Raw genomic sequence first — 72089 nt, 5'->3', positions numbered from 1 at the left:
TCTGAGCAGATTTATCTGCAATAAGGGGATTGAATATTTTCCATTTAAATCAAAAATGTTAAGACTTCCACAGCAAGGAAAAAACACAGAATTCAAATTATTACCTTCAAAATGAAGGGGCAAGGAGAAAAAGTTCTTGAGTTGTTAACTGAAATGTAAAAGATACTGGAGGTATTTCTGTAACATGACCTCATGGAGGATAAGTCCCATGAGAATTTGCCATTTTGAATCTCCCAACCTTCAGTCTGTTTTTTAAGAAAAATTAAATTAGTATATGTGAATTCACTAATGTCACTATTCTTTTATAAAAATGTGTTCCAATAGTCAAAAGAGCTAAATCAATCTTACATCCATTTTAAGAAACATGTTTTACTACTCTATGTAGTTGTATACTGTTGTATTCATGCACCTTTTCCACCTATTTATATCTGTACTTGCAACATTAAACATTACGTTCTCTCAAGAGAGGAAAAGCACAGTTCACTTACTTGAGTCATTAATCCCAGGTTTTGACCAGTTACTCTCTTCAAAAAGACAGACTTTATATTAGTTTCAAGTAATTAATTATTGCAATACCTAATAGCAGGTTTCTCTTCTCAAACATAAATCCTGACTGTAGAAGGAATAATGACAATCACATGACAATCACAGAAGTCACTACTTGGAAGCAAGAAGCTTCCCTGAGTAAAATACTTTACCCCACATGAACTTAGAAATGAAGCATGGAAAAGTAATGTGATTATGATAAAACACTGACTCAATTGCTTCATAATCACTAAGACATTTCCCAGAGCACAGTTAAGAAAAACATTGTTAATAAACCCCCAAAAAACAACCAGAAATATTCATTACCCCATTAGAAAAAAATGTTTTCACTTTTGGAACTTCTTACTGCTCTTGTTAAACTTGGTAGAAGAGGACAGGAGAATGCTGTGTAACTTTCCCCTGTGAAAGCTTCAGAGGCTGCAATAGTGTTTGTGATTATGTGTTTTACTAGCATTAGAGCTACTGAGAGGAGGCATAGGGTAACTCATTAGTATGACCAAGGTGTTTTTATGCATGTGCCTCTACTGGCAAGCAAAAAATCTCTTCTGTTAATTTTCAAAGCACAATCAATGAGCCTGTCAATTCTAATGCAATCCATGAAGATATTTAAATTCAGAGCAGCTACTTACACACTCTTAGTGGCTCTGGAAGATAGCATGGTTATCCCACAGTTATTTAAACAACTTCTCACCTGTCACATTGCCAACAGTTCAACTGCCTGTGCATTTTGATTCTGTAATTCTATAAGGTTTCCTAGAAGCAGTCTGTGGCCAAATTTTCTAGCTTTGATACCATTAAAAGTGTTTCAACCACTGGTAGATACTGAAAGTACCTACATATGTGCAAAAGCTTAAGATTTGGCACTGGGATTTCCTAGGAAGGTACTCAGTATTTAAACCTGTTCTGTTCAGCTGAAGTCCAGCACGGTGTTGCACTTGCTTACATCAGCTGGGAATCTGACCAGCTTTAGTCAATACCTACACTTCTAGTTAGAATTGTTATGCCATAGTGATTGGGCCTTCATTAAAGGTCAAGATTTGGTGTTTGCTAGTCTTAAAAAGGAAAGGAATCTGAAGAGCCAGTGCTGGCTTTGCAATAAGAGTTCTCTAATCACTCTCTGCTGATGATTTCATCAAGAAAGCAAATGCCTCAGGAATAGTTTTCCCATTCTATCTACCATTTTGGTACATTGCTGAAAATATTTTCATCAGCATTCTCTGTGGAAGCCTCATTTCTATCTAAACTTGCTCATGACAAAACCAAGGTTTGCTTTCTGTTCTTTTGCAGTGGGAATTCAGTACAAATACATGGCACCAGGCAGCCAAAACCCAGCATTCAAAGAGCAGGATCAGACAGACCACTGACTCTAAGCGCCCACATAAACACAGTAAGAATACAGAGTGGTCAACAAATCAAAATAAAGCTAAAATAGCTTCACATACTTCCCTGTGTAAGCCCCTTAAACTGGTCTTGCTCTTAGACTATCTGAGAACAGGTACACTGTAGATTGCTGGAAAAGACATTCCTCACAGTCTTGTTCTGTTCACTCACATGTGGAAATCTCAGGCTAGGATGATTGCTTTGTTTCCTTACTTAGCACTTTGTCTTGGCCTTTATGGCTACTGTTTGTTTTTTTAATGCAAATTCACATAAAACAATTGTCTGTGTTCATAGATAAAAAATTAGTACACTTAACAAATATATACATTCAAAAGATTTAATTAGAAAAATCTGAGCAGCGATATGTCTCTTTCTATTCCTCCCATTGTGTTAAGGGAAAGAGCAATTTAAACATCTTGTGATATTGATATAGTTCAGATTAAGAGATAATATTCCTAATGTTCTACTGAACAAATTACTTTATTAACAGCCTTTAACACAATTATTGAGTGAATATATGCTACAGCACTTGAATGTATGACATTACATTACTGGTGCCACTCCCCACCCAACAGAAATCTTCCTACCATTTTGGGCTGCCTGAATCAAGCCTTCCTTGCACCCCTTAGAAATTTTTTTCAGTTCCCCCAAAATGACAGGTTTAATATTAGACACAGACAATGGTAACTGCAGAGAAAATGTTAGTTAGTAAGTCACCAAATCCCCAACCCTTTCTCTCCAAAACAGCAGATCTCTCTCTTTTGAAAAACTACTTTTTCAAAGAACCCGATTTTATTACTTAAAGAGTGAACTATTACTTCGCTGCTGTGTCATTGGACACAGGGTAGGATGCAGGAATGTGGCATCTCTGGATGAGAAGGTATTTAGAAACCTACAGAGATTTCTTCAGTTTTTCATAATGACCCAGTTTTTCTACAAAAGTGGAGCATACAGATTTAGTATTAGTGAGGACTGAGCAGCACAATCACCTTAAGCAAAGCGTTTGATCTTGATACAATACGCGCATATTTTGAAAGGAGAAGAAGTTTGCTTAAATATTCAAAGTGATTCATGTATAACTGTTGGAATTTAAGCTTTCAAGCAGGCATTGTCAGAAATAAGGTGTCACAAATATATCCCTTTTCAGCACTAACTCCCTTTCTGTACTTGGTTCTTAAAGTTTTTTACCTATATTTTGGTCCATTGTTTTCAATTTGCTTCAGGTTTCTTTCCATTTTCCTAGGGAACAAATTAGTGGAGCTAGCACACAACTTGTCCACATAATTAGATAACATTTCTACATATTTTACCATGGAAAAAGCCTCACAGAAATTGTAATGGCAGAAATGGACACCACAAAATTAGTTAACCTATCTTCTGGCTCAGAAGGAGAATTGTCATCCCTAAAATTAGTCATAGAATCATGGAATATTCCGAGCTGGAAGGGCCCCTTTAGCACTGTCAAAGCCCAAATCCTGGCCCTGCACAGGGGAGCCCCAAGAATCACACTATGTACCTATTCCTTGAGTCTGTTTTTAAACAAACCTCCTGGACTGAAGTGCCCTAATCTCACCATTGCCCATCCAATATCGTCAGTGTTTGAGTACTTTTCTTACTTTTTCTAATGACTTGCTTAAGTCTGCTTGCTATCATTCAAGTCCATTACTACTTGCCCTAACTGCAGCACGTGTCAGGGAATTTAATTCTGTTTATTCCACTGTTTGATGTAACTCAAGACTTTGATCACCTATGTCTTCATCATTAAATTTGACGTTACTGTTCCCTTACCACTCTGGATCCTGACATTTGATGTACATCCCTCCTGATCTGCGGAATTCTGTGCTAAAAAGGGGTGGATACTCCTATTTCAAGACTCTGTTTTTGATGATGCATCCACTCTGGTGTGTGTCACTCCAGCAGCATGACACATTGAGTCATATTTAGTTTGCAATCCTCTGTAATGCTTAAATCCTTTCCTGCAATTCTGCTGCCCAGGCAGTCTTGCCCCTCTAAAGTCGTCATTAATTTCAAATGAACTGTTAGATAATTCCTCAAGTCTGATAACCTGATCATGTTTTCTAATGTGCTTACAGCCTTTTGAATAAATACCTTCTGCATAGATAAAACATTATTCCTTCACTGAAATCACTGATGAAAGTAATGAATAGTTCTAGACTTGAGAAAGGTCTTTGAATCGTATTTGATGTACTTTTTTTGCCTTTTGATTTGATATTAAAGCACAAATTTTCTATTCTAGAGTAGAATTTTCTTACTAATTCTGCATTTCCCGATAGTCTCACCTATTATATATTTTCCTAGTTCTTAGATGGAGTGAAGGAGCATAAAAATCCATAAAATTAGTTTGACTTCTATTCCTTCTCCCTTATTCACTCTGTCAGAGAAGAAAATTAAATCAGTTTGACATGACTTGTTCCTTGTACATCCATGCTAGTTGTTACTCATCTCCTTATCATTTTTCAGGTGCCTACAAAATGCTTTTCTTGAATGTATCCTGGTATTTTTTTCAGGCTCTAAGTTGCAATGACATCTGTGTAATTCTCTGGCTGTTATTTTTTGCTGTCTTGGCACAAGCACCACCAGAGCAGTGCTGGCCACCACTGCAGTGAGCTCTGCCCTGAGTGACCCTGGGTCACCACAGACCCACGCTGGAAGCGATGAGGGTCACGGGGCAGGTTGGTGTGTGAGGGAAAGGTGCCTCCAAAATGGGGCTGAGGGGAGAGGCTCCCGGGAGAGGTGAGGGAAAGGAACCAGGGACTAGACATGATGAGGCACAGCCCAGCTTATGCAAAGCTCACCTACCCAACAGGTGAGACTGATGGATGTTGGTCCTGGCCTTGAGGGCAGAACTTTCTATTCCATCCCCCTTCGTGAGAGCCAGCAGAAAGATTCTCAGACTTATGGAATTCAGCATTGCAACAATTAAGGTGTGATTAAGAAGTAAATCTGGAGAAAATAATCAGTTCTCTATTTCAGCTTTCTCTGAGGCAGATAAACTTCTGTGGTAAGAAAGTATTAGTATTAGGTATGCAGGTGACCACAAGTATCCTCTTAGACAGATTTTACTATTGCCTTCCTAGAAACCACATTTATCAAATTCATATTTATTAATGCTGTCAACAACTGATTTACCTACATTTTGCTTGCAGAAGAAAAATGTAAGAATTTAGCTTGGAAAGATGCTGCAGCAGAAGGTTCTATCACAGATGCATATGCAAACTTTACAGATAACAAACATCATCTTTCACTGACTCTTCCAACTTTATTTCTTTAGCAAGTCTTTTGAAATTCCAAATCCAAATTACATAACACCCTGAAGTCTTTCCAAGTCTGCCAAGATGGAATCAACTTCACTTTATTCTTTACTACAAAAACCTTGTTGTTACCCTCTTGCTTGAAGCAACTGGTCTTAAAAACAACAAAACAGCTTCACGCAAAGTTCAATCTTACTTGCAGACTTATGCAGGGATCTTGTTATGCTATTTGCCTTTTCATTAGTTGTTTTCAGTGTTGTGTAATACAGGAATGAGGCAGAAATGTATATCTTCTCTGACTTACTTTCCTAACTGTGGCTGAGTGTCAAACAACAAATCTGGACTGTTCCAAACATCTGACAGTTACACTGAATCTCCATTCGATGGAGCAACAGTCACTGTATGTCTCTAGCAATGAATGCAAAACTGGAATTTTAAATGTTATTCCAGACATCAAAAGACAACATTATGTCATCAGCTCCATCAAAGCTTTAAAAGCTCTGCTGGAGAAATTAAGGAATATATCCTATTTAATTTAATACCTCCTATGATCACACAGCTGTGTGAGATGATACCACCAAAATAACTTCTCAAGCAATGAAAACACTCTACCATGTTAGAACTCAGCAGTAATAAATGTTAATGATTCAACTTGCTACATGTTGATATTACAGCAACACAGTGCAGCTCCACAGTGTCAGAAAGAGAGGACACGTGACGAAAATGCAATTTGTGGTTTTCTAAATGGTTCTGATTAACTTTTTTTTAAAAGGTGAAAAAGCTAAATCTGACAGTAGGCTTGTGTTCTATTTAATCCTAAAATTTGTCTCTAATAAGATCCCTCTAGATCTTTTTTCAGATCATGCTTCAGGCTTCAATAAACCTGATTGCTATTACAAACCAAGCAAATAATTTAGAGCGTACACCTCATTTAGCTGCCATAATCTGTCCCCTTTCATCTTTCTCTGTCACATCAGGTACTAGCCACTAGTGCAAGTGGAATACAGGTCCTTAGACTCAATGTACCATGGAAGATTCTTTGTTTAGGATTATCCCTCAAAACAGATCTGAGCAACTCCATTCTTGTTACAGAACATATGCTTACCAACAGCTAGTGATGCCTCCCCTGCATCATCCTTCTGCATTTAGAAAGTGTGGTGCTAGATTTGTATTTAAATGAAACAAAGGTGTCAGGCAAATATAAAGCATTAGTGTAAACAAAAAATGGATTGACGGCTGAGTGCCAACTGAACCATCTGAAGGAGAATATTTTCCTTACATTAAGGTGTTTATAAGCTATTAGGTAACAAGGCATAAGAAAGCCCTGTTTCCATCTTGAAAGAACGTGGTTATGTCTACTTATGTCAAAAAGCACAATATTTCCCAAAGCCTTTTTAATCACTGTTTCTGGAGTTAAGAGTTTAAATCACAAGTGGCTAAATTATGAAAATTCAGGCCAAGTGGTGAGCAAAAAGAAGGCAAATAAAAAGAAGAGTTTATAAGGTCAGATATCTAACTTAGTGTTTTTAAAATATACTAATGGCAAAGGGCAGACCATAAAAAATATTGGCCTTTCACTTGGTGAGGATGGTCATCTCAGGAAGAGGGACACAGAGCAGAGATGTTAAATTCTTTCTCTGCCTCAGTCATCAACACTGATGACAGGCTCAGGGGGTCCTCAAGCAGCAGGACCATGACTGCGAGAATGATAAATGCCCAGTCAACCCTGAACTTGCGGGATTTGGTGCTCCAGCTGGATCTCTGTGAGTTTATGAGGCCTGATTGAATTCATCCCAGGGTACTCAAAGATCTGCCTGAGTTATTGCAAGACCTCTCTCGATAATTTTTGAGCAGTTTTGGGAATCTGGAAAGATCCCTGTTGACTGGAAGCTGGTAAACATTGTCACAGTTTTCAAGAAGAGCAAGAAAACTGAGCCTGGTAACTGCAGGCCTGTCAATCTCACTTCAGTGTCTTGAAAAATCATGGAGAAGATTATTCTGGGAGGTACAGAAAAACACCTGAAAGACAACAATCATTGATCAAAGTCAGCACACAGTGTGTGATTATTGAGGCTTTTCTGTGCAAGGCCAAAAGGTGGACCTGATGATTCTTGTGGGTCTCTTCTGACTCAGGATATTCCATAATTCTATGATTCGTTAGATAAAGCTCGAACCAGAATGGGACTGTTGCCTAAGTACCTAATGTTCTGAAGATCTCTGTATATATATCTGGATAAATGAGGATAGACATTTCCTGGGAACTGATATGAAATATACACAGATTTACATATGCTGATATTTTTATATCTTCCTGTAAACCAAGGGAATGTGTTGCTCTGCTGCTGAAATAAGAAGATTTGGTTAAGTATATAAAACTGTTTTCTATTGAATGAAAGAAGATATATCTATAATCTGGATATGCAGTTATAATGGATTGTCTTAATATAGATGATACATGTTATACATAATGGATTATGCAGAATACAGAGCACACATAACTATTTATTGCATATTATACATAATATAGATTATGCATGTTCTGCTTTGTTACTGAAGGCTGAATGTAGAACACTCAGTGAATGTTTTACAGCCAATTAAGCCAGAAATCACCTGACAGTAGCTTTAAATGGTGCATATATTTTCAACACTAATTTCTTGAGAGTGTTATCTTTCCAGATTTCTATTTAAAAACTTCAAAGAATTTGATTTTTTTATTAATGGGTAGTTCAATCTTTTTACATTTGTGACTGTGAATTATGCCAAACATGGCATATGACAAACTAATTGTTCACACTGCTACAGAAAACACACAGGATTATATATTTAAAGCCACTTCTCCTGCTCACTCCAGTCTAGATCCCAGAAGCATTAAGTTTTATGTGAACACAGAATTTTAGTAACTCCCATCCAACCATGGTAGTACAGAAGAGAATTTGTCTGGATGAGAAAAGTTCAGTCCCAGTGCATAGTCAGGGTTTCGGCCCTTTACCAAAAACACAGTAAAACCACCCAGCTATCACAATAAACACCCCAATAAGCATCTGGAAACCTCTCTGCAAGATCCAAGACTGAGGAAAAACAAACCTGACAGTGCATATACCACTGAATGTTACCAATATGCAGAAATACAGCCAGAAAGAATATGGGTACCTAGGAGTTAGTCACTCTAACATCTAATGTTCAGGCTCACAATTAATACAGTGGGGTTTGCAAGCTGTATTAGAAACCTAGGTCAACACATGATAACCAATGGCAAGCTGGCATCTCACAGAGGGATTTTATACAGATTTCTTGCTGAGCCAGTTGTCGTCTGGATACAAGGAAATCTACAGGTGATAGGAAATACAGATTTTTTGCAACCACTCTAGCATATCCTAATGTTCAACAACAGTGCTGGAAGGTTGTGTCTGCTTGTTTAACAGTAAGTAAACACAGCTGAAGTATGGGATGCTGATAGTGAAAACCTGGCCAGTATTCAGCCAACTCTCACCATACTCCCACCACCCAGCGCTCCGAGGGCACGTCACTGCCTATGGTTCCACAGAACCAGCAGCTTCAGCATCACCTCCTGCAGTTGCAACTGCCAGTTTTGAGCTCAGCATCCCACAGGCACAGATTATTTTTTCTCTAGAGGCACTTCACTGGAACAGAGTAATCTATATTGATGACTGTGTGCCTTTTTTTTTATTCTCTCACTTAGACCTGTGAGGTCCTTCTGGAGATTCCTGCCTTTAGTACAGAATTTACCCAAAGGAGCCAAAAGACTCATTAACCAAAAAGAAAGTTTTAGGCAGCATAACAGAAAAATGTTGATGCTTAGTAGTTAGGACACGTAGGATAAGACCTGGTTTCTGCCTGGAATTTGTTTAAAGTCCTTTGGTATCTGGCTGAATGCAGCCTGTTTCAATTTCAACAGAATCTGTAATAAAAATGTAGTCCCATTATCAGCGCACCGAGCCATTTACTTACTCCCACACATAAGTCAGATGCATGGCAAATCACTTTACAGAGATTGTTTAATCACTCATGAGTGCACCTTGGGCAATATATCCTAATTCTCATAAATTATCTACAGTTTCTAATGTTTATTCAGAAGAGAAACATTTCAGAAGGTCAGAAAGGATCATTCGTCAGAGGTTTAGAAATTGGTTCTCTGTTAGTTTTACATACAGTAAAGGAATACATAGTAATTTTCAGACTTGCATCAGGTTGTATTATTTTTCTGATAATGGGCTTTTTTTTTTCCCCCACAAAAAGAATAAATTCTCATTTAAAGAATTTGTGATCTAGTATTTTCTTTCATATTTAATCTAGTACTGAACATCATTTTATGCAATCATCCTAGGACTGTGAATAAGAATATTTTTTACCTATCCTGACACTCAGAATTTGATTGCTTTTGGATGGCATCATTTTATTGCAATGTACATAATGTGCCTGCCCCTAGACATGAGAAAGAAAAATAAGCCACATTACGTTTTTGAACACTCATGAAGTATCACGTGATTACCCAGAATATAAAGAGAACCTAATTTTCAGCATTTTACTAAAGAAAATTTAGAATGGTTCTATTTGCAAGGGTAGAGGTGCTTCTGTATGGATGAGGAAAGGGAGGTAGAGCCCTTTGCCTTGCCTCTCCACCCAGGTGTGCCACGCAGGAAGGAAAGGTGTGTTCTCTCACGGTGTGTTGGGGAGCAGCCCCACGACCTGGGTTCCATTGACACAGGGCAGCCAGTCACTCCAGTAAAAGCAGATGAGGAGCAGCACCACAGCCAAAGGGAAACCCTTGAGATCCTGCCCCTCTACAACCTCCTCCCTCTCCTCTCACTCCCCTGGCCCAGGGAACACATGAAGCTCCCTGCCAGACAGAGAAGGAAGAGGGGGAGAGGTAGGAGCTGTGGCTGCCCCAGCAAGGTCTGCAGGAGAAAATTAGACTCTGCTGCAGCTTCCACCTTACAGAGGACAAGGTCTGCCCAAAGGCTTCCTTCGTATAACTGGTAGGCATCGATTTTAATGTCACAACTCACTTATTCTGTCTCTCAATAACTAAAAGATGAAATAATAATGATTGCAGTCCATTCAGCAGCCAAATTCAGAGCTGTGGTGTTCTAAAAGGCTGTCACAAAGAGGCTTTGGCTTGGAACGTGTTTTAAATCTTCCCATCTCCCAGGAAACATTTATGACCTGCTTAACACATGATAGTGCAAATTCAAGTCTTTCTAAAGCCAGAATTATAGATACAGATAGGCTATAACTTACAATATCTCTACTTTCCTACAAATAGATTGAAAAATGGCTGTGGTTAAAATCTCCCTTGCTTAGTTAAAAAAAAAAAATATTCTGAAGGCTAAGGTAAACATGAATGTGAGCATTAACTATTCAGATTCTGGGAATTTCAGTGGCTGATAACTCAGAAAAAAAAAAAAAAAGTGAAATATGAGCTAAAAATAAAAAGTGTTTGGAAAAGAAACAGTGAAGATGAATAAAAATTGAAACAGGAGCACCAAAACCAGGACAGGAGCCATTGTTGCTCTTCCCAACCACAGCACTAGCACCAGTGAGGGCAGCCTGGATATCTGCATAGCTCCATAACTCTGTGAAAGGCCTGTGAAGGCTCTGAGAAGCTGCCTGCTCTATGGATTGCTTATCAGCGCTGATCAGCACTGCTGAGTGCACACCTGCATGTGCCAGGGATATCAAATGACCTGAACCTAAGGACAATGGGCTCTAATCTGCAGATAAATTTAAAGACCCCAATTCCCTACTGACTTCAAAGGAGATTCAAGAATCTCTACTGCTTCAGACATTCACTAGTAAGAAATATCAAGGCAGAGGAATTAGGGAATATTCCTTGCAATAAGCACAGGCTCACTGTAACCTATCAGTCAAAAGATCCTGGGTAGCCTTAAACACCCTGCAGAATTAGACAGCTTTGTGGTACAATTGCATTTGCATTTGAACAAAACATACTTAAGCAGCTAAACCTCCGCATCTCAGTTTCTGATTTATTCTTCTCTTCAAATCACCCTAATAATATAGATACTATTTTCTAGGGTAAAAAATTTTAAAGTTGCCTTGTAGAAAGATCTTCCCCATCTTTTCATATTCTTACTCCTTTCTCTACACTCACATTCTTTATGACTTCTACTACTGCAGTTTCAACAGCTTTCCATGAAATTAATGACTGTACTCAAGACTTTAATCTTGTCTTTTTTTGACTGATTAGAAACAAATAGAGCATGAGCTACGAAGGAAGTACTTTTCTTCTTCAGCTGACAGACGGCAAGTTACTCTCAAACTCCCAAATACGAACCTGCTGGTTTATAAATAACTTCCAGACAGTCAGTCAGTTACATCTAAGCCTCCCTAAAAGAGAACTGAGGGGAAGAGACATGTTTGGACAAAATTCCTGTTCTGGAGCATTTAATCATTAAATTGAGCCAAGAATACAATTATTTGGCTACACTGTATATATATATTTGGGCAATATATTTTCTATCAGAAGACTGGACACAAGTCCAGTCCTTTTTGCATTTTTTTAATCGCAGAACCACAGAATTGCTTGCATTAGAAGGGACCTTAAAGAAAGAGGAACATCTAGTTCCACCCCCCCCCCCACACCCTTGCCAGTGAAGCCAACCACTAGATCAGGTTGCTCAGGGCCCCATCCAACCTGACCTTGAACATTTCCAGGAATGGGACATCCCTTGGCATTGCCTCCAGTTCACCTGGATGGAAAATACTTTTAGTATTTTACTTGTAGGCTCCTGGTGCCTTTAATATCAAACAAGCAGTGTAACAGGTAGGAAGGTGTGAGGAACATACCTTGGTGCCCTTGGAGGGTGACATCACATACCTGTGCTGCACTGAGAATTGAGACTTGCATTGATTTAGCTCCCTGCTGCTTTAACACAGAGAATGCGAGCACCAAGAAGTTGTTGTGCAGTGATATTCAAAGAGGTACATGTTATTTCATGCTAAGCATCAGGACCAGTGACCTTGCCAGCCTGTAACTGTGCTCAGCAGGAGGGTGATGGGCAGGGAAGATGATAACAAAGTCAAGAACAACACGAATATAGCTGACTGAAGATGCTGGCAGAGACTGGCAGAAGAATTATTTGAACTGCTCTAAATGAAAAGCGTGACTTAAATCAACACCTTTAACATCAGAAAGGAATGTGCTAAGATGCACTAAGCCTTAGTGATTTCCACCTGAAAACCAGCCTACTCAGTTTTTTGCCACTGAATAACTCCAATAATATATAGGGCAAGATGAGAGGGGCACCACGAAAAGTGCAGATTCTCAGTTTGGATCCCCAGGCCTACACAGCATCATTTCTAATCTTGCTCCCATACCACAGTGTGGTATGTTCCCTGCAGGAGCCACACACTGGAAGATGCCCATACAATTATGACTGACATGACTGCACATTTAAATTCAGTGTGCAGCTTCCAAGTTGATTTGAAGAGCTGAACGAAAAAGGAGAGCTGAGATACTTGTTTCCACAGGGCTCTGCTCAGGCCTCTTCACTGATGCAGCCAGAACTTACCCCTCAGTATGAAGGTCCATTTTAGAGCTGAGGTCAAGAGCACATCTCCAGTGAAGATCTTGAGACTTCCCATTTCCTGTTATAAAACAAGATACCCCTGTTTTGTAAGGTACCCACTGGAGTAAAAAAAATCACTTCAAAAGAGGACACTGTCTCTTGGGCCATGTTTTACAAAATACTTTACACAGATGAACATAACTTCCCCTGACTGCAAACATTTTTTAACCTTCCTGATATTAAAGATTTCTACTAAACAACACTTCTATGAGTGAGAATCTATTTTCAAGTGGCAGTGCCAGTTTCTAGGGTGCCATGTTGTAATTTAACAGTACATCATGCAAGTACTAGCTTGAATTTTAAAGCATGCTTTTAGCAGTTTGAACTGCATTTTCTACAAGACTATTTCACCACAGATGTTCTGAGTTTGCTGTTCCACAGTTGAAGAGCCATTCTTTTGAGAACATTTAAACATCACAATCAAATCATGACTGCCTGATATCATCACAGTTGCTGTACCATGTCTAGCAAAAACAGATCTTGGAATGTCATACTATTAGCAAAATATCTTACAATAATACAGTTTCTGGACAGCAGACATAAACATTCAGAGCCACTATCCTCCAGCTCCTCCAGCAAGCATAGGCAAGCCAAATTTTCCCCAAGACTTTTTGTTCTTGAGTCGATTAACTCCAACCAACCTTTTCTCAGCTGTGTTTAGTCCCTTTTCTTTCACCTTTTAATACAGTAATGGTTTTATCTTAAATTTGTTTTCATGCTTTTGTTTAGGTGCCAGAATTCAACTTTTCTCTTACCTGCTCTGTATTTTCATTTAATTAAATTTTACTTTGTTGCTACATATTTGTTTTTAACTTTTGTGTTTTCATGGCATACAGTCCCTCTGGCAAGGCTTACTGCAAGAGTTACTGCACCATATCCCTTTCCTAGCATTTGCCAGGTATTTACCATGGATTGTCTGTCCTTTTCCCATCTGTGTGCATCCTTTTTTGAAATATAGGAATTACATTGAAAGTGCACTGAATAGATAACAAATAATAGCAACAGTAATAATAATGATTAGGTTTATTCAGAGGGAATCCGAGTCTCATTGCCTTTCTGCAATAATATATAAACAATCACTTCCCATCAGGGAAACCTATGTAGAAATACAAGGCTGATGCTAATTACAATGGCCAAATACACAGCCCTAATGCTGGCAAAAGTCTCCAAAGGAAAAGAATACAGATGGTAGTGGATAGGAAGGACTTGTGACTGCCTTGTGACTCCACTCTTTTCACTGGTGCTGCCTATCCCCCTCCTTAGCAGCCTCTCCTGTTAGACTCCACTCCTCGTTCCCTGTGTGCAGCGCCAGCATCACCCACGCTTCCCTGGGTGCTGTCCATTCAGATTTCCTCCTCTCCCAGTGCCTCCCACACCAGGAAAACATCCCAGAGGCAAGTCCAGGAGTGATCAGGATCTGCACCACAAAACTCCAAGCATGAGGAGTGGAACTCAGGGTTAGAGTGCACCTGCAAATACAGTTGAAAAGCTCCCATTATTCCTCAGTTCCCACAGCTGGGATACTGGTCAGGAAGCTGCCACAGGTTCCCCATCTTTCAAATTTTCTTCCTAGCAACGCCCTCCTTCCCAAGTTCCTGCTCCTCCTTTACGCATGTGAATCCTCCAGCTACAGCTGAGTGCACAGGACCCCACAAAGCACACTGGGGGATCTCCCCTATCTGTGCTGTTTCCAGGCTCTGAGGCTCCCATGGGAGAGGCAGAGCACGTGTGGGCTTGGCCAGAGGGATTCTCCGGGGTGATGCTGAGCATCAGTGCGCCAGCTGCTTCACCAGACCTTCTCAGCAGCACACTGAAGGCAGCTCCAGACCTCTCCCAAGTGCTGCTCTGTAAGTCACCACACATGGGCCAGGCTGACCCTCCCTCCCACTTTGAGAAGTGTTTTCAACCAGCTTGGTGCTTGCTAGCAGTGTAGCAAGGACACAGGGCACATTAATACAAGAGATGAGTTATACTACACCACAAGCCTGTTAGGTGCAGGAGTCAGGGTTTTGGACGCACATCTAGAATATTTTTAATGCAGTAATTAAAGACCTTTCTTCCCGACTGTTTCCAGCAAGTTTATTTGCTGTAAGACTACAGAGACACCTATTTTTTCATCAGATCAATATAAAGCATGAATGAAGAAAAATAAGCAGTTTCTGATGCCCTACACAAACTCAGCGACAAATATATGTGTGCACTTGTGCTCAAAGGTTCCCAAGGTCTACCCATACCAAAGCTCCTTTGTAAAGGAAAACATTCATTCCAACTTTTCTGTGTGTTACTCCTGTCAAGAACGAGAGCTGAATATCCGTGAGCAGGGTGTCCCTGCGGGATCATGCTGGTAAAAGGAGACCCTCAGGGCAAAAAGCAATTGTCTGCTCGCTGGGGGCAGATGAGGTTGAGTGGGATCCCTTCTGGCTGCTCTCCAGGGGCATGGTAATGCACCATCTGTGTCCTGTTGTTGCTACTGCCATTTAATGCAGCCTCCTTCACTAGCTGGCAAAGTGAATCTCAACTGAAAATCAGCTTCCCAAGGGCAGTGAAGGCAGGAGAGCAGCATTTATCCCATGTTGTAAGGCAACAAAAATAACACATTTCCAAAGCTTTCTCACTTAGAAAAGTAAACTAAGCTATTTTGAGAGTTTCAGTCAAAACAGACATTCTCTATCCATAATTGAATATGGGATTTGGGTTTACAGAGCTGCCCAAAGTGCTTTGTTCCTCGCTGTGTGAGCACCAGCCAGCAGCAGCACTTAGCCCTGTTTGAGCAGTCACCTGAGAGCTGCCGGCCCTATCTGCCCTGTCAGCCCTGGTCCCTGGTCACGCAAGGTTTTGTGTAATGGACCGCATGCCATACAACAGAAATATTTATCATAATCATATTTACAATAGGCTTGGCTCCCAGGAGGGACTGAAGGCCTGAACACAACACCAGAAGTGAAATAACATGTCATGTAGTTTGTTGGGGCTTATTTATTTTTTTTTCTTTTTGTGATTGCATTCAAAAAGTTTGGAGCCAGACAAAAAGCCCTGGTTTGTTGGGGTCAGTGGCCACAAGAAATACTCGAACATGCCTGATGGGAGTCATAAAAAAAAGTAACTGAGCAGAAGCAATGCTTATCAGCAGCAGGCTCCACAAAGCCGTGTGCCACCTCTCCCTGCTGCCATATTGTTTGCTCTATCCCCATCCATCCCAGAGGAACAGCCACACCAGCAGCTGCAGCAGGGCAGTTATAAATGTGTAATGAATGTTTTTAAGGCTCCCCAGCAGGTGTGCAGCTTGTGAGTCTGTGTTGTGTTCTTATGTGGCTATGGGAGAGACAAAAGGGCTATGGAGAGTGGCAGTGGGGAGATGTAGGCAGCAGGACCAGGCAGGAACACAGCTGGTGGCACAGCTGTGGCAGCGCATCCAGCAGCCCCAGCTCCAAAAGCAGGCAGCTAAAAGTTCCTGCCTCACCTGGAAATTAAAGGCTGTAAAAAAGCTGAAAAGGTAATGTGTTTGGCTAAAGCTTTTGCCCATGTGCAGCACTGGGGGCAGATCAAGTGCTGATCACAGGAGGCACCCTGATGTCCATCCTACAACTGTGGTAAGGGATTGTGCTTGTTGGCTTATGAATCACTGTCTGTAAAAGGTTGTGTGTTCTCATGTGATTAGGTGGAGGGGAACTTCAGGCTGACTTCATGGCTATTGCTTGTTCCCTCTTCCCCTAAAACCCTTTAATGCATACTTTACTCAAACAGGGTATTTATTCATGGTGGTTTAACAGCAAGCCTTGCTTTTTCTCTTGAATATTCTTCTTTGTATTCCAGTGCAACCTAGGCCTCATACAAATGCTACAAATAATGTGTGTGCTTATTCTTAGCTGCCAATTTTGCTAAAGATGAGTAAGACTCACTTATTGCCCACTGAGTATTTTATTGTGGCAACAGCTTATCCATTTTTTATAGGAATTATATATTTAAACTGATGAAAATAGAGCCTTGCCTGCCTTGCTTGACTGTAATACATCCTGCTCATAGTAAATCTTGCTGTGGCATGTGTGGGCAGAAGCTTGTTCAGGGCATTTTCCCAAATATTGTCAGGTCAGAACAGGGACTGACCTTTATGAAAGACTGAAGTCTGTACAAAATCCCACTGGCCAGTCTTGTCCTTGCTCTGTTTTACCTGTTGTTGGTGAGACAGTAAAAGAGCTTGGGATGTCATTGCAGCCCTGTGGCATGGCCCCACATAAACTGATGTTTTTTTGGCACAAATTTGATGGCAAAGATGTGCAGAAAATGGCAGCTAGGAACCAGTTCTGGTGGCATCCAGTACAGAGGCTCTGTGACTGGACTGCAGGCTAGCAGACTTCACTTTCTTCCCTCACAGCAGTACTTTTTTTATTTTTTTTTTTTTTTACTAATTTTATTAAGCAATTTATATTTTGCATCCATTCCCATTTCATAATTGTACTTCTACATGTACCTCTGACTGGGAGCAAGAATTTCATATAGACAAAAAACTCTTCCCACTCTTTCTCTTACGAGTGCTCTAACTGTGCATGGGATTATTAAAAAAATGTCAGTGTGAGAAACTGTGAAAGTGAATCACAAAGAGATGAGTGTAAAGGGTATTTGAGTTGCAAATCAGTAGGAAGTCTTTGTGAAACATTTAATGTGCACTTGTTGTGCTGAGTCTTCAGCTATTAATCCTGTTCATTTCCTCCTGTAATTGTCCTGATTTATTTGCACATAACCTCTCTTTCTAGTGACACTTAATGATCCAAACCCCTTGAAAACTGGGGGTCATTATCAAGAGCCCTTTCTTTGGATAGGTTACAAATGCATAGACATTTGCAAAGAATATTCCTCCAATCAGCATTCCTACATTTTATTGATTCACATGAGGAATAGAAACTAAACAGAATGTCAATTTTGTTGCAGTGAAATTTAACAGCTCGATGCACTACCATCTGTTTAAGGGAAAATACGATTCAAGCTGATGTTAGAGTTCAATGCCATAATAATTCTTTGAATTGTACAGCAATACTGACGGCAGATGCATCCTTTGAGCAGATTTATCTCTTTTGGAGGTGCTGTATGACAGCGAGAATGGACAGACTTATTTGGTCTCTTAAGCAGGAAAGACAGGGAATTTGGTACATGGGAAGAAAGGAAGCCAGAGAGAGGATGCTTAAGCACATAGTCAGCAGAAGAGTCAGGGGGAAAATCAGCACATTGGCTTTTCTGCTGAAGGCAAGAGCACAAGCAAGGACAGTAGCTGATGGATGGTGAAACCAAACTGCCAGGAGCTGTTGATACAACTGTACCACAGCTGCTGTTCAGCAAGTGATGCTGCCTTCCTCATTCTCCTTGTGCTTTTGACTAAATCTCTTCTGGAATGGGGAGCTTTCTGTGGCTAGTCATCTTTACATTTTGCTTGCGCAGCATCCAGCATCATGTTCGTAACCACTAATGTTCCCACAAATGATAAATTTAATAAAGACAGTACTGTTTGCTTTTATTTTCTCACTGCTATTCATTTTGCTTGCTGATCTTTTGCAACACAAATCTTTCTGGCTCCCTTTTCAACCAAGAGCACAGTTCAGCAGTTAGGCTCAGTGCTAAATCACCTCTGCATATCCTCAGTAGTAGAACTGCTAAGAAGCACAGAGGAATTCAGGATAGCTAAGAAAGTTTTTTCCCAAAGTCACATTTATTTGCAATGATTCTCCAGATGCTTCTTCAAGAAAGTGAAATAGATAGAGGACAACTAAAATACTTTCCCTTTCTCTAATTTTTTTTTCTTATTGTTTTTCCTTCATTGTTTGGTTAAAAATCAGCATATAGGCATGGGTGTTCAATGTATAACAACATTAAAACAGTTAAACATATAACATATATATAACATATAACATAAACATCTTTGCACCTTTTAACTGTATAATAGTTAAAAGGTGCAAAGAAAAATAAATTAACCATGGTATTGTTAATATGATGCTCCACCTGGGCATCCCAACAGTTAAATGCTGAAAGTTACTGCTGTTATCCTCCTACCATTTGCTGTCATCAAGGACCAGACATGCTAGTTTATAATTATATAACATGAATATATATTAATTTTGTATTTCTATTAATGAAAAATAATTAGCATATAATGGGAGTTCTTGCTGCTTCCTTAAATGAAAAATTATATGGAAAAACTTTCTGTTGTTCAAGTCTGAAGCTATCCAGAAATAAGTGTCACAGAGGAAGAAAATCCATAAATGAAATAGTAGTAAAAGAGAAAAATACTTTGCAGTACTAAAGAATTTTAGTAGAACTTTTCTGCTGAGTATAGGTGCTAAAATGATGTGTTATGTTGAAAACAGCTCAACTGTCTGAATGCAATTTTCTAGTAAGAGCAGACTTCTCCATGTGCCAGGCTGAAATAATCAGGGAAGAATTTTCAATTACTTTATTGCCCATTAGGGGAAAATCCAGCTCATAAATGTTACTAAAATCTCAGAATTTTTTCTTTAAAAGCCAATGGGCCAGTAGAAATCTGAGAGTGGAAGTGTTGATGCCCTAAGAGGTGCTTGGGACTTGACCTTAGCTAATGGATGGTTACAGGGATGAACTAGCTTGGGTTGTGAAAGCTGATGACCTCCTGGCTGCCCTGAGTCTGAGAATGTGAAACTTTTAATCATGTAAGAAGCAGTAAAGGAAATAGAACCAAAACCTTGGCTTGAGGAGGGAAGATGATGGCTTATTTAGGGGTCTGTCTGGCAGGATCTCACAGGAGGCTACCCTGGGAAGTAAAGGGAGCCAGGAGTGCTAGTTGACCTTCACTGACATCCCCATCAAAGAACAAAGAAACTCCATTCTGACACACGTGTGGTCAAGCAAGTGGGGCAGGCAGCCAGCATCCAGGAACAGACTCTCCTGCTGGAGTTCAGAGAGCAGGCAAGCACAGAGATGGTGGAAAGTACTTGCACCATGGAGCAAGCAGAGAAATTACCCTACATTCACTAAAATATGGAAGTGTTTACCAAAGCCAAAGCTCAACAAGCTCATATAGGACTCAAAGGGTAACAAAGCACTTCCCAGGTGCTTCTGGAAGTACATGCGCAGAAAGAAAAATGGAATCCTGCTCCTCAGGGGCTAGGTGACTTACTGACACAGGACACGGGAAAAGCTGAGGTGCTTAATGTCCTTTTTTGCCTTTTTTTTTTTTTTTTACTAATGAGGTCTAGCTTCAGACATTGAGGCACTGAAGATAAAGACAGAACAGGGGAGCACTTCAGTTACTTGAACGCAACTAAATCCATGGAGCCAAGCAGGGTGTTTCCCAGGAAGTGGGAGAAGGCGGTGGTGTGAACCTTTAAGGTCAACAAAGGCAGTCCTGCATCTGGGGCCAAATTACCTCATGCCTCCAGTACAGCCTAAGCCCAGTGGTCAGAAAGCAGCTTTGCAGGAAAGTACCCAGGGATGCCAGAGCAGAAGCAGCAGAGCATAAGCCAGCCATGGGCTCTCACAGCAGGGAATGCCAATGGCATTGTGGGCTGTTATTAGTAAGAGTGTGCTCAGCAGGTTGATGGAAGGGATTGTTCCCCTCTGTTTGGCACGTGTGACACTGCAGCTGGGAGCGAGACAGCATCTGGAGCATCATGCTCAGTGAAAGAAAGATACAGATGAACTGGAGCAAGTTCAGGTTTTGATGTGCAGCCAGGGCTGCCATAGGTGTTCACAGCTCAGAAAAGTTTCTCTCTGTTAGTTTGTTTCAAGTAACTCAGTTAAACACATAATTAACCAAGTGAAGCACAGCAGTCCATGACATACAGATCAGGTAAGACGATCTCGTATTTTGTGAATATAAAAGAATAAAAAAAATACAATGGAAAACAACATACAATTTTTCTTACCCAGAATGCGAGACTTGAAACAGAAAATTATTTATCATCAGCCTGTGCCTTTAGTGCACCAATGGAGCAACTTAATGCCTAAACTAAATACTTTGGAAAAAAAATTAGACATATTAATCATCTTCTAGGTTATTGTTTAAATGAATGTTTACATAGGTGTGTCAGCAAGCATCAGGGAGCTGCAGGAGACAGCTGGAATGCTGTAGAAGCTCACATTCACTGGGATACAGCTCCCACTAAACATCCCATCTACTTGTCGTGTTAACAATGATGAAAGAATAACTTGTACTTAGAGACACTGCCTAGTTAATTTCCATACATTAAAGCTTTAAACAAGGATTTGTATCCTAAACTCCAATGACAATATTGAGGCTATTGTACTAAAATATACTTTATTAAATACAAAATATTTTCCCTGTCATCAATAAATATATAGATAGTATCTATACAGATATATGTATATTCTTATACATTAATGTACATATGTTTATATTTCTCAGCTCTAATTCTTCCATGACATTTGTGTTATGCTGTGACATGTCCAGATTTTTACAATGTAATTGTAAATTACATACATTAATGTAAAATTAATAAATTTTATTATAAAAGTCAAATACATCAACTCTTTTCCCTTGTCTACAGACTTCAGCATCTTTTCTAATTGAGTTGTGAATTTGTGAACTACTCCTCATGAGCTCTGAACGATGCTCACTCCTCTGAAAGATGTCACCAACATCTTCTCACTTCCATCTTCTGTCAAAACCTTCTAACCTGTTACAGAAAGACTTAACATCAGTAAGGATGCAGCATTCAGTTAAGGAACAGGCACCTTACACACTCTTTTTGATCTCTGCCACTAATTCTACCATACTTTTCATTTCCATCCCTCAAGTACAGCCTGTCAGCATAGGGACCTTCCTTGTTTTCTCTAGCTGGATACTGGAAAAATAAAGATCCAGATGATCCCTTTCTCATAGGCTGCCTTGTCCCAGACTCTCCAGGTCTGCTGTACAATAAACTCTGGTGCCTGCTACAAATTTCATCTTCCTGTGATATTACAGCTGGAGTTTCTTAACAGACTAAACCCAAACTCAAGGCTCCAGATACTAAAAGCCCAGAGCACCAATGATGCACACCACCACCCCAATCTGAAGGCCTACAGTAAGAAATTCAGTATTTTCTCATAAAACCCAGGTGTGCCAGTTTTGAATTGGCAATGTTTCATTCTGCTGGGGCTGCAGTTCCTCATCTCTCCTGCTGCTGTCTGTAATTTTACTCTACCTCTTACGTGCTCTTATGTGGGCCACTGAAGCTGCTCTGGATGGGCATCTTTTCAGCTTCTTCAAGAATTAACTCCTCAAAGAGTGTGGTCTCATAACTTAAAAAAAACAACATTCTGCTACTTATTGGGAGAAAAAAACCACCAGAGTCCAGATTTATGTATTCTGGATATAAATTTTCACCAAAATGGTAAGACATAGCATAGAATTTAGCAAAACTAATTTAAATGTGGAATTAGAAAAATTGTTATATTTTCTAAAGCAATGCAAACGAGTAACAGGTTTATTTAAACTGCAGAGATCAAATAAACTAAAAAGAAAGAATTCAACACCTATAATGAATGCAGTGAAAATCAGATGATAACAAAAGAGTTACTGGCTATTGACAGAACTTTGTAGACTATCTGTTCTTCTGGAAGGCAATAAATTGCTCAGTAATTACTAGAATATGTGACTTTCCCAGGTGGCCTCCAGGGAGGACTCATTTCATTCCCATGGACAGCCTGCAACTTTTTTCGGTTCTTCTCAAGTTGTTCTCTCCTCATTTTGTTTTCCTGAGAATAAAAAGATGTGTGAAAAAAAGCCCAAACGAAAACCACCTGCCTCACCCCTCAACAACAATTCTACTAACAGAAAAGTTACAATTATTGCTATGCCTTTCTTGTGTAAAATGAAAAGAAAACATGCAATGGAAATTTGCCATTTGGAGCTCGGCACATCCCTTTTAAAAGTTCACACAGACACTGCACGGTGGAACACAACAGGCTGCACACTGGGTGTCATTTACAATTCCTGTCTCAAGGAGGGGCTGGGTTTGTGCACTGTTTAAACAAATAGCCCAACAGATAGGTACTGAATTGGTATTGTATGTAATTAATCTCATATTAATTACTTGTTGTCCTTAAGAGGACACCTAAATCACAATGCAAAATACATTGCTCTCATATAATGGGAACATTGATGCATCATTGTAACTTGCTGTGCTTATTAAATCACACTTGCCATGTACTAGAACAAACTGGTAATTAAACAATTTAATTTTAAACAAAGATCTATTTAACTTATGTTATAAGCACTGCAAGGTTCTAATTCTATTTTCTATTGTTTCAAACAGCAGTGGCACAATTAGGATGATGAGAGATAAGCAAGATATTTGCAACACCTTTTTGTCTCATTAACTAATAATTTGCAAGAGACCTGTCATTCAAAAATTAAGTTGCAATCATTTATAATTATTTTTGAATTTCTAATCAGTTCTGTTCTACATAAAATTCTTCTTTCCAAAGATGACTGCCATTTCACCCTCAAGAGCAGCAGAATCTAAAGGTGCATTTGCATTACCAATTTAGTAGATTGGTAAGCTCTCTATGGGTGCAAGTTTTCCTTGTCATCTCACTTACAGGTTTGTGGTGCATATGGGTGCACACTTCTTCCTGACTTAAAAGTAGTTTTTCTCTTGGTGGAACCAAGGTTGACATTATAGACCAGCATATAATTTACTGTTACTCTCACATAACCATGATCCTATTCCTCTGATGGATACAGTATATCCACAAATTCCCAAGATGCTGGCAGTGTCTTCCTGTTACTTCATATGCAAGCAGGGAAATAGTGAGGTAACTGTGGCTGAGAGAATAGACTGGAAAATGGGTGTGGAAGCATTACTGTAAAAAAGGGAGATTGAGTCAAGTTTTACACATATATAGTAATCAAACTACTGTGTCCAAAAACTGTAAAAAGCAAAGCAACACACTAAAATATCAACCCTATCAATATGATTTTAATCTGTGCCCTTCAGCTCTTTGTCAAAATAGATCTGAAGATCCAAGTCAGGAACACCAGTCTGGCTAAACAGGCACACAAGAATTTCATGTCGTTACTAGTAAGGCTGATTAAAAGCAAGGCAAGGTTTGCACGGAAAAGGAATGCCCTTTGCTAAAATAAACAATACTAATTTCATCACAGTCTAATAAAAAATGCTATCTCTCTGTACAAACTGTATCTTTCTGGATCACATGGAGAAATTGAGACAAACTAGGCTTGCAGCACTGTGACATTCTGACTCTTTTCATCCTTCACTTTTGCCTTCTTTTTCCTTCCAAAGAGATTTTGTCAGATGAACACAACTAGTGGCTTTGGGTCTTTAGAACAAATTCAAGATATTTTAAAATTCTTGAAGGGAACTGTTTAGAGAAAAGTAGTCTGCATTATCAGTGATATTTTTCAAAAAAAGATTTCAAGATATGTCAAGCAGTACAGATGAGCTTGGGAAGAATATGCTTTAAAGGAATACATTTATGACAGATGCTCCTGTGTCTCTAATCATAGAATTGTATTGTACAAGAATATATATATGCCATCAGGACAGGCAAGTGAATACTCATTAAAAATAAGGCTTACTGCAGCAGCATTGCAAGCATCAGAGAGACTGCAAGAAATGTGCATATTTTATATTTTATCGAGCACTCTCTGCTGAACATATGTTGCACAATAGACTCAAGTATTAAAAACCACAACCAAAAATAAAGCATACACCCACCCACAAAAGAAACGAAAGTTGCTTTGGATTTTTTAACTGTGCTTCAGTTTTGAATGTTTGGGTTTGAAGACCCAATTTTCATTAATGAATCCCAGTGGCAAAGAAAGAGTCTTGAGTTAATTTAACTTATTTTAAAAGATTAAATTTGAAGTGAAGATCTACTGGACTCCTCCCTTTCTTCAACACACACAAAGTTGTTCATTCTTGTCATAACTGCAGTGCAAATTCTCACAAGACATAACTGATAAATGTTCCATAGAATAAACAACAAGATGTTACTTGCAGTAGTTGAAGAAGAGTAAAAGAAACAGTGAAAGATTAAATCAATAACTGTATCTTGCCTTACACTGGATCAACTCAACTGTGTAGCTTGATTTCTGTGGAAGTTTCCTACTCAGTAATCTAGTGCAATGAATACATTTTTCACTTATCAAATTCTTTAGCAGTATGACTGTCACATAGAAACTGAATTTTACATATTACAGAAGACTGACAATATTTAAGAGAAATAACAATAGCAGCCTTATTTCTAACCTACTACAATGAAAGACCATGAAAATTGCAATATAGAAAGTATTTTCAGAGATATCTTATTAAACAACATGAAATTAGTAACCCACATCAGGTATTTCTAACACAGAAAAGCAACAAATCCATGGGACTTATCCAGTACATCCTTTCTTGATGTTTTTAAACAGCTTTAGAATGACAAAAATAGATATTGCACATGCTCAAATTCAAGGTAAAATGTCAAACTTCTTCTAAGGCTTTCAACATTACTATGCTGGTCTTCGAGAACTATTTGAGAGCGGCCCTAATTCTCAGCAGCTCATGGTAGGCTGACATTTATCACAGAAAATGGACACATAACTCACCTATCCACAGTAAATAGGTATCAAGATTAGTATCTCAGAAATAATGGAAACTAAACTGATTTGTCATTATAAACTTTCTTTGTGATTCTTGTCCACATTCCCCTGCTCAGAATAGGTGCATGTTAATGACAAGAGTCAGACACTGGTATAATGCAGTAGTAAAAAATTATCATTTATCAAGTTAGATTGACTTGAAGAGTTCTTGGTGACTAGCAAGAAGCAAATGATAGGAAAGAAACAAAATAATCAGAAGCTTGAATTTCCAGGTAATACTAAAGCATCTCACCTCAAGATTATCCTTTTCATGTCAGTATTTTACAAGTGTTAATAGCCTTTTCCAGGGCATTTATTTCCAGGCTTAAAAAGTAATCTTCTCTATGCATTTATGCTATCAAACATTTACACAATGACCTCCAAAAGCAGAAGTTACAGAATTTCCATTAACATAAGATCAGAACGTTTCTTCTATTTTAGAAGAACTACAATGAAATTTTTATGTCTGTTTTATCCATGGATTGTGGTCAACACCTGTTTCAGGAAACCTGAGGATGAATTTACACATTTATTTCTGTTGAATGAAAACATATTAGAATACTTCCCACTATACGACTCCTATTTTATTTCCCTTAAAAATAATCCTGTTAGTTGAAAGAATACTCTTAAAAGGCTTCCAAATTCTGCCCTCAGATCTGATGCCTATCTTCCTGCAGGCAGGTGTCATCTGAGTTCCCTAGGTAATACAATGACAACTTTACAGTGTTTCTCTCCTGCAGTTCACTAATGGTCTGTATTTTTTCTGTAACTGTACAAAATAAGACAATATTCTGGCCAAAAACTATAACAGAGCTATCTCCCACGCTTTCTCAATTAAAGGTGTCTAAGTTGCAAAGAGACAGTACAAACTCTGAAAGTAAAAATGTGAAGACTGGGCACGAGACACATTAGTCAACACTTGCACACAGACACAGAAAACGGGATCATTGTAGAGGTACCTCTGCCAAGCACTTCAGTACTTATCCCATCCTACAATTGCTTATTTCTCATGTAAGCACACGTGTATCCAGTGAGATCTGGTCATTCCCCCAACCACTAAAATTTTTATTAATAATCCCACTGAAGTGATGACCTCAGGAATTTACACATTTACACACAATTTGTAGAGGGCAGTACTGTGCTAGACAGCATCTTCCACTCCCCAAAAAAAAGAGGTGTTTTTTTACCTTCATACAGAGTCCAGGATAGCAGGGAAGTCAAATGTACAATGAAAAGTAACATTCTTGCTTTGGTACAACTAAGCTGATTGTCTCGGTAAGCAGAGCATAGCAGGGCAGCGCATTAGTTACTGCTCAAAGCATAGTACTCCTTACCATGGCAATCAGGAATATTGACCAGTCAAGAAATAACTTAAGATCAGACATTAATAATTTGCTAAATTGAGCTGAAAAATCTCTGGACAATAGGGACCAGAAAAAAAAAAAAAATCTTATCAGTGATTACAGAAGTGAAAGGTATTTCAATAGGGGACCAGATCAAACATCTTAAAAGATCTAAATCTAAGACTAAAAAAGTTTGGAAACAGAGAGAAGGGAAAACATGCAGGCTGTGTATTTCTGAGTTAGCCAAGTAAAGGATGATTGTCCTCTCTAAATCTGTCCCACACCTGTACAGCTGCCTGACTCAGTTCTCATCTACTTGCCTCTCTCTCCTGAAAAAAAAAAAAATAAAATTAAGCTATTGACAGTAAAGAGGAATTCCTGTAAGGACCTTAATCCAGCTGGGTTTCAAGATCCCATTCTTAAAAATGGCAACAGAGATCACATGTACAAGTCATGCCAGAAATTACACGGAAGACACTACAGAAGAAACACTTTCTAACTGAAAGACTGTCACAGGTTGGGGAATTGAAACAGGTTCTTCTTTAACTGGCAAGTCACATACCTCTAAGAAATGTCACATACATGCTAAGAATATTAGTGGTCTCTCTTCTAGTTTGTATTTCTGCAGCAAGGAAAAAAACCCTGCCTTATTGTTGGGACTAGAGTACTGGATTAATTTACTACTTTAAAACTGGGACACTGCTGTGAGAAAAATATAATTGGGAGCATCAGACTTCCACCCCTTCTCACAGATGGAAATCATCTTGAACCTCATTAAAAGTGCTTTTATCAGTTGTGAGGTATCCAAGTCTCCATTCTCAACACTTCTTGAATGTACACACACTGACTGTTACAGATGGCAATGCTGTTTGACTTTGCAGGTTTTGTGCTCTGGCTAATTGACCCTTCAGAGATGGTTGCTCCTGATATGGAATGGCAAAAATTTAAGACTAATGGAAATTGAAAGCTCTATGACATGTAGGCAGGGAGAATATATTTTCCATGCCTGCCAGGTATCAAGTGCACCATACTTAAGCAACGTTTTGCTCACAAATTCTGGGGGACAAGCAATGTAATGCTGCCACCATCTGGCCTCTCTCATAACAGCACAACACCCCACGAGTATTACGATACTCAAGTGCTCACACTCATTACTATATCAAACGTCTTTGTTTTGACAAAATTCAAAAAAACCCAAAAAGCCCAACCAAACATACCAGCCATCTTTCATATTCCTCCACAGCCTTTTCTCTTTTTTCTTCCTTCTTTGCCTGTTGCATTGCTCGCTTTCTTTTCTCCAGGAATTTTTCTACTTTCTTCTTTTTTATATATTCTTCCTTCTTTTTATTCCTGCACAGTGAGAGGGAAGAGCAAGAGGTCATCATGTACAGACTAAAAGCTGCATCTGTGATCAATTAGGTAAATTGAGTCAAAATATGTATTTTACACTTTTATTAAAAGATTGAGAATGTGTATTTAAAAATCTTCCATGTCCATTCTTATACCTCACCAATGCATAAATTAATCTACTACTCTATCTATTATGGCATCACCTTTACTGTACTTTGTTCTCTCTTATTTAGTATAAAAAAAAAATCATTCTGAACTTCTATAGGTAACTGTAAGTTGTGCATTGTCTGTAAGTACTCTTGGCTTGTAAAATTAATATAGAATATCTCCAGCAGATACATCTCATTTCATTCTCCCTACATCTGCACTCCTACATTGTATTCTATGAAACCTTAAAAGATTTACCTTCCTTCCTATGGCTTAGTAATGAAGCATGAAAATAACCACCTAAGACACAATACTACTCAATGAATTTTCTCATTTACAGTATCTCTGCCTGGATTTAGTTAATATCCTCTTGGGGAGGAAAGCAACTAAATTAATAAACTGAAGGGAGCCTCACAGCTTGTTTTCACTGTTAGACTTTGCCTCTATTGGGAATGAAGAGTCTGATCCCAAGCATTCCATTGTCATCCAATTACAAGCACATCAAGTATTCACAGAAGACCTATTACGTTTATAAGCAATGATTTTGGAAGCTTTGATATGACAAACACAGTGGAGAAGTACCATTTTTCAACTGCTGATACACTGACTTTCCTCTTCTCTGCAACTAGGTCCTCTTCTATCTTCTTCCTCATTCTTTCAGACTGTTTTTCCTTCCTGCTTTGCTCTCTTAAATATTCCACTTTTCTTTCTTGCCATTTTTTGAATGCCTAAAGACAACCACAGATCCATGAGAAATCTTACCTGTCACCTTTCTGTCAATACTCCACAAATCTATTCTCCATTATTACTTTTTGTAATTTCTACACATTCTAATTTCAGAATATTTGCTTGTAGAATTGCTCAGAAGTATCACTATACCTAAAAAGAATCTTGTTTTTGCAGTAGGTAACAGTTAATTTCTAATATATTTGTATAAATTTATTTTACACTCAGTTAATAGACTCCAAATATGTGCAGCCTGTTTGTCTGTAAGTGTAAACATTACATATTTCTGACAGGAAAAAACCTAATACAAGCTTCCTTCCAAACCTAGCCATGTCTAGATTTAAGATTCTAGCTCATTTCTATCTCTTTCTGGATCAATCAAAATTATTTTTTACCATCTCCTGAACCACATTCAAATACACATTTATGTACATATTTCACATCACCGCTTGTGCTGCTTCTGTTTTTTCCTTAGTCTGTTCTGGTTTCTTTTCCTCAAGTTCCGCAAGCTTCTTTTTTTCACTTAACTTCTTTGCTTCTTGCTCTTTCTTTTTTTTCCAGGCCTCATAACATGCAATTGATTCTTCTCTTTTAAGTGCTTCTTTCTAGATTGGAAATAAAAGCCTACATTTAAATCAATTTCAGTATAAAATTCTAAATGAAATAGTATGTTTTAAACTTATTGCTAAATGGAGCAATAAAGAAACAGAAATTGATTTCCTGATAACATTACAAGTATTACAATTAAATTTAAAGCATATATAGTGGTTTTTTTCTATTCCCATTTTTAATTTAATTGAATGACACGAGCTACTGCCAAGTATATGTAGAAGAATAAGAAATACATGTTAAGTACTTAGAAGTGAAACATACTAAATACTTAAAAGCCGAATCAAAGAATGATACTATTCAAGGTAAGAGTCCTCTGTAGGTAAGCATCTCTTGAGGAAGGGAGTGGATGCCTCATGTTCTCATGCACAAAACAAAACTTAGCACTGTAAGAGCTGAGTATCCCAAGGTCTTTGTAAACTAACCTGAAAATTAATCTAGGAAGCACAATTCTAACAAACCTTATGTAAACGTGTAGGGAAGCATTGGACAGACACAGTTTGCCACAAACCCAACAAGCAGGAGATGCTACTTATTGTTTCACATCACCTTGTGCTATTTGGAGAAAACCAGATACATTACAAAAGCAGAGGGATGCACTTAGGTGGGAAGCACACTTCAAAGAATCATAGTTTGTAAACTTCTTTTTAAAAAATAATGCAAACCAACCTTTTCAGTATCGTTCCTAAGAATTTCAGCTTTTTCCTTTTCACTCCTCTTTAATTCCAGTAGAAGGAGATTTTTCTTTTCCAACCAGTTCTGTAGGAATCATTATAATATTTTTAAAGTCCTCTTAAGATAAAGGAAACAGCAGAACCAATATAATGGCCACCAAAATTACTCTTAGCCCTTCCATGTGCTAGTTAAATAGCATCCCATGTGGAAAACTAAGCTGTCATCACACAAACATTGTGATCAAAACCATCTAAGATTCTGAAATCACAGCTACAAAATCTAACCAACAGAATAAAAGGATTACTATACCTGTAAGCCAGTCAAAGGAAAATAGTAAAAAATATTGATTTCAAGAAAATATGAGGTGCTAATCCCTGTATCAGGACCTTTACATGCTCAAGTCTGCTTGTTGGTTTGTTAATTTTTTTAATCTACCTGATAAACAGCTGCCCTTAAATTATCTACTTTGTTGAATTCTGGACTTTTCATCTGCATGCATTTATCCTCCAACACCTTTAATGATCCCAGATACTGAGATGAAACAGGTGAAGTTGATGGAACAGCTTTCCCCTTTCTCTTTAAATGTGCAGAAGTTGTAGACCTAGGAAAATACCAGGACAAAAACACATTAATGACCTTTCCATTTACTGTAGCTCATAAAAAGTAGTGATCTTATTTCAGTGCATACCAAAAGTTACTGTGTTTTGGGTTTTTTTTAATATGCATTTTGCTGGGGACTGGGAAAAGGAAAAGGAGAAAGAATTTACCTCTTTTAAGTTTACAAATTACTTACACTTACTTACAGCTTAGAGCCTGTAAAGACTCCAGTAACACACTCATCACCGGCAAAAGATTTGGGAGTCAGATCTGCCTGACCTGACCTGAGCAAGGGTCATAACAACATGCCACATGCACTAAACTGTTTTCCACAAATGGTCAGAGATTGTCAGCAGCAAAGACAATGCTGACAGAAAATGAGAGGGGAGCAGCACTGTCGGGGTGCTTACAGGCATCCTAAATAGCTCAGAATAATACTCTGCATTCTTTTCTCACCTGTCAGATAAAGAAGCCTTTGGGTTTTCTAGAACTCTCTCCTTTGTTTCACTTAGTTTCTAAGAAATAGACAGGAAAAGTAAAGTTATAGAGTCTCTTAAGCAAAAGACCAGGATGAAACAGGTTTTTACAAGCTAACAGTGACACTGAGAATTGGACTCAGACCATATGAGTCCCTTCCAAGTCAAGATATTTGATGGTCTTATGATATAAAAACAGGCAAGAAAGACACCCTAATAAAGAGAGAGTATAGTACAGGGTAAGAAAGTAAGGAAAGAAGAAAACAAAACAAAACGAACAAAAGCCCCCAAACCAACCAATCGACCAAACGACCAATCGGCCAACCAATCAACCAAACTTTCAGAATGCCTGTGTCATTTTGGAAAGGCAGCTAGAAATGTTCATTTGTATTATTTAAAAATACAGTCAATAGTTTAGAAATAATAAAAAGTAAAAAGAACACAACAGATTTATTCTATAAACACTGTTTTAAGTATTTTGAATATTTAGCTTTAATACGTATCAACGTATTTTATATGTATCTATGTATTTTCTTTTTAGGATAAGGCATCATCCTAAGATTTGCATCTTAGCCATTATTCAGGTCACACATTCCATTCTCTGCCAACACAAACTGCTCACTGCTATTCAGCTATCCTCACAACAGAGATTTGACATTTTCACTTTGAAAAGGGTGCTTTCTTAAGGCTGGAAAACACATTTCAATACCTTTATCTGACTTAAATAATTTGTGGAAAAGGTATTCCTTACATCTTTCATAAAGCTATACAGAATTTATAAAAGCCTTGGCTCTAGAAACCAGATATAAATTGTCAGCTTTCCAGTGTTCTACACACTTAAGATACCAACAGCATCTTTACAAAACTCTCCACTGTTCTTCTAGGAGATTGTTACAAACCATGGTAAACTGTGTATGAGCTATGTATGTGTACCTTGACAGAGCTCTTGGGTGTGTTCTTTGCCTCTCCATGCTCAGATTTATCATTCACTGATACCTTCTGCATTGTATCAGTTATTATTTGCCCTTCTGCTATTTTCATCATTCCATCTGAACTGTCAACAGAAGGGGATTGCCTACCATTGTCCTCCAGTTTCAACTCACTGGTGCTGGCAGTCTTCTTCTGATCTTGATCTAAAGAAGGAAAAAAGATTGAGAGGACACATTAACAAGAACTTCATTGTTTTTGAGTATTGTTTTTTCTGAATAAAATGTATTTCTAGAAAAACCACCCATTTGTGAAAGTTGTTATTAAATTTCATATAATGTATTTTCTGTATGCCTCCTTCTAAGAACTAAGAACTGATAAGAAGAGTATTCATCTGTATTTTCATGTAAAACTGGAGTAGCAACTGAAGTTTGAACTAATGTTAGAGAATGCGAGAGCAAAACAAAGGCAAAGTTTTCCATCTGTCTTATGTGGCTCTAGTGCCAAAAGCAAAACCAAAAGCAAGAGTCACTGCAGTCACAGCAAGAGCTCTTCTGACATCCAGCAAACTTCTAATGAAGTATACCAGTTAACACTCTGGGTAGCAAATGCTGTTTTCATTGTGTAGGCGTGGGACACAATTTTTAGTGAATAACTAAAAATTCTGCAGTGGGGATTTAAAGAAAACATCACCTCAATCTGAATGTATGCCTAAGTGGTGAAATTGTTATTTATGAAACACGTTCCTAATAAGACCTAAAAAACATTTTAATCATATTTCAACTGCCAGTAATGCAGCAATATAAATTTGTAAAACAATTCAGACACAAGTCAAAAATGCTCCAGTAAAACCAAATTAGAAGTCTTACACAAATTTCCAATAGAATTCTTCAGAAAAACAGAATTTTTGGATGATAAATTAACTCCCAATCACCTGAAGAAAGGAACATTAATGCCCACAATCTAAGAAATTTAACCTAAATTTACAGTGATGAAGGTAAATTCAAGGTGACAAACGTATGGAATTCTTTGAATTTTAACCAATATTGCAGTGTCTCACTGCACTACTTTGATTCACATGAAGAAAAGCAGTTCAACCTCTTTTCTGCCAGTCGAAAACTACACAGGCACACCAGCCAGGAAAGAGATGTGTCTGCACATTCAAATATCTAGCATTTTGGTGCCATCATGTGGAAAAATGAAGCTGCTGCCTTTAATCATGCTCTACCAATTGCAAAGTTGCAATCTTCTCTTACAGGTAATGAATGAACAGTCATAAACTTAACATCAAACAGGACAAATTCCTCTCGTATTAGGGATTAGATAAAAAATATGAAGTCTTTTGGCACATACAGTCAATTAGCAGAATTCCAAAACCTGCTTTGTATATTAAAAATAAATTAGCTATTCCTGTAATGAAATATTCAAGTTTGGGGGGGTTTATGTGTTTGACTATACATCCAAAGTGTGTCAGTATCTTCAAAGTAAAAGATCATCTGAAGTTTTAACTTTGAAATAATGAGACATCTACCATTCATAAATGTTTTGGGTACAGCTCATTTTCGGATGTTCTGTTACATTACAGCTTCACCTGATCATGGAAAAGGAGTTTTGTGACCTTTCCATTAAAGGGTACGTGGGTGCTGTGGATGCTGTGTGAATACAGCTTTCTGTGCCATGCACACACTCAGGAGGCATCTTGGCAGCCCCCTCACCCCTTCCATGTACATGCACTGGAGAGCTGGACTTCAGGGACCTAAACGGCTGGTTTTCATCTTCTGAAAGGAAAAGGCAAACAAGAACCTCCTGCTCTTGGCCCACACTGGTTCAGTTTACCCCCTGCTATACAGAAGTTGTATATTTCTACAAGCTTTGGCTTTGCAAGGCAAAGCAGATGATTGCTAACACAGAAAATAACCCAAATTAAAACACTTTAAAATACTGTAACATGGCTAAGCAACAACAACATTAAAATATTTTCTTTTCACCTGATGCTGAACCATTTCCTTTTTTGTGCATCCGAAGCTTTGCTTTTAGTTGGTTTTCCTCTTGATTTCTCTTTTTATGTAGCTCATTAATAGGCAAGTCATTACTTTCACTATTATCATGCAGTACTTCATTATTTTTTCTGTCATTATCCTCATTTTGATCTTCCACACATCCTTCTTCATCATGTTTTCTGTCATTCTGTATGCTTTCACCTTCTAAAACCATTATCTGCTGAAGCCTCTTTTCATGAAAGGATAAATTCAAGTCATCAGCAGCTTCATTTTCCAAATCTACCATGTTTTGTGAAGCATCATCATTCAAGAGAGGACTCCCAGCAAGAGATCTCTCAGTGCTTGCAGAACCTGAATTACTTTCAGCAACTTCTTTCCCAACATCTGCAAAGAGTACATTACCAACTTGCATTTGATACAAGTGGAAGAAAAATAAACCACAGAACCTATATCTTCTACAACTTAACACTATTTTTCATGTAACACCCTCCAGACTTTATTTACTGAGCATTTCACTTTCTGTGCAAAGCCACCAAACTACAGCCTTATTGTACTTCCTTTCCTGTCATCTATTTTCATGGACCCAATCCAAAGAAAAAAATTTACTCACTAATTCTTTTCACCCAGACAATTTAAAGCCCTTCTAAAAAGCTGTGTCAATGCCATAGGAAGTAGAAGCACGTCATCAACCACAAAGCCAGGCATGTTTAGTATTAAAAGACATCCTCCCTTCCCATCTCTTCACTTCTGCCCCATTTAAAGTCCACTAGAAGATACTCAAAGGAGTGATCTACAATGCTAAGGTTCACATGTTTAACAAAAATATTTATCTTCCTCTAGTCTGTTATTGCTAACTTACCTAATTTCAGAGTTCAAATGCTTGAGGAAGGTGACAAAAGAATGTCATAATAGTAGACTAACGCATTTAATGCTGGAGAGCTTCTTTTCCTAAATTTTGTCAGCAAAAGGAAATCAAAGAATCCCTCCAACTGTTATCAGATGTTTTAGATGTGAATAAAAAACAGGTAAAGGAGATCCTTTTAAAAATACAAGATTGTATTTAACATATTTAACATATTTAACTATTTTTGTTAAAATTTAGTGTCATGCCAGTAGGAAGAAAAGTCATTTGGCCAATGCTTGTAATTTGGCCAAACAAAAATCTAATGCATCCTGCTCCAAAAAAAACCCAGCCAGATCAAACCTATTCCTGGCTTATGTACATTGCCAGGCAAGCGTGCTCTGCAGTGTGTCCTGCAGCCCTTATCACTGATTGTCCAGACTGGGAAACCAGTACAAAAGAAGCATTGCCTTTCTCTCTGCCCATGTCTACTTTCATTTACAGTACTGTGCACTACTGTCTCATCCAGGTGTCAAGTAAACAAGATGGCTAAGGAGGGTAACTGGGCACCGCAATGACAGGAACCAGTACAGACAGCATGCGGTCTAGCAGGCACCTCCACTGATTTCACTGGGGATTTTGATGCTAACTTGGTGGAGGAGGACTCTGTGATTTAGAAGCTGTTAAAATGTGAAATCTTGGAACACTAAATTGTATTGACACATAAAGATTCTCTAGGATCTAGTAAAGGGTTAAGAAAGGGAAGAAAAAAAGGAAAAATATTTTGTTTTACCATTTAACATGCCATCTTCATCACTTTCAAAATCGTCGGAATACTCAACTTTTTCCTTTCTTGTTGCATAATCAGAAATTGCTTCCTGTAGCTCATCCTGAAATGGCTTCAAAAGTAACTTTTACAAAAAAGGCAGGATTCACTTGTTCAAGTTCAGCAGTAATTCTCCCCTCCCACACATACATAAGTAAAACTGAGCAACAGAGGTAAGCCCATTTAATTGACAATTATTCTGAAGCATGCTGCATCCATTCTATCTCCATTCCCCTAACATATATACATCAAAAAGTCCACAAACCTCCATGCATTTATTTATATTCTTCATAAGAAATGTATTTAACAAACCACTAATGATGTATCAATGTGACACTTCTCTTTTGTATGTTTTGATCGGCAAGAGCACAAGAGGAGGGTTTGTGAGAGCAGGTGAGTACGGACGAGCTCCTCACTGCCGCAGGACAGGAGCCTGAAGCAGGTGGCAGGTCCAAACCAATGGAAGAACACATATTTTGGACACTCTGCTGCAGGACATCACGGACACAACACATTTACATGATTCTGACTGGCCATTAATTATAGATTGTAAACACATAGAGAAATGCACCAGTATCTCCAGATTCCAGACCTGACCCACAAACCACGAGGAGCAGTGGTTCCTCACGGGCCTTGGGCTCCTCCCGAGGCACCTGCTGGTGGCCAGGCTGCTCCTTCAGCCCGGCTGTCAGGAACGGGCCAGCCGGGCTGCTCCCGGCCTGTGCACGGCGAGCAGCTCCTGCCGTCCTCACCGAGGGCAGCCTGCTTGCCCGCTTTCATTTCGAAAGCAGCGCGGATTTCTGTGGGTGTGCTGCCTCTAACAGCGAATTAACGTATTCCCAAAGGCAGAAATCTGCTCGCAGGCCCCGTTCCCCAGCGTTGGCCGTACCGTGCCCGTGCCCCTGGCCCTGCCCCGGCCGCCGCCGCCGCTCACCTGCAGCCCGCAGTCGGCGGTGCCTCCCCCGGACATGGCGGAGGTGTCCCGAGCCCTCCGAAAGCCCTGGCAAAGAGCCTCGGGAAAAATCCCCGGCGGAGAGCCCCGAGAAGGCGTTCCAGGAGGGAGCCCCGGCAAGGAGCCCCGGGAAAGAGCCCCGGGCCGGGCCTAGTCGCGCCCGGTCCCGCCCGTCGCCCGGCAACGGCCGCGCCGGCGATCGCCTGCGTTAGTCGGGAATCGCCTCATGTCGCCGCAGCGCCACTTCCTCAGCCGGGCCAAAGCCGCGCCGCCAGGATTTATTATCTGTGCCCGTGCCCTGCCAGGATTTATTATCGGTGTCCCTATCCTGCAAATAACCCTGTTCCCACAAGGAGCGCATCCATACATCCATGACACTCGTACCAGGGCTGACACACCTTGGTCGACCCCACCCTTGCGGTCAGGTAATTGTCCAAAACCTTCCTACATGGGATGTGAGCGCTTTCCGTAAGAAACACACTCATTTTAATGCTTTCTGGAATACAGGTATCATAGCATCTGTGATAAAACCAGTTTAAATCAGATTTTAGGCATGGAGAAATTATAGTGGCATAGAAATAAATCACCTGGTGCTTGCACCTCCTAATATTCCAATTTTTATTTCCCCAAAGAGCGGTTGTGCGATCCACCTGGCAAGCAGCTTTCCCCCGGTGAGCGGACACTGTGCCAAGCAGCACACGTTCCTGCAGAGCTGGTGTCCTAGAGGTCATTGTCCCCAGTATGGGCCACGATGAAGGCACCTGAATTCCACGGTGCTCTGGGAATACCAATCTCATGCATCAAAGGAAAGCTGTACACTTCAGGACCAGGTACAGACATTTCTTCCTCCAGTTTAAATGCTTCTGATCTTGCTTTCCTAAAATAAGACTGGTGCTCTAGTTGTCTAAGTGATAACAAAGAACTTTTGACATGTACTCTAGACTGGTGTTGTTTTTATATATATTAATCTTCCCCAAAATGCATTGCATTTTTCTAAGCTGTGCAGAAGAAAATCTCTCTGACAGAAACAGGGAGAGAATATGTAGGACAGAGCCCAGAGCCTTAGGACTTGTTTTCCTTTTGTTTATTTATGTAGAGTTATATTTTAAAAGCAGTACAGTAATGCAAAGGCCACAACACACATGGGGGAAAGAGGCCCTGAGTTCTAACAAGTAACCTTGAATTTAAACAGTTATTTGATGGTGATGAATTGATATTTAGGTATCATCTGTAAGCAGCTCCTTGTTTTGTTTACCTGTATTTATTTATGCCAAATAATGCTTGATCTGCTGATTAATCATGGCATATTATTGTGTTTGATACACAAATGTTTTCCTATATTTTCTTCACATGTGAAAGCCTTAAATTTGAATGTGTGCTATTACATCTCTCTGTGAAGGTGAAAGCTGAAACTTGACATACGTGTTAAGAACTTTAAAAGGAAGAAAGAAGAAATACATATATTCTTTTGTTAATAATGTTATTCATTGCTGTTGAGGGCTAAAGTACATATCCCTGTTACAAACCACTGAGATGCACATTTTATTAAATTCCAAAAGGTGGCAGCAAAATATTCTAAAATTGAAAAATTGGTTCTTTTATTCCAAATGTCCAGTTTATTCTAGTTTCTTTTATAGTCTCTGACAATGTTTATGGGGTTTGTTTTGGGAGACACTATATTCATTTAGCGTTGCATACATTGTAGAGAAGGAAGATTCAGTTTAAATTATTGTTATTTACCTGAGTCAGACAACGGGTCCTCATATCACCTTTATTATTAAATATTCAATGCACTGAGTTGCTTGGATGCAGGGAAAACAGTGTCAATACTTTCAGCACTGAAGACCTCAAAATGTATGAAGATGTTTTTGTCAAAACACATGAACATCAGGTCTGCATCTTCTAGTCTTACCTGAGGCAAAAATTCCATCAAGATCCAGTGAGGTGCATGGGACTTAAGCCTAAATATGATTCTAGTGCTCTGGGTGTAAAAGACTTAAAAAAAAAAACAAACACAAACAAACAAATCACAAAATAGACCCAACCAACCAAAAAAACCCCCAAAACCAAAACCCCAAACATGGAGATTTATTGAGGACAAAACCCAGGTTTTATGGTATGAAAATGAGCATTAGCATCTCCTTTTTAATTATTAACTGACTAATATATCACAAATGTAAATTGTACAAGGAAATGTATGTTTGAAGGTGAAGTTGCTCTTTCTCTCTTGAGCAGACATGGAGCATTGAGAATAAGGCTCTAAAAAATCTCAGCAGTTATATTCCTTTGGATAAAATAAACTTAGAGGTAACATTTTATTCTGCTGACCAAATAAATGTGTGTAAGTCTCTGCCATGCCCAGAACCTTAAAAAAAGCACTTTTAAAAACAAGCATCATGATGCAGTGTGATTACCATCTGCAGGAATAATATTCAGAAAGCAGTCAAGTATGATGAGATTTTTGGATGGCTAGCTTATATGCATATAAATAACTCCCATAAGTGGTTCATTTTATCAATGTGTCTAGAGTTTGTAAGACAGGTTTTGGGATTCCTTCTGAACACGTGACACATAGATTAAAAATTCTAAAATCATATATAATAAGTCACTTCAAGTCAAAATATATAAAACCCCTTACTGGAGAGAAATGTTACTGTGCTTGCTTTGTTATTCCTTCCCAAAGTAAAAAGTACACTTGAAAGGAAATGTAATGCTGTGACAAAATCTATGAGTTGGTGTACATTCCTGTAGAAAGTGATTTTTGTGTTGGTTGCCAGGGGCTTGCCTCATAAATGACTATTCCTGTTCTTGACATCAGTGGGAATTACACATCAGCAACAAGTGCATCTGCCTCTTGGACCTTGCACACTTATTTGTTTAGCAGAGTAACAAGTAGCTTCAATTCTAAACAAAAAAGAGCTCTTCTATCTAGGGGTCACCATCAGAGACATTCTTAAGTACATACATTAAAAACTATTATTCTCACATTTTCCTCCCAGTCCATATGAAATAGTCTATTACAACGTACCATGTTTTGCTGGGTTATGCCTGTTCTGACAAAATGTACTGTTCTTCTCTGCTTGTCATGAAATAAAACCAGAAATATAATCAACTTTGAGCATCAGATGGAAATCCCTGTTGTCATCAAATTCAACCTCTCACTTTTACATCTTGATCTGATTTGTAAGTAGTTAGAGAAGATGCTGTCAGGGTAAGAAGGTATGCAACCTCATTTACTAGATTGTTGTTCTGAGGCATTCAACTAGGAAAGCTGAATTTGATGAAATTAACATATACAAAAACATAGATATTGAAAGAACAGACTGCAAAAGTGGAGCAAAAGAAAGGAGAAACTAAGATGAATAAACTCACAACTACATCACTTGCATGGCAGTTTATGAATACATGTGTTCTTGACTGGTTAATTTATTCTTGAGCCTTAGACTTGGAAGTAGCAGATGGAGACAGATATCCCAAAAGAAAAAAAAAATATCCTTGACTTTTTAAAGTTATTTTAGGCTTTATTTTTTTTTAAGCTGTCTTTTTTTGTAAATAGTACTTGATGTGTTTTTAAGGAAAAACATTGGAACAGAGGAATGAGACACCTGTCTTGGTGTTGTGCTTGGTCGTTGTAACAAGGCAAGGAACTTTTCAAACAAAGCTTATTTGTGTTGGTGGCAGCAGATTAGACTTCCTGTAAGGGGAGTCAGAAAAAGCAAACCTTTTCATGTCAAGTGGAGTCATTTTGTGTGCAAATGACTCAAGCTACTGCTCTCGCTTGGATATGGATACATTCTTTTTAAGTCTTGCAGCTGTGAGCTCCGGTTAAATAAACACCTTTGAGAGAAACCTCACAGACCTGCAATTGCTTGAAAACATCTCTCACTCTCAAAATATCTCTATGTCTAATGTTGTACTAATGCTGTCAAGAGAAGCCAGCAGCTGTTAAGTGCTGAGTAGTAACTCACTTTAATGCTTCGGCACATTTCACAGAGAGAGGAACCACACTTGTCAGATTATCACCTGCGCATTTGAGAAGTGTCAGGGCTCCAAGCTGCTGGCACCTGAAGGATCACCAGAGAGCCTGACACAGGACCTTGAATAATGTCCAGCAAACTTCCAACCCCAAGGGATGAGAAGTCTGACATCATAAAAATTAATCAGAGAAAATGGATACAGTAAAAGGCCAAGTTAAATTGCTTTGTGGTTAGAAAGATTGGCTGGCTTATTCTCACTGACAATAAAAATGTCTTCTTCTGCTCTTTACATCTATATTCCTCCCTTGTCTCTTTTTAATTTTTGGTGCTATTCTAGTTGCACTGTGGCAGGAAGATTTAATGGAGAATAAAGCTGCCAGGTCTGATTTTTTTACCATTATCCTAATGAAGATAGAGCTTTACAGTGCAAGTAGCTTCAGCAAGTAAAGATGAATGATTACCTAACTCTAGTGTAGCAAAACAAAGGCCCATTGGAAGCACACTGAATGTATCACTTAATCTTTTTAGATTTATAACTGACCATATAAGACACTATCTTTTTATATCTTTTGAATGTACTGATTTGTCTATCAGTACACTTATAAGAACCTTCCATAACCAAGCACTTCATAGTCTTGAAGGGAGTTATCAGCTTTCCCTGCCAGACTGCTGAGACAGAATTATTATTCCCATTTTGTATATGTAGAGAGAAGACTCAGAAGCTGTGCTAGCAACACAAATGCATGCAGAAATTTTGTGTTGGTGTAACTGTGGAGGATTTCCATCATGCCTGTTTTGCACTATTTTATACCCTTAACAAGTAAAAAAAAATCAGACATCACATGATAACTTTTACCCATTAGAGACAGTGATGCAGAAGAATCTCAAGAACATCTGTGATACTTCAGTGCTGGATAAAATGATTAAGCATTTGCTAACAGCTGCCCTTTGTGGTTCTCTTTTTTTAGTAAAAGAGCTGTTGGAGAGCAATTTCTTTTCAGCTTACACTGGAGACAAGGTATGACTCTAAGATAACATAGCAGAAAAAGCTATGACATCAGATCCACACCTGGGTCTGACAAATATGTAAACAAGTATAGCATCTAGTTGGGCATTTTCTATTTTTTCTTTAGCTCATAAATGGGTAGGTCTCTATTATCTCGTAGATTGGAGCCCTGGTTTCCTTAACTTCAGATGCACTGTACTCAGCTGCTCCTTTAAAGGGAGTGGTGTTAAGGGAGCACACTTACATACCCTTTTCCTTTTTCTAGGCTATCTAGGCCATCCAACACATCCATAGGGCCTGGGCTGCAGGTTGAACACTACACTGGTAACACCAGAGAAACCTGCAAAATACAAGCTCCAGATTTTGTGCAGTTCCTATGGAGACCATGATACACTAGGATATTTTTATTGTGGGTTACAGATTATATTGACTTTCTCATTATTAATATTTTTGTGTACTCTTATGTCATTTCTGCAAGGACTATGGAAAGAACATTTTATTCAGACTTTTGAATGGAAAGCATTGATTAATCCCAGCAATTCGAAACAAGTAATCCAAGTTAGTAATCTGGAACATTAAGTCAAACCCTGTATTTGCAAAGGAAGCTTAATAGTTCATCTTTTCTTTTTCTCCATATTTCCTTCCTTCCGTCTTGTGACCTGAGTTTATAGCCCCTGCAACTGATTTGAGATTTTGCAGCTGCTGAGATGACTTGGCTTCAGTTTAACAGCAAATGTCATCAGCCCAAATCTGGGCTTCGTGTGATCTTTCTTTCCATTTCCTATTTCTTTTCAAATTGATTATTTGCCAGTTTAGGGGATTATCTAAAGCTACCCTAAGACTGGTTCTCTGTGCCAGGGCTATTCAGCCTCTTTTGTCAGGAAAATCCTGAACAAAAGCTAATGGGCATGCCAGAAACGTGTGAAGGGTGGGAGAGGGTCTGAATGTCAAAACTCTCTCAAGAGGGATTCTTGTGTAGTGCAGGAGGGAGTCAGAGAGAAAGAGGCATCGTCCTAGTGCAGAAAGCAGCTGGGCTGGACTTGGTGAGGAGACAGTGCAGAGGGGTGAAAAGGGATAACTGAGCTTTTGTCAGAGTATTTTTGACTGTAGAGTCTTCAGGAATGGTGCCTCCTCTAAGTACATTTTGTGCCCACATAGTGTTAAATTGCATTTTCAGCTACATAGGTCCACCCAGGATATTTAGGGAAGTGGGAGGGACTGTAGGATCATACTATTAGCTGTGATGTTTCCATTCCTGTACTAAACTCAGCCATTGTGCTGGTATCCCTTGCCACCAATACCTCATGCCATTCAGATATGTTCTAAATGTCTGAGGTGCACACAAACATTTCTAGGTACAAACCCAACGTGCTGAAGCACTGCAGAAAAAGATTAATACTTGAAAATGTTATTTTTAAACTGATTCTGGAAGATCATTTGTAACATGGACTTTTGTCTCGTTACAGACTTTTGGGTTAGGTTATTTTTCCCCTTGAACTGAAGATTGACAAGAGGGAGGCAGTTTTCTCTTATTCGGTCTCGGTTGTTTATTCTTACCAGCATTACAAGGTACAAGGAGTTAGGTGCACCATGATAGAAAGGGATAAAATGGCTAACAAAGATCCTTTTCAAGGTCTTCTATATGTCCATTTACCCAATTAACAGATGCCAACTAATTATTTTTCTTACTGACCCAATGACCCAACACCTGTGTACTGCACTGTGGCATTCTTTATCCACTCACTACTACCGAAAAACCTCTAGGAGAAGAGCATGAAGAAGAAAGAGGGGACAAGAGACAACACCCTAAATCCTCCATCTTGTCTTTTGCTCTCCAAACTACTTTTTCACCCAGTAATTTAATAAACTTTCTAATCTATACACTTACACTTCTTCCATCTAACTTTAACATTTGTTCTCATGTATCACCATGAAAACATGCTCATTAATTTCATGTTATGTGTTTCTTTGGATCCTAGAACTAAGTATTAGAAACAAGGGCACACACTCTGTATCTCAGACTCCAACAGACTTTCATCACCTGTTTAATTCTTTCTTAGTTCCAGTGGTTGAAACTTTAAGGAGACAGTGGCTGATGTTGAATCACAGAATTCAATGGTTTGGATTGGAAGGGACCTGAAAGATCATCTCATTCCAGTGCTCTGTCTGTGGGCAAAGACATCTTCCACTCTGAGGCAACTCAAAGCCCCATCCAACCCAGCCTTGAACACTTCTGGGCATGGGCCATCCACAAGTTCTCCAGGCTAGTCTTTCCTGAAGTTAAAACTTAGTATTTAAATCAAGGAGTTTAAAAATTGCTTTCAACCTCACAAGCAGCTGATACATATGTGCACACATGATTATACTACAAAACCTACCTGGGCACCTGAGGGCCTGCCTGTCTTCTTTGTCACTGACTATGTTAAAAACAGGAATACTTCATGAGAGGAATCAGCATGATCCTTTTCATCTATTGCCTATGCATTATCCATAGCACAGCAACTGCATTTCCCATCAGTGGCATTTTCTGCAGCTTTATAGTTCTATAACATTTAGATGCAAAATTAACAGTCAGCATCAACAAAGCAAAATGTATTTACCCAGCTGCTGAGAATCTTTTCCTGATAATAGAGCTGTGAGCTATGAAAGCCATTTCATGACAAAATACAGCTGGGGACTGCATTTTGTCTTGTATCAAAACATTTTTTTATGTGTAGATGAATAATAGAAAGCAGATAAGAGAGTGATCACATGCTGATCTTTTTATGCAGTGTTTCAAAGTTGAAATGTTTCATAAAAACTCTTTTCCCTAATGATGTGAGAGACCCATTTACATTACAACAAATTGATAAATGGATTGTGCAGCGCATTCCTTAGACATGATTGTTCCTTCTTTTCTTCTGTTTGATTGAGGTTTTTTTCAAACACATGGCTATTTACCTCATAATTTGTGTAAAATATGTCAACTGTATATCAAAATCATCTAGGGAAACACCATGCAACTCATCCACTGCTAATAAGAAGCACAGTTCACACTGACAGATGCTGATGGCTTACTGCACAGGAGTACCTAGTATAGATTTAGTGGGATTTTCTCTAGGATTATCTTCTTAGTTTTGTTTCTCATTTTCTCCTTAAAATCACAAAGGATCCTTGGAAATCAGTGGGAATATACCAAAACAATTCTTCTTGTTCTAATTTGTGTGACCTGCTGCTGGAAGAATGCCGTTATAAAAGTCCTAGTTTTTTTCATCTTTTTGATGCAATCCAGTCAGTGTTCAGCTCATTGGAAAAAAAAAAGCGGGGGGGGAGGGAAATCTCCAGCAATACTGTGTGCATTATACATGCTTAAGCTAACTGGAATCAGTGCCATAGCAGGCAGTGGCTTTCATATGTGCTAATCCATGTACTCAGGATATTCGGTGGATATTCACACAGTGTGATATTCACTGGTGGCCTAATTCTGCACTACTTGTATTAGCAGCAGGACAATAATGATCTGTGAAGGAGCAATGCTGAGGGTTTTTCTAATTTTTTTACTGCTGCATTATCTCAGTGAGAACACTTTTCTGGTACTGAGCTCCTGTATTTTATCTGTGCCTTTGTGCTGTGTAATGAATGCCTTTAGCCAGGTCTGGATTTAGCACAGCAAAGTTGTTAAGTGAGCACAGAGAGGTGCTAAGTGAGCCTCCACAAAGGAGTCAAACGGAGCCCTTGCACAATTCAGCACCTCCTCTGCATGCTATCCTAGCTGGCTTTAATCTTACCTAATACGGATAAAAACACTGATGGAATCTGGGCTGCAGAGACTTGTACAAATCCTGTTGATAACACTGCATATGCATTTACAGCTGACCTCTGCTGGATGAGAAGCTGGCTGTCCAGAGAAAGCTACTCTGTTGCAGTCAAATGAAACACATAGGAAAAAAATCCAGAAAGGTACTCAAACCTCTAAATCAATGGAGTAAAACATCTGAGTATGATTGCAAGTGGGAGAATGGGGTGGTTGTGTTTTTTACTTTTGAACTGAGGCTAAGTGCATTAGTTTGAATAAAGCTGGGGTAATCCTGCAATGCCATGTAATAAGAATCCTCCCTCAAAGTTACAATGCCACCCTACTTTGGAGAGAGGATAGCCAAGTAGAGAGAAACAAAGCTAAACAACAAAATAAAGTTAAAATTAGATGTGAGTTCCCCATCTTCAAAGTAGGGAAAGAAAAGCTGCTCCCGATTTTATTTTCAGGTGGTGCCGTTCTCTCCCCATAATAATAGTGCTGGTGTCATTAGAGAGGATTTCACTTGTTCGAAGTGTTGCCATTAATGAGTGATTCTTATGACCCCCGGAGCGAAGTAGCAGCAAGTAAGTAAATAGTACCTGCCTTTTAAACAAGGGAAATGAAACTTGCAGCAAAATCTTGTGATGAACATTTAAATATAAACTGTCTAGTTTAGTACAGTACTTAGCCTCAGAAACACTCTCCACACAGATTGGATGTTTCTTTTTTGTTTTTTTTTTTTCATTTCTGACTGAACATGCTTACTGCTGGCCAACAGAAAAAAATTTGGTGTGACACCCGTTTTTCCAATGATCCAATGGATGAACCATACAAGCTAGTGATCTCTGTGATTGTTGAAACTAATCTTTCAATGTGAATGTTCAATCAGCCTGGCTTGCATATGTGGAAGTGACTGAACCATTTCTATGCTACAGGTTCTTGGGTGTGCATTGGGTCTGTAGGCTTTTGTCATAGCTTCTTTTCATGGAAATTTTAGTGTTATCCTCTGGAGAAGTTTCTCTTGGAAGATTGTTTGCATGTTTTTCCCTCTGCCTTCGTTTCTCTGTCTCATACACACACACATATACATAATCACATGTATAGATATAAATTTTTTTTTTTCTAAGATTCCTATGTCTGTAGGTTACTAAATGCCCATTATATTACACATATAAGATACAGGATACAATGCATACACCAGCCTCTGTAATAGAAATGATACTTGCAGCACTGCTCTGCTGCTATATCATGCTGTATATGCTGGTTTTGCTCAGACACTGTGAGTGGGCTTTTGCATTACTACGTATTGAACTAATGCTCTCATTCTAATACACACTTCTGTGGGTGGTTATTTAGTCCCATGGCTATGAATTTTTGTGAAATGGACTTTTTTTAAAATTATATCTTCTTATCCTAAGATAAACAACTATTACATTTGGTATAATTTTGTTCTAACAAGAGAGTCTACACTAACAGACCCATAGCTGTTAATTTGCAGATGTGAGAATTCAGCAGTGCAAAGCTTGATTTATTTGCTTGCCCAGTGCTATGTTCTATAATTAACTTTGTTTTCCTTTCACAGGGGACAAAAAACATAACATGTTCCATGGGGAATCATCCAAGTATGCTGTATTTTCTACTTAAGTCCCTTTTAATTTAATTTTTCTCCTACACCCTTTCTTACTTAGCATCTCTCACTTACTTATAAAGATTTGCCAAAGTAGAATATATTTTTCAAGAGTAGAGATGTGTACTTAGAAACCAAATTTCAGATATCCATATTCTTTCTCCTGTCTTTCCATGGAGTGAGAAAAGATTTAATGGTGTGCTAAAGGTTCTTGTGATGTCCACACTCTCTAAAGTTACATGGAGATGATGACAAAATGTACAGCCTATTAAGGAGGACTGGTGGGATATACATGCAGCTCAAAGGCTGCACGTTTTGTCAGATGTGAGTTCTCTCTTAGGCTGAGGATAGTCAAGTCTAAATGTAATTTTCTAGGAAATGCTTAGGTGAACATACTGTCAGAATCTGGGCTGAAGTCTTTGAACAAAATATAATTCTTTTCTAGGTTAGAGGTGGTAATTAGATTGAGAAAGGAACTAAATTGTAAAATTTTTGGTCCTGCACATGAAAGAGACCACTTGGGTTTACACAATTACTATAAGAACATATCCAGGGTCTAAGCAAACATTCATTTCTTCATTAACCATGATAACAGAGTGTCTCCCAAGTTACCCCCAGACAGCAGAGATCCCAGTTACTAGAGGAAGCCTCTAAGTAATTTTCCTGAGAGATTTGGAAAAACCTTTCTTTAAAAAAACCAAAAATTTTCGAGCTGGTTAGCACTTAAAACAAAATGGAGGTGTTATTTAATCAATTTCTCAAACATGTAATTAAAGGAGTATTCTGACAAGTACATTTTCGCTGCTGACTATCACATTACTGGTAATTGGCTGTGGTTCACAGAGAAACCAAGTTTATGCAAGTCATAATTGCTCCAGTGCTTTTTGTTCTGAACTGAAATGATGACAAGGTGCAGCTGATACACCAGAACTTTACCTGTATTAAATAATAACACTGTTTTTATGAATCAGCAAAGTCCAAAAAAATCAAAATTTGCCTAAGTCTTACTGCCTTTTGGCAAATTTAGGTATCTGCCCCTACACCACAGGATGTCAGAGTGTATTACTGAGATCATGTGAACCTAAGAAGAGATTGCTTACCATTACAGACAGATGTTTCCACTGTTTCCTTCTTCTTCCATGCAGGGTTTTAGATCTTTCAACCAGCAATGTCCTTCCTTTTTTTCTTACTAAACTTGACCTTTCTCACAGGAACTGAACTTCAGAGGGATTAAAGAAGTCATGCCTTTGTAGAATTAATCAGGCACATTTGATTAGATTCTGCTGCCTTTCCAAATTCATGACAAGTTTTTAACTTATATTTTGCTTTAAAAATCAAGTCCCTCAACACTTTTCAACTCTTTCATTAATGAAACACACACACACACATACACAATAATGTTTCTCAGATCTGAAGGTGAATTTTTAATTGACTTTCTATTCACCTGTCACACAAGATTGCTGTGCAGTATATTCATAACTTGTACTTCTTTGCAGAATGGCCTTCTTTAGAAATACATGCAGGGATTGGAAGGAAGGAATACATCATTCTTTAAAAACATCCTCAGAGGCAAAACAACTGTCTTTCTGGATTTAGACAGTGAGAAATGGAACCACTTATTCTATCTCTTTAACAATAAAAGTTTTGTTTAATTCCATTCTATTTATACTAGCAAAACTTAATATTGGATCTTGGTTTGGTTTTCCATTTCGGTCTTTATTGGGGACTTACATGGGTCATAAGGGGCTACGGATATAAGCTGTGATTCAGGTACTCCTGTGAATTTTAGTATTTCACTAGTTGAACGCTTTTCACCACTGTCCACGTCATTTACTACAGTTGAGGTAATAAAATTTTATGATTATCCAGTTCTGCATCAAAGGTCTGTCTACTTCAACATCCCATGCCAGCACCAAAAGAACATGGCAAGCCTATAGTGGTTATTTCTGTGGGCAGTTTTCTCACCCTGTAGCTGTGTGTTGCTGAGAAGGTTTCTGAGTTATGAGTAACAGCTTTCTATTTATATTTAATAGCCCCCAGTGGATTCTTGTGCTAATGATTTGTGTGTGGAGTGACTCTTGGCCTGCAACCCACACTGGTCTTTCAGATCTTGCTGTATATACCAAGTCCACTTACACTTGGAAGGAAGCAAGTTGCTGTGGAAGTTTAGGAGAACAGAAACACTTCTTGCTGACTACCCACAGAAAACTAGAGAAACTTTAGCCCTTAAAATTATTATTAAATACATTGTTATTTAAGCACATTTTCAATTGATTCTCTGCTACCTCTGGAAGATAATTTTACTCTTTCAGTGTTAAAAATATGTAGTTGAATTTCAGCATCTATCTAGCAAAGTAGTTGCAAACGGAAGGAAGAGATCCCGAACAGGACTGAAAACTCAGGACACAAAAATCAATACCTTTCTTTTTCCAATACTTTTGAATTTTTTCCTGTAAAGGGTTTTTATTTTAATGTGACCACAAACAGAATTGAAATGGAAGACAGATGTGAGAATGAAAAACAGAAATTCTTTTTTTCCTCTACTTGCTCCAGATACAGACAATTCCATATTTATCTTACACTGTTGTGATCTGTCCTTACACATTTTGCTTTAATCCAAGATGTACAGCATGTAAACCTCATATGGAATGCAGTGAGACAAAGCTCTAATGGCAGTGAGATCCTTACTGAGCATTTCCGATCCCTGGTCAGATGCAAATCACTAAACCACACTTGGGACAAATGCTGATACTTTATTTTCAGCCACTGGAAACTCTTGTACTTTTAGTTTGTGGGGTTTGTTTTGGTTCTTGTTTTTGTTTTGTTTTTTTTTTTGTGGTTTGTCTTTTTGTGGGTTTTTGTGGGTTTTTGTTTGTTTGTTTGATTTTGCTCATTGTAAACATGCGAATATTTTGTCTACTCTGAACACTAAAGAGTTAAAGATACATGACTCATCTTTGCTGTCTCATCCATCCTGGTGAAACAACCTTTGAAACTTCAGGTGAAGGAGAAGCTTGTCATCCTACCCTAAGTCCTCTTCTAAGAGTAAATGCTACCACTTAAAAACACCAGTAACCCAGACTGCTTTTCATCAATTTGCAATTAAGCAACAGCAATCAGTAAGGCTTTGCTTTCCCATCCTGAGAGCACCTAGGGAAGACTATTCCTGCCTTCCAGCTGCTTCAGGAAAGCCCACCTGGTGTGCTGTAGTTCTCCCCGGAGTTCTCCCTCTACCTAGGAGGCACTGCAGGGAGGAAAATGCTGTGTTGCACACAGTCTCAAACTGTGTCACCTCCTCCTCTCCATCTGTGCTGAGGACCTGCAGCAAGCCTTCAGAGCCCTTTTCCTCGATGTGCAGCAAACAATTGCATAAATGGCTGATAAGGCAGGAATCCTTTTGTGGCCTAGTCTGTTAATTAGAATCATTAATTGTAGGGTTACTGGTTAATTAATTGGGAATGATCTGGCACAGCAGAATTCAGTCTCGAGCTAAGTTTTCATGGCAAAGATTTTGATTGATGGAATCAGAATAATCTCTCTTATTCACAAAGCATCAATTATCTTAGTTAATAAAATACATATAAACTGGGACTATCATTGCAAGTATAAAGTGGTGTCTGTGTTATCATCTTTAAAATGTTGTTTTCAAAAGTTCTTCATGTTATCTGTTTCACCAACAATCATCCTGGATCATTTATACTAATGCCATCACCACTTCTTTATTATCTGATGTGTTTTACTGTAATTCCCTAATTTCTAGAGTTCCATCTTTCCTATAAGCTATACACAAAATACAGTTCCAATTGAAACTGGAATCAGGCTGCTATTACTATTATGATGCTGCATTTGCACAGAAAAGTTCTCCATTTGTTTTGATATTCATCCTACTCCCAGATTTTAGTTTCATTTTACTCCTGAAATTCTGGCAAGTCTCTAGGATTTTTCAAGTACATGGAGCCTGAAAGTTCAGTGCTAAGAGTCCTAGACATTGCCCTTGGCTTTTAAGCCTTGTCTTGTATTAGTCAATGCTTTTGTTAAGCTGCTTGCTGTTGTCCATACTGAAGACCTCTTGAACACATTCAGCAGTCAAACTTTGGGTCTTTTTAAGTGTTAACAGTTGGGGACTGATATTAAATATAATCTCTCCTCTGTGAGAAGGGACACTGGTTAATCGATCTTAACAAAGGTGATAAAAGCTAGCTGAAAAACTTAGAATCGTTCAAGTAAACTCTCTTGTGCGTTTTAAAACGTATTTGGAAGAGTGTTTAGTAATTGATATAACTTTAAAGTATCATCATTGTGGTCTGTTTTCTATTTAAATCTGATGTAACATCAACTTGGCCTAATTTGGATGCTGGCTCTTTTTTTGAGCAGCTGTTTGGACTATATAGGTTTTGGGAATCCCTTCTAAGCTTAATTATTGCATTATATTACCCATTTTGATTTTACATGAATATGATAGCATTAATTGCATTAAGCCTATTTGTGATGCAGAGTAGTCTAAGCTCAGAGTTGAAGACAGAAGCAAGAATTATTGCTTCGACAAAAGATGACTCCTTTTGCTTCACTAAATCCTTTGTTCTGCTAAAAAATAGGGCCATTTCTATTATCTGTTCACTTTGAAGGTTATTCCATGAATGTAAGCAGAAAATCTGTGGAAGAAATGAACACTGACATGAACAAGGATGACAGGGCAATGTGGCCTGACAAATTTTTGAAGTTGCAGTTCTTTTTTTCTGGACAAGTTTGTGCAAATGAACTCTTTTTTCTACATGTGTGGCCATTATTTAAAAGTATTTGTTTGTTTGGTTTTTTTTTTCAGAAAAAATCAGATTGTAAATGGTTAGTAAAAGATTTATATTGAATGCTCACTGTTAGTGGTCAGTCAAGTAAGAGGGGGCAGAGATTACTGGTTACTTTTTGATCTATTTAGCCAGTTCTTTAGACATTCTTAAAAGCATTTTCTAGAAAATATTATCTAAACTTCTTTGTATATTTAGGCTCAGCCCCATGAGCTCAACATCTGCAGCTCTTTGCTGTAAAAGTCTTTAATACCATTGTTCTCCAGAAAGATACACAATTTATGTCATGACTGCAATGGGTGTCTGTACTTCAATCTTCTTGTTGGGTTTATGATTCACATAGAATAAGTAATAGACAAATATAATCATGTCAGACATGCACATTTTATGAGAAACACAAAACCTTTAAGAACATTGCACTCACTTGAGAGAACATCATAAAAGAAAAATAATCTAGTATATAGAATACTGTTAATAGAATTGCAAACAGAATGTCTAAAGCACATTTAAGTGCCAGTTTCCAAGACCTGTTTATATCAACATTATCCGTGCCTTTTTGTCTGGTATTTCACTTGTATCTCCTTTACAGATTTTACTACTTGCTGCAGATTACACTAAGAAGGCAACGAGGGTCAAGGTTTAAAAACTTCCTCAGCTGCTTTACTGAGACACCCCATGTTTTTTTCCCAAGGCACTTATTTTCAGAGCCCTGCTACAGTATTTTTTTTTTTTCCCCAGGGTACTATTTATGATTCTTCTTTTAATGGAGAAAATACAAGAGTGAAAGAGTTGACTTTCTGAGTACAGAAGTAATATGGAATCTCTCCTCCAGAAGTTAAGGGTGAGTCAAATTCACAAACTGTGAGTCTACATGCCTTCATAGGTTTTGGAGGGGAAGAGGAGAATTTCAGGGAGGGGATGAGGGCTGGAGATAGACTTTTTTCTCATGACAAAATAAGAGTGCAGAAAGGATACATGGTCACTAGTAAAAGCATGGAAATGCTCTTTGCTCCTACACTCTACATATGAAAGAAACCTAATGAAAGCTCAGATCTGCACCTCAATGGACAAATAAAATGCTATGATATTTACTTTTTGAATGCTCAGCTACTGATGGGTATGCTTGTTAATATTTTTGGGAGTGTATCTAAGAGCTGTGTGTTTAGAATACAATCTAAGGAAACAAAATCATTTTTGGCAGAGCTCATTGTGGTCCGATGTATGCACAAAATATTAAATCTACTCAATTATTTGCATTAATAAATAGACTATGTGCTTGAGTCTTAAAAGTTGCATGATAAATTAAATAGCATTAACTAATTTGGAATGGACCCTGATCTGTGACAGGTGGCATTAGTGTAGAGCTGCTTGGGGGTTTTTTATATTGGGTTTTTGTCCTGAAAGGTTTCTAAGGACGTTTTGGGGGAAAAAAAGTAGAGAATAGAGGAGAAGGAAATTGATTTATTTTCAATAAAAAATTGGGAGAACAGGTGTGTAATGACTGGTTTAATTACAAAAGTATCTGTTTCAGAACATCTGTATCAACTTAAGTAAAAATGAACCAGCTGGAAAAAATTGAATCAGCATGAATCATACATCCAAAAGGTCACTGATCTAAAAATACACATCCCAAGAAAAAGATAAAAAAGTGTGTATGCAATCCAAAATTTTCAAGTAAAAATTAAAATCCTTCTAAACATTCTAAACTTAGGACATTAATTAATTTGAAAGTAATTTGGGAAGAGGCAAAAAGCCACCCTGTGATGTCACTTTCATTATATGGAACACAGCTAAGAAGATAAAAGAAGATCATGCAGAGCTCAGGAGAAGATTAAGCCTCTTTATCTCTCTGTGGGATGAGGGAGAGCATAAACACAGGTAGTATTTTGTGTTCAGAGAAGACGCAGGAACTCTGAATAACTGAGTTTTAATGTGTACTTGTATCACTGAAGTGCACTAAAGCATAACAGGAGACGCAAACAGGTGCCAAGGATCATTAAGTCACCCCAGTCAGTCAAAATTAGAAAGCTTATCAAGTAAAACTAAGTCACTCTTCTTAATAAAGTTTCAAGTATAAATTTTTGGAGGAGGAGCAAAACAAAGTTTAGTTGGATGCTGTACCTTCTTGCCACAGCTTTACAAGAAGGGAAAAATAAGGCATAAGTGTGTGGTAGGAAAGAGAATTCTGTGCCGGTACTTTTAAAATCAAAGCCTTAATAGCAAAGCCTAGAGATGTTCCAAGAACAGATCGTACAGCATTTTGTCAAAGGGGCTTGTATATATGTGCATACCAGAAATTTCACTAAGGATGCTAATTTGCCTTTCTTTTTCCTGTGGTAAAATCTCATGACAACATCAAGCACTGGCAGAAGCAGAGACTGAGATGCCACTTGCTGGCTGAACAAAGATTGGACACAGGGCTCACAGGGAAATGAAATATGCATTGTCCCATAGAACTTTTTCTAGAAAATATGGCTCTTGTTTAATTTTATCAGTAAACAACCCCTTATTTTCTTAGCCATCCAATTACAGCAAAAGGGGCAGATGGGTTCAGACTAAGCTGTTGTCAATAATATGTCATTAAATTCAAAGGAATATGACTGATTTGCACTAATACCTGTAGCAGGCATATTTACAGAAAGTTTTGATAATTTTTCTCCTGTCTGCCAATTGCCTTGGGTCTGTTTTAAAATCTCATGTATATGCATCTCCCTCTCCTTTCTTTGTATCTCATAATAACCCATTGTGGGGGCACCTCCTGTGTAATACCACTTCTTAACTGCAGAAGTCCTTAATGGGTTTAATGAGTTTCTCTTACTTCTTGGAGTGTCCATTTCTGCTTGATGTCAGGGGGTATCCTGGTAAGTTTATTGATTTCATTATTTTGCTTGTATTTATTTCTTTTAAAGAGAGGTGGGAGGGCACATAGAAGGAGGAACTATTGCCATAAAAACTCTTTGGGGTGATAGAGATTAAGGGACTTTGCACCACTTTTTAAAGATGGATAAATTCCAAGTTTATTTAATTTCCCCTGGCAGTCCTTTTCACTGCCTCATCTCCTTGACTGTGGGCTATCAACACAGTTGTAAATCCGAGATTAGACAGGGGGGTGAATCACTGCACCAGCAAGCAGGAAGCAAAATAGAAGCAGAAGGTCAAGCAGAGGACAGTTGCTTTACGAAGAGGGAGGATGGTGGTAGAGTAGACCAGAAAACTGAATGGAGGAGCAATAGAAGGAAAGTTGAAAATAATATTGTTTTGAGATAATAAAAGGCTCAATTTAACATCTGCTTCAGTGAAGTTGTGGTAGACATTAACATGCTTGGTGGAGACAGAGAAGATACTTGCAGATTAATCAGGGTCGAGTAATAATTACATTTAATGGATGTTTGCCCTGTCAACTAATCCAAAAGAATGAAACAGTGTTTTAAGAAATAAAGCAAATTATCAACCAATAAAATGTTGATTTCCCAACTGTTTAGAGTATTTACTGCATGGTTTTTAAAGTATGGGAAACCAGTGTGATGTGATTGTTTTTCTATTATTTCTAGTTTTCTCAAAAATAAAACACTTGAATTATTTTGTGTTATGTCTTCATAATACAAAATGTCTTTCCAATACAAAGCACAGCATTAGAGGACCAGTCATGATCTGCAGCACAGTAAACAATTCTTATTTCTGCTGTTACTTTTGGACTTTGATTTTTTTCAATAATTTTTATAACAGTTTCTCTAGCTTAGCATGCACTGTAAAGTTTCTGTCAAAGTTCTTGCTGATTAAACCAGCTTTCTGTCTCCATAGCAAAACTGCCCCTGCAAATGACAAAATTCTTCATTCAACAAGGATAAGAAACAACAGTTTCACGTTAAATGAAGAAAAACAAAGGATAATTTAGTGCTTCTCTCCAAAACATAACTGGTCTGGCTACCAAAAAAGTTCCAACCTTGTTTGGATTGCCACTGGCAAAAGTGAGAGAAGACACCATTTCAGACTGAAAAGAAGGACACTGGCAGCACCCAGTAATGATGAATTTATTCAGGAGAGGAAAAGGGACTCTTCAGATAACCAGGAGACTTCAAATCAAAGAAATGCGGGCTGGTGCATAGAATCCATGGCTAGAATCCACATTCACATCATGAGCAAGCCATCAACAGTCAGCAGCCAGTGCTCATCTTCACCTACTTTCAGTAGTTTGGTGCCACTCTGGCAGCTCTTTCTCTTCTCATAAACACCTCTTCAGAGGCTCTCATGAGTGCCTTCATGTTTGTGATATCTCAAATTGTGGAGCAGCCCCAAAGTAAATATAACCCTTTTCAAATTTTCACCAAGATAATTTTTTTTCTCCCTTGATATTTTATTCAATGTGCATATTTGCCTTTTTCAGAGTCAGTCTCCTACTAATAGAACTTTGATTAGAAAATCAGAAGAAGCAGGGTAGCTTACATCTACATTCTCAAGTTTAATTAGTAGGAAGTGGGTGCATGAAATGAGGTCTGAGAGTGCTTGAGTCCAAGAAAAAAGACAAAGGGTTAATGCATGGCTTGAAAAAAAAGCAGAAAGTACAAGGTAAGTATTAGAGGAATGGTGAAAGCTGTAGGAGGTCTAGGAAGTGTGTAACAGGCCTTTCATGAATAAGACAACTAGAAGGAAACATACAGTGGCCTGTAGGACAAAATAGAGGCTGTGTCGGAAAACACTTCACACACATATTAGTGTTAAACTGAAGTGTTAATATTCAAGTCTATGAGTGCTGAAGGGTATTGCTGCTCACACATTATCACAATTTAACTTCCCTTTCAAATCATAAACAAGTTAATGAGTATGACATTCCTATTTATACATATTTACAGGCTCTTACTGTCTGCTCCACTCTGTTCATAACAGGCATTTGAGAGTTATGAAAAATCCAAAGCCAAGACAATTACGGAAACAACTGCGCAAGGAAGTGGTGGAATCATCATCTGGAAGTGTTCAAAAGGCCTGTGGATTGGGCACTTTGGGACAAGTGAATATGGTGGTACTGGATTAATGTTTGGCCTTGATGATCTTAGAGGTCTTTTACAACTTAAACAATTCTGTGATTCTGTGATTCTAATAAAATGAGGTTCCACATGGTCACAAAACAAGAAATACTGAGCAATTTGTTGCTGTTTCCTTCAGTATAAAATACAAAGAGCATCGGATTGAATTATTTAACTCTTCAAAGCAAGCTCATTGTGTTCCTTATTTAGTTCCTTGGAAACTTCCCAAAAATATGTACAACTCCTTACCACAGCTTGTTGTGGATACTAAAATTTTACAGGGTTTTGAAAAACAATAGCACAAATTACTGGAAAGACAATGAAATACAATGTGAAAGCCTCTGACTTAGGAAGTCTTGAGGCTGGAGAAGTGCCTGCACTTGCCTGCTCTCCTTTTTTACTCTTCTCTCAGCATCTGTTGCTCAGCACTGTCAGAAAAGTATGAGGCTAGTTAGACCTTTTGTCTGAGCCAGCATAGCTGTTCTTCTGTCCCTATGTGCTCAGAGGCACAGTGTGGTGAGCTTGGCTGGGTTATGCAACACACTTTTTTGCCTCTTCCAAAATTATTTCAGGTCTCCCTGTTGTTCCAGTTGCCACAGTCCTGGCATACCTGACTGACAATCTGTTCCTATGCTGGGCTTATCCACCCCAGTCTCAGCCTTTGGTAACTGTCTTGGACAGACAGAGCCAAAGTTTGGATATGAAAGAAGAGGGAGGCTGTGCCTCCATATGGCTGTGAGGATAGTGTGCTATGCAGGAGCAGATTGAGCCATAGAAGTGCTGTGGGAGGATTATATTCAGTGTACACTTCCTGGCCTTTCTTGCCCCAAGTGAATCAACATCTGGGCTGAGGGCTGCAAAATGAACAACCTCCATCTGCTGTCACCAGTGTCTCTGTGCCAGAGGACATTTCAACCTTCATGAAATATGGGATCACTGGTGATTTTCCCAAGTTTGTAGTGCAGTATAACATGGCACATTCTTTAACACTAGCTTCCTGCTTCTCTCTTGTGCCATGCTGAGCATCAGATGTCTAGGACATCTTGCCCTTTTCATGCACTGCCATCATCAGCTACTCCACCTTCTGTCCAGCACAGCTTCACTGGCTACCTTGAGTGTAGGGCCTGTATGTTTTGTAGGTGAACAGGCTCTGCTGTGCAATTTGTGCCTCTGGGGCCCTATTTCTAGTTGAGCTACTGAACAGAAACCTGAAAAAGTATCACGGAAATCTGCAGCAGAAATGTGAATGTTAAAGAATGGGAAAAACACAGTGAGCTAGAAAAAAATGGAATTACGAGAATTTGAACCTGAACTCCTTTTTGACATCTCAGAACATGCTTCAGGATGTCCCTGAGGACCTGGGCTCGACAGAGTGGTTAGGGTCAATAGAAAGTGTGCATACCTCATCTTTTTTTCCAAAATGGACCTTTAAATGGAGGGTATTTGGCACTTGCAAAGGCGGTTCAGTAAGTATGCATCTCTCCTTCCAGCGCAATGTGTACAAGTTGTAATCAGCTCACAGTTCTGCCAGAAGAACTTTCTGTTGTAGACATGACCTCAGTCCTTTACAGCAAGGAACACAGGCTAATATTTGTGCAACAGAGCTATGTGTGCAAAAATCTCTACTGCAACAGTACAGGCATGTGAGACTAAATAGCCAGTTAGATGTGAACTGATTGTTCATACAATCCAAAGAACAGTGCATGTACAGAAACCATACTTAGAAAAGGTATAATCATGCTTTCTAGCACATAATATTGTGACATTTTTGTAGGAAGCTACATTTACCTTTTCATTTCTATCTTACTTTTCCTCCTGAAGAAAAGGGTAGTTTTTCTCTGCCTTCAGTAATACTCTGACCATTTAATAAAACAGTATCACATGTTCATGCTGCTTTTATTATTTATGATAAATGTATGATACTATTTCATTATGTAGTTTATTACAAAGCTTTCTGGTTTTCAAGCATAATTTCTTCCTGTATTCTGCATTCTGTTAAGCAGTTTCCCATGAGTTATAGGTACTGCCTCATGTACATGGTACAAAGTCTTTTTATCTGATTAAAATAGATTAAAGTGGAAAACCATTTAATCAACATGAGTACTAAATTTAAATGGAGGAAGTACTTTTTGATCAGAAGAGATATCATGTCCCTCCCTCCTGTGACTAGAAGAAGTGACATGTCTTTGCCACGAGCTAACTTATGTATGTCACTTGTGTTGCCAACAGCAATAGTTTCATGTGCTGATTCTAATGAGTCGCGACACGTATTGTTAATTATTCTGACATGAATTCTTCTTGTGAACAGGCATTGTACATAGCATTAATGAAGTACCAACCAAACACTTTGCTGTAATACTGTTTTCAAAGAAAGTTGTTCCACAGAAAATATATTGAAAAGCAACTCCACGTTAGGAATGCAGTTTCAGCTCTATATTAGGATGAGCATGTCATCATAATTATTTTGGGGTAACTTGGGAATGTGCAATAGGGTAATATACATGGAAATGACACACTGAAAATCCATTTATGAAAACAGAGGACTGGTATCAGAGTGATATAAATACATACCAGACAAATGACTTTGTTTTTTATTACACAAAGCTACAGATGAAGTCAAAATAATGAAGACATGCATTTGAGAAAGTGAGGGAGCAGTTTAAGCAGGCAGTAGGAGGCCGTCAATCTGCTGGTGTATTATCAAACAACTTTAATCAGCAGCCATCTCCTTTAGCATGTAGAACTGAAATCCCACTTAAAAAACCCCCAAAAAACCAAAAAAATCAACCCTGAAAAAATACCATCAGCAAGTTTATTTAGGGAATTCAATGTAAAATGATAGCTTTTCATTTTCCCACTGGAAGGAACATACTGTGTCTTAAGAGCATGTTGAGTCTCACTTTCTTACTACAATCTTTTAGAGTGGTGCTGGGAGCTGGTTTTCCTGACTGGAATAATTTTCTCTTGAAAGTCAGAAGCCATTGCTTTTATCTTGCTTTCAGTATTCTTGCTTGATACCATACAAAATGTGGCTGCCCTGGATAGCTAAAAGGAGAATGGAAGGCAAGAACATTTTCCTTTTATGTAAGCTGTAATGCCAGGGAATATCCTCTCCAACGTATACCATAGCCTCATGGGTAGGCAGTGTACATCTCTGGAGAGAATACAAGAATTCAACAGAAAGCAAACTGTAGTCTTTTTTCAAAAACACATACCCTCTGCTTTGTTTCTGTAAACCTAGAAATAACTGATCTGAATTTCAGTCATGGGTTACATGTGAAGGCACAGAAGAATAATCTGGCTATATCCAACCACCAATTTTGGTGTAATTGCTGCTGTTTTTCACAGTTGCTCTAGGTTGATTTCTGTACTTTAAAGGGTTTCTCCTGCTATCCTGTGCAATAACATGGAATTACAGCCTCACCAAAAACTTTTAGTAAGGAAAGATAGATACTATGACTATAAATCCCAACAATCAGCTTTCTTCACACATGGATATTTAGCTTTGCGTATCTTTTTTAGACCCAGGATCATCCCTTCCCTGAGATGGTATTCATGTCACAGAGAGCTAATACATAAATAATAGATTCAAAAGAAAAGTATAAATAACTCTTCTCCCTAAGCAGACATAAAAATAAACACAAACCCTAGCTGGAATATGCCTAAATAAAATCTCTTTTCTGAATCGTATTAGAAATTCTTTAAACACACCACTTATTTGTAAGACTTGCTTTTCTTAGGGATTCATGAGTTTTGAAGTCAACTCTTGGTATCAGATGGAAACAGAGGTACTCCTTTTGTTCTTTTTATTTGCATACTGCAGTTCATAATCTTTTAAAGAAACACAATGAATACTTTCAATAGGGGAATTAACATGACACAACTAATCCTGGCAATGCAGGAACATCCTCTTGCTCCCTGTTATAGTTATTGGTGGTTTTATTCTCCCTTAAACATTTTTGCATCAAATTAGTGGAAACACCAGTTTATATTTAATCTAGGAGTTTGCTTATGATATTCAAGGCTATAACTTACAGCTGCAGGTGTATCATTTTGAAAATACTAATTTGATAATGGAAAAAATCTTATTTTTCAAAATTCTGGGACCAACTCCATTTGGAGGCCTTGGAGGAAGAGGGGAGAGCCCCAAAGCTGTGTAATCAAGTGATGAGTAGGGCAGTCAGCAGAGAAAAAACACAGACTCAAACTACTCCTCTGCCTGACACAAATAAATAATTTGAACTTCATAGAAGTTCATAGGAACATGAACTGAATCTAAGGACTAGAATATGCTCTTGTCAAAATTTGAACCTAGATGTGAGGAAGCGGGTTCACTGTACAACTGAATTTTTTATCTGACCGATAGATTTCTGTAAAATGCTTTGAGATTGCTGGAGCAGGAATTTTAATACAGATTTTTTTTCTAGGTTCATTGTTTTCTTTTGTTTGGTTTGATTTGGGTTGGGTTTGATTCTGTTTTGTTTGTCTGTTTTTAAAGAAAGTCTTGAGCTTATTCAAAACCTAAGTAATATTTCTTGGCTTGACTTTTGTTTTTGTTGCTCTTAGGTTTATAGCATTAGACAAAATGAATCAGATTATTTCTCACAGCTCTGTACCTCTTGATAAAGGTCAGTGTTTAGCTATTGAAAATGTTGGCAAAAAAATATCTGTGGCATTTTGGGCTATTGATCTGTTTATAATGTATCATAGTGGCCTCCAGTGCTTTAATTTCCTTAATAGCCCACTTTTAGGGCTGCTGTCAAGGTAGGAAAGAATGTTTTATATCTTTTCTGAGTTTCTCTGTCCTTACCTTCTGTCTACATTTCAACACCTGACAAAAGTCTTTTTATCTTTGGACTTGGGCTTTCTGTATTCAGGAACAGTTAGTTGGTCTGTAGCCCTTTTTACTTCATCTCCCATGCCTCAAAGAATTTAGCACCATATCAGCTATGTTGTTATCCAGTAAACACTTACTGTGGAGAGATGAGATGCTGAAAATAATGTAAAAATTAAATATTCATTGACTTGAAGGTTAATTCGACTAGGAATGCATGTGTGTAGGAGGAGTATGGTTTCAAGCTCTATAGTAAGTAGGTTTTCAAATTATATAAGTGACAGGCTGATTTCAGAGCTATCATTTCATCTGACCGAGAATGGAAATGGAAATGAATATATGAAAAGAAAAAGTTCTTGTGAATATACTGTCTCACTTATGCTGATAGAGAAAATCTGTACAATCCTTGGAGCAAATACATAACAATGATGTCAATCCATATTAGCATGTTATAACTGGGGTGAGGTTGAGTGTTCTACTGATTTGGTTCTTAGCACCTACATTTCATATATCTAAATACCTGGGATGAAAGGTTGAAATTTTGGTTGTTTAACTTCTGTGGTAAAGCTGAGAGTGCTGGCAGTAAGAAAACATCCAAAAGTTACTCATATTGCGTACCATTTGGAATTTGCTCTGTAGAATAGAAAGGTGATTCTGTGGGAAGCAGAACAATAGTCTGAACATTAATTAAAAATGAAAAACTTCTGAGAGTTTTGCAATACATAGAGACTCCAGACACAGGAATGGAAGTGAAAAACAAAAAGAAATAAGTACACACTACCATGTGCTGGCAAATGGATAAGAAGAGTGACTTCCAAGGCAAAAAAAATCTGAAAGCCCAGAGATCTAAAAGGACTTTTAATTTTTAAAACCTTTAAATTTTGGTCTCAGTTCTGCTGGAGACACTAGCAAGTTAGAAATTAGGATACAATTAGTAGCTTTCCCAGCCTATTCCTGGGGGTAATTCATAGTTGTTTTTAATTACATCACTTCTGTAATTTGGAATTTTTTTCCATTCCTCTGCACTAGCTTTTAGTGTGTTTAGAAAATGTGATCAGAAGGAAGATTAAAAATAGGTCTTTTAATACTGAAATGTACTTGTTACTTTCAGTTTGGAGCTCCTACTTTTGTTTAGTATTCTGTCAAGGCGAGATTTTGATTTGTTTTAAAAGAGCACTGCATTTTATGGGCTGTGAGATCTTGTTTTCATCTTGCAGGCTTATATTTTCATCACTGACATGAGTGACACACAGTTCACTCATCATTGGAAGTAATTGCTTACTTTAAAGTACTGTTTTCCCCAGTACGTGTAAGGTGTGGCTCCCCAGAGGTTACCTAAGACTGCTGAATTCCTTTTCTGTGCATTTCCCAGTTTTGTGATGCTTGGGTTAATTAATGGCTGATGTTCTTTTACTACGTAGTTCTCTCATATTTTCCATGTTGTGTGCTCCTATGCATGCATCTGAGGTGCCCTGTAAATAAAATAATCCTAATAAAAGTTCAGCCACTTAAAAATTTTTTCTCATTCATCGTATAAGTTTAGTCTTTGTATTGTGTTCCCTCTAAAACAAATATTTGAGTTCAGTTTAATAAAAATCTCTTTTTAACTTTCTGCCAAATTGTTAACAGTGAAGTTTGCTTCTGCCTTCCTCTCAGTGTCTGAATCTGTTTTCTTGTATGCGGGCACATGCATGAGCCTTTATCTCTGTGTAGTGATTAGACATGCAGGGCAGATTGTCTTTTTGACAAGTGACTCATTAACAAGAATTTAGGAAGTTAAAAGGAATTAAAATTACAATTAACATAGAGAATTTAAATTAAAATTAACATGAAGAGCAAGTAAGTATCACATGAACTGGAGAAGGACTCTGCATGCATTTTTTTTTTTGCTTCTGTGGTGTTGCTGTCAGGATAGTACAATAGGATGACTTCTCCCCATTCTTTTTAACTCTTGTTTTATGATTCAGTGCAGTAAGGCCCAGCTTTAGTTTCAGGACTTAATGTTCCTAGTCTGGAAAAAAACCATGAAGAAAGCTGAGTATAACAGAGAAATGAAGATTGTTCTGAAGGGCAAAAGTCAAGACAATAATCAGTTTTTAAGGAACTCAGTAATACTCACAAACTGCAGGGTTACAAGGCATGTAATGATAGGCCAGGGAGTAATGGGTTTAAACTGAAGGATGGTAGGTGTAGATCAGATTTAAGGAAGAAATTCTTTGCTGTGAGGGTGGTGAGGCACTGGACTAGGTTGGCCAGAGAAGGGAGGCTGCTGGCACCTGCACCAAGCTTCATTGCAAAGATTGCATGTGCATGTGCACCAACAATTGCAGTATCCTGGCACAGCCAGAGGGCAGTTAGTTCTCACTCCAGGGGAAGTCCATCTCTAGAATTAATGCACAAACCTGATGGAATACTAACACATTTATCACTTGCACTTGCACTTTGAATTCATACTCAACCTAAGTACATTATGTTAAAATCTTTCAAAAGGGTAAAATTAATGGAGAAAAAATGTAAGGTTTTGCTGCTTTTGGACAGAGGTACAGCAATGGACTGTGAAGAAAGGTTAAAACTGACACAAATAAAGGCAGCATAAATGGAAGTTTCTGTATAGCCCAGTGCCTATTTTGCTTAGAAGGAGTATAAATAAGTGAAATGCAGAGATTAAATGGTGCCCAAGCGAAAAAGAGGACCACAGATCATGTTTTAATGTTGGGGAACAGTGAAGGGAAAATGAGATATTCTTACATTTTTAGCATCTGATACTTCTGTGTTCTATTTTAATTTTCTAATGACTTTCTCCAGCATCATAAAACACTATGTATCTGCTTCTTTTTCTAGTTCGAATCTCTTAGCCAAACTATTTAAAATGGTACATTACTTTTCTCTATTATTGTGGTTTATTGTGACAGAACCAGTCCATGATACATCCTCTTGTATTGCTGCAGTATCTGCAGTCAAATAGTCTATTGTCTATGTTCCACTGAATGCAGAGGTTAAAAAAAATGTTAGCCTTGTGTCTTCCACTGCCAATTATTTCAATATCAATCTAAATCAGTTTTTTTTTGTCTACATTATAAAACATTATTCTAGAGGAGAACATTGGTAATGCATTGAAAGCTTACAGGTTTTGGTTTTTTCCAATTGGTAGGATAGAAGAGAGGAATGATCTTTATCCCTGAAATGGAGATTAGGGACTTAATAGTTCTGTTTCCCAGACTTACTGACAAGCAGGTAAATATATCTGGAGAGGATTTCTTCTGAAGTGGTGAAGAGTTTATGCTGTGCAAAACCTTTGACATGCATTCAGCACTTTTCTTCATCAATTTTTGTTGCATGCACTTTTTCTGTTATAATTTCAGTCAAAACTGCCTGTTTTATGACCAGGGTATAGTATACGGAACTGAACAAGAATGGATTTCCTTTCTCATAGAAAGGTAATAGTATAAAATATAGGCTGTATTGTGCATTTGCTTTAATAAGACACCAGAGATGTATATTTTCAGAGCTAGAAAGATGAACTTTGAATGTAAGAGTATCCCTTAAAAAGAGGGATGGCTAGAGTGGACAGTGAGGATACAGAAGAAATGGATGGGAAGGTTTTCAGTGAGGAGGGGAAAAAAGAGGGTTTTCTGTTTGGCTGGTTTTGGTTTTTTTTGTATAACTGTGAGAGAAATTCTGTGCTGGGGAGAAGAGGGAAAACTACAGTAGAGATTGTCTCCTGGCAAATTCATGGTCTGGAGAAAAAATATGCCTTCTAAGAAGTAATTAATATCTTTTATTAACATCATGTCTCAGAACGAGACACTAATTTTGTTTGAAATTCACTGCCAGTAGCTAAATTAGCATGATTGAATTGAGAGAGGTGAAAGCCATAATTTGAATGCTTTATTCAGATAATTATTTAAATTATAGAAAAGTAATAGAGGAGGGACTTACATTTTTCTCTGTCACAGAATAATCATGTGTCAGAAAAGTATGCAAAACTTGAAAGAAACGTGTGTGAATTAACAATTTGGAGTTCTTTCCCTGGGGATAAAAAGCACTAGATATAATTTGTAGGGTACCACACACACAGACAAATAAATACAGGCAAAAGGTGGTAAAAAATTCTACTCCTTGCCATCTTTTTTATTTTCAATGATGAAGTTGTTTTTAAAAGCCTTTCTGAGTTAAACTGCATAAAGGAACTAAAGTATCTAAGCAAGGGGAAATTTACAAGCCCCACATTTATTTAAGAATTATTAATTTCTGTTTCAATAAACTGGAAATTAAATTGAATGTGGAGTTTGGAAGTTTATAGCTTGCTATATCCTGTTAGACTAATTTATTTATTTTACTTTAGCTTTGCAGAAATGCTCTTTTTAATATGTTTTTGAAGTGCTTAGAAAAAGAGAATTCAAGTGAAAACTAAAATGGCAGTTAAAACCAGGAATATGCATGGATTTCAAATTCAAGGAATTGTATTGCTGAGATTTTACAGAGTTGAATTAGTCTGGTTTAGACATAGAATTTTGCTGTACAACTTTGTGTCATAGGTAAAATATATGAGACTTTACCTAGAGTTTTAAAACCCTGAAGAACTATTATGTCTTGCTGATTTTTTTAAACATTAATGTTTTCTTGTCTCTTACAATATATAAATAAAACCCCTCAAACACCTGCAAGAATCAATGCTGTTGAGTTTCCTTTGGTTAAGTTACTTGGGGCTGTGTTAAAAATTCAAGTTTAAAGTTGACTGAACAATATGGTGAAATTGTCCTAGTTTTATTTGCTCCTCATGGGCAGTGTTACAATTCTATCCCTGCTACACCACACAAGAGATCAATTTTGCAGCCAAGTTAGAGAAAGACAGAACTGTTAAAGAAATCTTTCCTAATCCTTGCAGGGGTATAGTATGACATGGGTTTAACATTATCATAAAATTGTTTTACATAGATAATAATTTCACAGTTGTCAGAGCAGTGTTCAGAGAAAGTTTTTACTATTCAGAATGCTGTAGGTGGTCAGTAAGAAGCAAAAAGTTATTCCTTTACTGATACAGTGGAAGAGAGGAAAGGACCATGAGAATAAGATGTGTGGTGATGGGGCTGGAATGATGATGGAATACATTATATTCCTAAAATTCAGGAATAGATTCTTATATTCCCTTTTCTTGTGGAAAGAAAAGAACAAGTTTGTAGGAGAAGCTACATCATCAAACCCCAATTAATGAGTCTTTTATATAGAAAATAGGAGGCAGAAGATATAACCACAATAAAAACTAAATTATTTTGAGCATACCTAACAGCAGTCTGTTTTTTTCATGGCCCTTATGCAGTAGGGAGGACAATTCTGAGCACTAGGAGTCTGACAAGCATACATAAAGGATATTGCTGGAAAGTAATGGACTACAGATTCTGATCCATTTCAGTGACATATGCCATTACATAGGGTAAATGATGTAATCAAAGCAATGATAGAGAGAAGGAAAGAGAGGACATATCTTATTTTTCTGATTCTGGGATATATTAATGCTGAAATAAGGAAAACATACCAGACATCACAGATGGATTTTTTTTTGATAATAAGCTTTTTTCCCTTCAAGTTATGAATTTTTCAAAATCAATTTTTTTTCTGCTGAAACCATATAGATTGATTTTCTGCTCACAGTAATATCTAATCCCATGACTAGGGAATTCCACAGTCTACTATCACATATATATCTGCTGCTTTGTTGGCAGTGGCATTTTTACATTTCCATTTGTCATAAGACTATTGGCAGTTCTCAGTTTATACAGATCAATGAAAAGCTTTGAGTTCCATGTCTCAGACTTCAAAAGTGTTTTCAAAAGCTTCTTCATTATCTCCTAGGTTTTGCCCCAGTGAACTGAACACCATGGACATTTTTCCAACTGCTGCAAGGTGCCACTTTAAAATCAGGGAAAACAGTAAAAAAAATAATTTGAATATGTAATCCTATACACTGCTTGAGTGTAGCATCCCGGTTGCTGGATTACTTGACTTCAAATTCTTTGTTTTAAAAAACACTTCAAAATATTATATGGAAGAATAATAATAAATAGAGAGATAGTCTTCATTCTCTCATGTTTTTTAATACATTCAGCCTTTTTTATACCAAAAAGTCATGCTGATTCAATAATTTAAAAATGTATGTAGTCTCTAAATGCTAAATCTAATGAAAACACATTTAAGAATCCAAGCAAGATGGACCTGGCAAGGTTTGCAGTCCAGGAATCTGGAGAATTCACTGGGTGTTTGTGTTTCATTCTCAAATTCAGACAAATAGGAATCTCCTAATCATAAAATATGATTCAAATCTTCAGGTGAGGTAAACTGGAATAAGTCTGGTCTTTTTACAAGGCTGAAGATTTATCCTAGGCATGTCGGGTTGTGTCATGCTGAACTGCTCAGTTTGGGAAACAGCAGTCACACTGCTGGGACTTTTTGCTCCTGTTAATACTCTTTGCAATTGAGCAGAGCTGGTTGGCTCAGAACCCTGGCTGATGCTATTCTAACCTTCTAGGGATGGATCTTTTTGGATGGCACTGCAGGATGTCCTATAAACATATTTTCATGTTCTGTCATGGAAAACAAAAAATTTTAGAGCTAAATAATAACACTTGTGCCAAGTCCTTTGCATTACCTGAGATGTCTTGATTACAGATACATAATTAAAGCCATGATAGAAGGATATTTTTCTGCTGATCTGCCTGTGAAGTAGAAGATTTAGAGCAAATATTTCACTTAGGAATTTCATTCACTTGTCTGAACTGCATATAACCAGCCAGAGGGATAACAGAGATCATATTTTTAATTTGAATGAGTGTTGGCTTTCCTTTATATTTCAACTTTTCATCCCATCTGCCAGAGTGTCTTTCAAATTGTTTAAGTTAACTAGAATGACAAGAAAACAATTCAATATATACAGGAATTTTTTTTTTAATTAGGCAAAACCACAGGTTTTCAGTATGTCAAAAAATCTGGTCTAATCTTTTTCCAGAAATTCCAAAAGAGAAGGAAACTAATGTCAAGTAAACTCAAACAATGTTTTTGGTGATGTTTCTTTAAAAAAAAATAATTAAACTAACAAGGAGGAATATTATCTAACCTTGGAACAGAAACAAAAAGAACTCAGGAATAATCAATAACTTTATATATATTTTATATGCATATACATATGGGGGGGTGTGTGTGTACACCTGGAATTTTTTTTTTTCTTGAAATAATTTCTGCATTTCACTGAAAAATGCCACCAAGATGATCCATGGTAGTTTTGTCAGAGTGAGTCAACGTGGGGATTAGCACTGTCAAATACAGAGAGTATATCAGTCACACTTCCTTTCTATAGAAAATGAAGATGCCAGTTTGATGAAAGGCAGAGCATGTTTTAGCAACTTACCCCTTTTAGCCATCTCAGAATAGAGCACCTAACATGGCCAGCAGCCTCATCAGCGGGTTCATTGTTCCTCATTCTGCTGCTGCAGGCTCTGCTGGAATTAACTGGGTGGGCCACAGTGCACAGATTTACCTGGATTTCGACAGCTGTAATTCTTCTGCCAATTCAGGGAACACAGCAAGTGTGGGCTTTGAAGAGAGCCCACCAGACACTCCGTGGGCTTGTTCACGTAGCTAAAACTGGGTTACGTGGGCTACGCCTGTGCCAGTGCAGAACAGGCTGTGCCTGCGTGCTGGCCCCAAGGGCAAGTGTCACAACACTGCTCACTTCTACACAGCCACATTCTCTTCATTTCCCAAAATAGAGAGGCCTGGACTTTAGTGCCAACTGGGAGCCATTGCTGGCCTTTGCTGTCCCCAGCCCATTTCCCGGGAGGGCAGTAGTTGGCACTGGCTACAAGTGCGCTGCAGGGCACGACCACAGCAGGCAACCACACACCAGGGCTGGGGGCCATGCACTCATCTGCATCAAGTGATGTCTGCACACAGGGCCATGCAGGGCAGTGCCCAAATGAGCTGAACTAAAGCTGCCCTAAATGTGCCTCACCCAAACTCTCCTCAGAGGCTGAACCTAGGGACAGCATGAGCAAGAAACTAGCTGAGGTTAAAATAGTATTCACATTGGATCCTGGCTTTAGACAATATAATAGTTTTTTCACCTCTCCATCCTTCTGTGTTTGTTATACAGGAAGGGAAAGTCTAAATCTTTTCTCTGTGTTTATGTATTCCCAATGTGCATTAACATTCAGTGCAATAAACTGGAAAATGCCAAGTGCTATTTTAAAGCTCCTTTTTCCAGAAACATGGGGCTCATATTTTGTCCTTTTCCTTGCAGGCACTATAGCTTCAGAAAGAATAATGAAGACTAGAAGTTCAGTAATATATTTAATTTAGAATAATTTTGCAGACTTTTGCAAGCAGATTTCTATAATCCTGTGTTAAAGAGAGTTATCTCAGCTTTTTACTTTAAAGTAAAAGAAAGTGTCTTTATATTAAGTTTTTTTTTACAAGTTAATGGTAATGTTCAATGTTTTTAGTTTCTTGGAGCTGTAGAAAAGCAAAAATATTTTATTTATAATAGAGTTCTATATAATGATCTGATTCATTCTCCAGGAATCAATGATTTGATATAAGTAATAGCATGTTCTGTACCTGCATCACTGAGAATCATTGTATAGCTTACATGGGAAGGGATTAGAGTTTATGCTAAAAATCTCCCAGAATCTGGGGATAAACAGAAATTTGGATGTGGTGACCAGTGACATGACAATAGTGAGTGCACATTGAGCAGGAAGAATGTTAAAGGAGGGAAATTGAATGCCATCACTTCTTTGAAGTTGAGAAGCTGATAAAAAAAAAAAACGCTTGGCATTTATCATTAGTATCTCCTTGGATGCAAATTCCAAGAGAAGTAGAACAAATCCACGCAGTCTAGTGTTTGCTATTATAGCAGCAAATAACAGGTTCAGGATGATTAGGATTTGAGGAGACAGTGGTTACTTACACTGTGGCATCCCAGGTAGGGGAGGAACAATGTGTCTGTATCAAGGAACAACACTGTATCAAGGTGCCAGTGGGCTCTGGTTTTCTATAAATATTATTAAAACTCCAGTGGGAGGGAATGAACTAGTGGCAAAAGCATTGGGCTGGAGTGGATTTGCACACCTCTCCTTATCCAGTTACCCAATCTATATGCTATCCTGTTTGCTAGTTCCTTTTTATGTCCATTTTGCCAAATTCTCCTGCCACGGTTACACCCACCTGAGAACATTTAGTGCAGTCAATACTGTTTCTCAGGCTTGACAGCAGGGTAACTGAGTCAGTCTGAATTATCTCAAAAATAACATGACAGAGTCAAGAAAAAGCAAAAGCTCAGAAACACTGCTGCTGTTTTCTAGGAGAAGCTGATGGAAAAATTGAGAAGGAGAGGTAGAAAGAATTTGTTGTTCTTCCAATAACATAATATAACTTTCTCCACAAGTCGTCTGCTGTCTTTTCTTCTGTACTATTCAAAGAGCCAAGAACTGGGGTAGAAACAAATAGTGAAATTGAATACTCTCACCCAATGTGGGTATTGTCTCATCAGTATGACTTAAAAAGCACTGAAAAGTTTTAATTTCTGTATATTAACAAGTACTTTGCAGAATCTGAAGCCTCACACACAGAAGCACCTATACATATGAAGCACCACTCCTGAGCTGATAGACTTTTCTCTTTTGGGTTATTGGGAAGGATTACATCTCAAGTTGAGAGCTGCAAAATGTTTCTGAAGCATTAGAGCAATTTTGCATGGCTTCTGCTAATGGCACAACCCGATACCCACTAAAGTGGGAGAGAGAAGCAGAGATGCTCAGGACCAAGCCACAGACATGAACATGTCATAGTCTTGATTGCTGATGTTTAGGAAAAGCATTCATTTTCCACATTAGCAGCACTGACTAACCAGTAGGCAAGGCCCAGAGAACTATTTACATTACATCAACCACAGTTTCTAAAAACCTTTGGAAATGTACCGCAGCACTTTTCCTTAATGTCAGCAAATCCTTCAGAGTAAGTGACCCAGATATCAAATATAATTTGAATGTGTCACTCACATACCAGTCCACACAGGTATGCCAGAAGCCAAACACCTCCAAATATTTTCAATTTAGAGACACTGAGTGTACTCAGTGTAAACATTGCCTAAACTGCTTTGAAACTGA

General features: G+C 38.1%; 1 protein-coding gene and 2 long non-coding RNA genes across 14 annotated transcripts; 2 read left to right on the top strand and 1 right to left on the bottom strand.

Annotated features, from left to right (window-relative positions):
- Window positions 1–21064: 21064 nt before the first annotated feature.
- On the bottom strand, window positions 21065–36953 carry MAP9 (microtubule associated protein 9). 10 transcript variants are annotated; one of them, XR_015286760.1, is made up of 12 exons: window positions 36870–36953; window positions 35903–36020; window positions 34257–34652; window positions 32275–32474; window positions 31322–31380; window positions 30704–30869; window positions 30263–30352; window positions 29431–29589; window positions 28841–28986; window positions 27979–28111; window positions 22414–27090; window positions 21065–21462 (listed from the first exon to the last, which is right to left on the bottom strand). XR_015286760.1 is itself a non-coding variant. In XM_086888629.1 (12 exons), the coding sequence occupies exons 1-12, from the start codon at window positions 36903–36905 to the stop codon at window positions 21458–21460; spliced, it is 1620 nt and encodes a 539-aa protein (XP_086744755.1). In that variant the 5' UTR covers window positions 36906–36953; the 3' UTR covers window positions 21065–21457. The 10 variants fall into 10 exon arrangements, 9 of the variants coding, with proteins under 9 accessions (XP_086744755.1, XP_086744758.1, XP_086744754.1 ...); XM_086888629.1 differs by having other exon boundaries at window positions 22414–22525; XM_086888632.1 differs by having other exon boundaries at window positions 22414–22525; window positions 35903–35999; window positions 36870–36952.
- Window positions 36954–37069: 116 nt separating this feature from the next.
- Window positions 37070–57204, top strand: LOC111927847 (uncharacterized). Of its 3 annotated transcripts, none has more exons than XR_015286762.1 (5): window positions 37070–37312; window positions 37520–37717; window positions 52813–52915; window positions 55876–56371; window positions 56959–57204. It is a non-coding gene; the product is annotated as an uncharacterized LOC111927847 (long non-coding RNA). The 3 variants fall into 3 exon arrangements; XR_015286763.1 differs by having other exon boundaries at window positions 55876–56640; XR_002863781.2 differs by lacking the exon at window positions 55876–56371.
- Window positions 45722–47976, top strand: LOC147653064 (uncharacterized). The gene is made up of 2 exons (XR_015286764.1): window positions 45722–45809; window positions 46113–47976. It is a non-coding gene; the product is annotated as an uncharacterized LOC147653064 (long non-coding RNA).
- Window positions 57205–72089: the final 14885 nt, after the last annotated feature.

The sequence above is a fragment of the Cyanistes caeruleus genome, chromosome 5 (assembly GCF_971803275.1).
Source record: "Cyanistes caeruleus chromosome 5, bCyaCae1.hap1.1, whole genome shotgun sequence".
Lineage (NCBI taxonomy): Eukaryota > Metazoa > Chordata > Aves > Passeriformes > Paridae > Cyanistes > Cyanistes caeruleus.
The sequence above is the reverse complement of the archived record's forward strand: the minus strand, read 5'-3'. Positions and strand labels throughout refer to the sequence as shown.

Excerpts from the sequence above, each read along its gene's own strand:
- MAP9 (XM_086888628.1), bottom strand. The coding sequence starts at position 36,905 with ATGTCCGGGGGAGGCACCGCCGACTGCGGGCTGCAG. Across the intron at positions 31,381-32,274 it reads CACCCAAGAGCTCTGTCAAG|AAACTAAGTGAAACAAAGGA; the intron begins GTACACATACAT and ends TCTATTTCTTAG. Across the intron at positions 30,870-31,321 it reads AAGGCTTCTTTATCTGACAG|GTCTACAACTTCTGCACATT; the intron begins GTGAGAAAAGAA and ends GTATTTTCCTAG.